Here is a 53,821-nt window from a genome sequence, read left to right as displayed (position 1 = left end):
AGGGGGGCGGGGGGGGGGGGGTGGGAGATGAGAGTAAGGGGGATCAAATATATGGTGATGGAAGGAGAACTGATTCTGGGTGGTGAACACACAGTGGGATTTACAGATGATGTAATACATAATTATACACCTGAAATCTATATAATTTTACTAACAATTGTCACCCCCAATAAATTTTTTTAAAAAAACACTCAAAAAAACAAAAAAAACCCGCAAACCCTAACCCTAAACCCAACATCTAAACCTACCCCTGAACTGTACATTTTAACACTAACCCTAACCTTAAACATAAACCGTAAACTTTCACCCTATCCCTAACCTTAATCTCGCGAGATAGGAGATCAAGAGCCCAGCGTGAGAGCCACGGACCATATTCACGCGAGAGCCAGGAGAGCGAGAGACGCCAGGATGTTTACCCGCGACCGGAGGTGTAGTTTGTTTTGAGAGCTTTGCTTAGCTCGGTGTTTGCCGTGGAGACACTGCTGCTCTGGGGACGGCATGGACTGCCTTCTGTACCTACTTCTCTCAGTATTTCCCAGAGAAACACTGGACCAGGGAAGAGAAGGTGAGGAGGAGCTTCCTGTGCTGCCGAGTCGCTGAAGGGGGTATTGAGCCCCGGCGGACAGAGCGGAGGCCGGGCCGGGTGTGGAGCCAGGGCTGGTGTTTGTTATATGAAGCGAGACAGGGTTCAGGGTCATTGTTCTACGAGCGGCTGTTTATTGTTTTCACTGCCATTCGTGTAGGTTTCATTTTAAGCTCCATTTTGCTTCCTTGATGTATGTGGTTTATGTCAATTCCACTGTGTTGCTTATGATTTTTTGTCTTTTCTCGAGTTACCTGGATAAGTCCATTAAAATTCCTGCTGTGTCTGCTGACACATTTCTAGTTACTCACGTCACCTGAGGCCCAACGGCTGCTGATGTAGTCTTCACACATTGCCTTTTAATAACACGGTGATTGCAACAGGGGTGAATAGCTTCACCTCCTTGAGTGAACTTGGATATGCATAGGGCTTGGACTCTAGTAAATGCATGTCTTTCTGCTTTCGTGGTCTGGTTTTGACATTGTTGTGTAGAATTGTAATTTATTTTCCATTAATTTCAAAAGTGAACTTTCAATAGCATTACAGGTACTATGTCTGCACTCAAATTATGCAGCTGCATAGCTTTTGTTGATACACAAAAGTTTTTAAAATTGAGGAAATAGCATTTGTCCATTATTTATTACTTCTGCTTTGGTGTCAGATTACAGAAACCATGGTCAAGTCCTAGGTCAGACATTCATCACGATGTTTACTTTTAGCTTTCTTAATCTAATCTCATACATGTAAGACTTTGATCTATCTCAAGTCAGTATTTTATGGTGTAAGGGCACAATTTGATTCCTACACCTGGGGATACTCCATTGCCCATCACCATTTTTTGAGAAGACTCTTTACCTAAATGAATGGTTTCCTCCTATGACAAATGACTGAAGATGGATGCATTCATTTTTGAGGTCTTCATTCGGTTGCATTCTATGTCTCTAGAAATGCATCACATCGTGATATTTCTGTCAGTGAGACTGGACATATCACCGTGACCACAGAAAACTATAATGGTGCAGAAAATCTATCACCTGGAGATGTCCTAGCTGTCCTAATGTACCACAAGGCATCATTCACGCGTTCGTGGTGATGCTCATATAAATACTACAGTGCTGCCTGTCATCTAAAGAATGTACTTAATGTGAAAGTGTACATATTTGGAGTTAGCAATTTGCAGAGATGTGTGAAACGGGAAAAGTGATGGGAGATTGGAAGTTCCAGGCCCCACATACATTCATAGGGCCTCACCCCTCCAGGATACTAACTGTGTTACAGAAAATGATACAGTTAAATTACACAAGGGCAAATCATGACCGGCTTCATGTAGGCTATTGAGTGGTCTGAGATCTTTCTGTGATGCTCCTGTAAAAACAGTGAACCAAATGCAGGGGGTAGGAAGCATTGGTTATTCTACTTTGTCTTAAAAAATGATGAACTTTAGACATCAATATCTATGCATAGAATGCCTGGCTCTACTAGTTTCCTTGGTAACTGTCGTGCACTTACAGTCTGGGAAATTCAATGGGGTTTTGACCTTCCTGGGATAACTGATGTGCCCTTCAATAAGTGAAAAATTTTCATAATATATCTTAGTCACATTTTTAACGTAAAAGGTGGGTCATCTGCAGCTTTAAGTCAAAAGGTAGAAAAAGGGGCATCAGAATTATAATGTTTTAAATTCAGTATTCTGCAGTTTGTACCATTCTCTAAACGCATGAAACTAATAAAAAATTCTCTTTGTATTTAACAAAGCAGATGTCAGTTTTAACTCTTAGCTCAGAGAATATCCAAACCTGTTTGGAGGGAACTTGGTAAACCTCTGTATGTACCCTGCAGGTACTACGTCTTCGAACATGAGGTGGAACGTGCTTTTGTACCTGCTTTACTTCAGTATCTCTTCAGGAACTGTGGAAAAGAAGAAAAAGGTAAGGAGAATCTTCCTGTGTGTATAGTCTGCTGAGAGGTGGGGAAAAGCTTATCTGTTATCTGAAAATGAGGCATAGAAAGGAATTGGTGTGAAAAATCATGGTTTTTTTTTTTGTGGTATCAGTAAGTATTCAGTGCTGATTTTTTTGCATGTGGCTGTCCAGTGTTAATAGTGCCATTTATGTGAGTTCAGTCATGGGCTCCTTTCTGCTCTATGATCTATGTCTTTGGTTTTATGCCAATGTCACGCTGTTTTTGCTACTATACTTCGTGGTCTAGTGATCTGGAACACTGCAAATAAAAATCTGATTATGTCTACCACATCCCAGGTTACCCACGTCACCCGAGGCACAGTGGCTGCTGATACAGTCTCCCAACAGTGCCTCTAATTAGCTTCACCTCTTTGGGAGAGTTGGGTCTGCATAGGTCTTATCCCCTCTGACAGACTTGGATGTGTTCTGCTTTTCTGGCATAGTATTGATGTGGTTGTTTCAAATAGATTACTATGCAGTTATTACAAAGTTATGGAAAACTTTCTATAGCACTAGATTCTTTCTGTGCTCAGATTTCAGGGTTCGGTCCCTAGTCGGGCTCTGCATCTGATATCCGGGGTTCGAGACTGGTTGGGTCCAGCTTCAAGTCTGGGCCCATGTGTGTGGGATATGTACAACTCTGGCTCCAAGGTTTGACATCTGCGACCTAGTATCCGTGGTCCGGCATCACATGTGAGGCTCTGGCGGTTGGTGTCCAGCATCCGTGGTGTCTAGCTTGTGTTCTGGCTTTGAGACTGGCTCAAATTGGGGTCCGGTTCTACTCTGCGACATCCGATCGATGTCCCGGGGTCTGTTGTCCAGCGTTGGAAAAATGGTTAGGTACCCAGTACAGATTCGGGAACACAGGATGTGTGTCCCGCATCTAGCATTGGCAGCAGGTGTCTGTCAAACTATGATCGTTTACCATGATTCAATGTCAGAAGGAATCCCCAAATTGGGGTTGTGGTGAAGATGGAAATTGTATTCAGTGCAAATAGCTCTATTGTGATACAGCATTGCTGTGAGAATAGCATAGCTGTGGAGCGGCTCAGTAGTGTTACAGCTCAATTATGGATCATCGGAGCCCTAAGTAGAAGAGACCCTGAGGTGAGTTCCCTCTCTGGCTAGACACTTCTGCTCTACGTTCCTCCATGAGCTCCGGCGTTGTCTGGTCCTGTCTGCTTTGCCCCTGAGAGACATCGTTCATGTGCAGTGCACTGTGGGAGGCAGGCGGTTTCCTGCCAGACTCTCCCTGAAGTGTGGTTTGTGTAAAAACCGTGTGTGAAAATGGCTGCTGGGCTACCTTTTTAACAATTTGAGGCGTTAGCCGGCCTTGACAATTAAGGAGATGTCTTCTTTCTCAGAGCTTACGTCTGTGTTCTTTTTGCATGTGAGGGGCACGGGTAAATGAAACATGGCTGCCAGAGTCTCCTGAGAGCAATTAGGCAACAGAAACATAGCTGTCAGAATCTCGGGACAGCAGAGTTTCACACTAGAAACTTGTCCTCTGAAATATCCCAAGAGCACTTCCGTGTGAAAAATATGGCCACCAAAATCTCCAGAGAGCACTTTCGCTTGTAAAATATGGCGCCGAAATCTCACGATAAATATGGCCGAGATCTCCCAAGAGCACTTTCGCTTGAAAATATGGCGCCGAACTCTCGCGATAAATATGGCCACCGAGATGTCCCGACAGCACTTTCGCTTGAAAATATGGCGCCAAAATCTCGCGATAAATATGGCCACCGAGATCTCCCGACAGCACTTTCGGGGAAAATATGGCGCCGAAATCTCACGATAAATATGGCCACCGAGATTTCCCGACAGCACTTTCGCGGAAAAACATGGCGCCGAAATCTCGCGATAAAATATGGCCGCCGAGATTTCCCGACAGCACTTTCGCGGGAAAACATGGCGCCGAAATCTCGCGATAAATATGGCCGCCGAGATTTCCCGACAGCACTTTCACGGAAAAATATGGCGCCGAAATCTCGCGATAAATATGGCCGCCGAGATTTCCCGACAGTACTTTCGTGGGAAAATATGGCGCCGAAATCTCACGATAAATATGGCCGCCGAGATTTCCCGACAGTACTTTCGTGGGAAAATATGGCGCCGAAATCTCGCGATAAATATGGCCGCCGAGATTTCCCGACAGTACTTTCGTGGGAAAATATGGCGCCGAAATCTCGCGATAAATATGGCCGCCGAGATTTCCCCGACAGCACTTTCGTAGGAAAATATGGCGCCGAAACCTCGCGATAAATATGGCTGCTGAGATTTCCCGACAGCACTTCCGCATTAAAATATGGCTGCCGAAATCTCGCCACAAACACAGCCGCCGGTATCTCCCAACAGCACTTACGCGTGAAAAATATGGCCGCCAAAATCGCGCAAGAGCAGAGGTTCGTGCGTGAAACATGGCCACTGGAGTCACGGGAGAACAGCAGTTTGCACAATAAACATGGTCGTGGGAATCTCATGAGAGCAGAGGGTCACACCAGAGCTGGGGCCGCTAGAGAATCAGAAGAGAGGCCTCTGCCGTGACAGACACCATGATGCCTTTCCTGTCCTGCAGTGGTATCTTCTGTGAGGGAACTGGTTTTTTCACTGTATCTATCCTGGACGCTCTCCGGCTGGGACACGACGTGGGATTTCCTTCTGTACCTGCTTTACCTCTCTGTCTCCCCGGGAGGCACGAACGAGAGCCAAAGGTAAGGAGACTATGCCGACTCTGCGGTTCGCGGGAGGTGTGTTGGCCAGTGTTGGCCACTAGAGGGCCCAGCACTGAAAAGACATAGTAGTGAAAATTGTTGGTTTTTATTTGTGGCGTAAAATAGCGTTCAGTGCTGTTGTTTTGCATACAGCTGTCCCATATTCCCAGTGTCGTTTCTGCTGCTTCAAATTTGGCTGGATTCTGCTCCACTGATCTCCGTGTTTGATTTTATGCCAATACCACCCTGTTTTGGTTAATATAGGTGGTTTTTGGAATACTAATATGGAAAACTGGAATTAGAAATCTTGCTGTCTCCCAAAGCCCAGATCATCCACGTTACCCAAGGCGCTAATACGGTCTCCCCACAGTGACTCTTACGCCAAGGGCAGTTAGCTTCACCTCTTTTGGAGAACTAGGTCTGCGTAGGACTTGTGCTGTGTAATAAACTGAGATGTCTTTTCCACTATTTCGGTGTGGTGTTGACATGGTTGTTTAGAATTCTTACTTTCCAGTGATTTCAAAAGCATAGCCATTCTACTGTGTGTGAAAGGGGTATCGTATTGTGATTTCAATTTTCATTTACACGAGTAATAATGTTTAACATCTGTTTGAGTGTGTTTTTGCCCATTGGTGTTTTCTATGGGGAAGGGTGTGTTCAAGTCTATTGTCAGCCATAAAAAAATAAACTGATAAATACCCTAACTACAGAGATGAACTTTTGTGGTATAAGTGCCTGAAAATTAGTTCAGTTTTGTTTTACTGTAATGTAACTGTTGGGCATTAAGCTTTTGGTTGCTGAGGCACCAACTTTAAACCATCCATCTAAAATATACTTGCGCAGGTACACAGTCACAGAGAGAGCCAGGCTGCCTCACCCATAAACTTCCCCTTTAAAAAAGCCCAAGTTGACCTAAATTTCTGCCTGCTAGAGTGACCCGATAAAGAGTGAATCTCTGAAACCCAAGGTACTCCCAACATCTGCCCCTACAAAGGCAGAAACGCAGGTCTGCATGTGCACTCCCTCTATACCCAGGACCTTACCGTGTGGCCAGGGACAGTCAGACCTTCCACGGGCTGTAAATTATAAACCTTGTTTTTTTCCCCCCTCATAGTTTCCTGATAGTTGTTGCTGAGGTCATTCTTACAATCATAATAATAACAAGGGCGGGTCCGGCCACATTGCTTCAGGTCAGGGAAATATCTACATCGGCTCACGACAAGTGACAAGGACCCCAGGCATCCATAGGCAATAGCATCGTGACAGACCAGCTCAGACCAACGCAAAACAACCTTGACAGAACGCTAAATGACGGCCAGATAGAAAAGGCCACCGATAGAATGCTTCTCTTTATATGGGTTTAGATAGATGTCCAGATTAAGTACACTCCTAAAAATACAAAGTAGAGTAATGGTACCTAGGGGATAGGGGAAGGAATGGAGTCACTGTGAATGGTGACAGGGTTTCATTTTGGACTGATGATAATGTTCTGGAATTTCACAGTGGTGAGATTTGCACAACTGTGTGAATACCGGGGTCCCCTAGATCTATGTTTTCTCACTTTCCGTGGTCAACTTTGGTCCAAAATTATTACATGGAAAATTCCACTAAAAAAATTTTAAGTTTTAAAATGCAGTGTTCTGAGAAGCACGATGACATCCAGTAACATTACGTACTTTTTCACCCAGGATGTAAATCATGCCTTTACCAAGCGTACACACGCTATATATTTTCCCTGCGTATTAGTCACCTGGGTTATCAGGTGGACTGCAGCGGTACTGCAGTGCTTTTGTTCCAGAGACCCTCGTTTTACTTAATTATGGCTCAAAAGTACAAGAATAGTGATGCTGGCAATTCTGACACACCAAAGAAAAGCCATAAAGTTCTTCCTTTAAGTGAATATATATGTATGGTTCAGTACTATCTGAGGTTTCAGGCATCCATTGGGGGTCTGTAAATGTATCATCCATAATTAAATGGGAACGATTATGCTGAAAGTGACACAATGATACACTTTAAAATGATGAATTGTATGGAATATAGATATTATACTTCACTAACTCTCCTAAAAAGAGAGCAATTTTTTAACCTCAAAGATTTTGAGTAATTTGATAGTTTTTCAACAGTCATCTCATCAAGATTTACAACATTTCCATTGCCCTGGAAGACAATCTTTTAAATGCCAAGCTTAATAGAAACTAGCTGGAGTCTCATGGTATCTTCTGCATTCAATCTACATCTTGTACTTGTAGAAATGCATTAAGGAAATATGGACACGCCCAAGTATGCAGTTGAAAAAGGACAGGTAGTTTAATATACTTATCCAGTAACTGTGGATATTGCTCTTAGACAGTAAAAACTGAACAAGGGATCATTTACTAGCAATGTACAGTCTGAGATCATACAGATGTTGACCTTAAACAAAAAGTCAACTAGATATTCCTTCGACAACCAAAGAAAAGGTTTATTTGGGGGAAAAGGGAGAATTCCCACCCAGGACATGCAGCCGTGGACAGCCGTGCTGCCAGTCCCCAGCAGAAAAGCAGAGATTCTTTTCTAGGAGTTTGGAGAGCTGTGATAACCAAGGGGCTCTTCCTGTAGGGCTTTGTCATCCATGTAGCAGTGAGAGCTCCCCCTACTATACCCTCCCCATTCCAGTCTTTGGCGAGGGTCTGTATTTTTTTTTACACAGGCAAACTTTTTTTGCTGTATTATATTACAATCCATTGGTCTAACGTGCACTTTAAATCGTAGTTTCGTGCATGATTTTGTAACATCATGCACTGGTTATTTCAAAAAACTATGGGTTCGATGACCTATGCAGATCTCACGAATGTGAACACATTTCATTTTACATCAATAATCATATTCATCACTATCATCAGTCTTAAGTACTTGGAAGCTGTGACGTTCACAGTGGCAGATACAACTTTTCCAAAATTCTGTTTTTCATTTGAAGCTCAGTTTTATATTGCCAAGAAACGCTGTTATTTATTTTGCATGAATTTTCCTTCATGCAAAGTTGAGCTTCCAAATCTTATGATCACACAAGTGCTGTTTCTGGGGACAATTTAAATACAAATTGTAGAATATTTGTTACATAGATATTATAAGACAGGTAATCAAAAGTTGAGATCTTATAAAATTATTTTTTAACACTCCATTGAGGACATTCTGAAGTGAAATATGTCACATTTCTTAAAACTGTGAATGTGGTCATGAAGAATAATAACATAGCTACTGATTAATCAACTCTAGTACCATTTGCTTGATGCATAATGAGTGGCAATAGTTTTACTGACTATAGTTTTTGCAAATCAAGGGAAATAATGCAAATAATCGGTGGAAATCCAACAAATATGTTAAATCTGGGATTATCAGTGATAACTGTAAAATTCTTTCGTCTTTTCTGTATGTGTGAAATTTTTCATAATAACGCATTGGGGGAGAAATATAGTAGACAGCAGGACAGATGTGGACTATGATCTATTGTTTGCCAAGTCCTGGTGAATTACCCTAGGCCAATACATCACTGTCTCGTTCTTAGAGCATTACGGTGAGCCGTGACAAGTAGTAGGTCAAAACACTTTTTATTCTTCTTCAAAGTGGTCTCGGTTATTTTAATTCCTTTGGTCTTGCATGATATTTTAGACTCTGATTACCCACTTCGACATATACCACCCTTTATGTATATTGTGATGTCTGTTAGGATGTATCTCCATGTGCCAAGCACGGTGTCTTCATTATCCAAGGACTATCCTCTCCCCTTCCTCTTTGCTAAAAGATGACTATGTCTTTACTTATTGGTTGGTGATAAATGTATGACACCTGCCCATTTGTGATTCACTGGATGAAGGCTGATGTCTTCATTGATTCATTCAACACTTGAGAAATATTTCTCAAATGTCAGGTATGAGCCTGCCACGATTATTAGGCACAGAAGATACATCGGTAACTAATGTTCCTTGTGATAAATTCATTGAGGCGGGGAACACATAACAAATGATGTAAATATTGATTTTTTTAAAGGTAACAAGTACTATGGAAAAAATAGAAAAAACCAACTAGAGGGGATCGGCAGTGCCAGTGGTGTAGCTGCAATGTTAAATAAAGCAGTGCCTTAGTTTCCTAGGCCTGCTGTAACAAGTACCACATAGTGTGGACTTAAAAAAAAATGTATTGTGTCACAGTTCTGGAGACTATATGCCCATAATCAGGGTGTTGGTAGCATTGGTTCCTTCTGAGGGCTGTGAGTGAAGGATGTGTTATAGGCCTGTCTCCTTCACTCGTAGACCTGTCTTCTCTCTGTGTCTTCACATCATCTTTACTCTATGTGTGTCTGTGTCCACATTTCTCCTTTTTTGACAAGAGGTATTGGATTGGTGATCTAATGACCTCACTTTACCTTGATGACCTCTGTAAAGACCCTTTCTCCAAAAAAGGCCGCATTCTGGGCCTGGGGGATATAACTTCCGAGCGTGAGTTTTGGGAGGACACAATTCAATGCTTAACAGACAGTCAGGATAGAATTCATTAATTTGTAAGGTGATACACACTAAATCTAATCTTTTTCCATAGGACTGTGTGATTGAGTGAACTTTGTCACTGAAAATATCTAAACTGTAATTGCTGATGGACGTAACCAAAAGCGGTTGGTCTTTCAAACTGTTTGAAGCCCAAAATCTGTGGAATCTCTATTCCCTTGCCATCCATCTCTTAAATTCATCTCATTCTTGGAGTAACTTGCCAACTACAACCAATAGCTGGTTTTATACACCATTACTTTGTTTTTACTTGATTCCTGTACAGCTGCTGAGACACTAGCAACATAGTTAGTTTGGAACTCAGCTAAGGACGAAGTTAACTAAATCAATTTCTTTCCCTTCCTGCCGTGTAACAAGAAAACCAATGCCACCGTTTTCATCAGTGTATGCTTAATGAAGGGATGAATGTTAAGCAGATACTTTGACCCCTCATGTGCCTATAGCTTTGGACACTGTGATGCTGGGGTTTTTTAATTCCTCAGGGCTTTTCTATTCCTCTTAGTAAACCGCCAAGATCCTTAGCCAGATGTGGAGGCAGCAAGGAGTTTCAGAAAATAGTGCAGCCTCTAGATTATGGAGCCAAAGTGATCTGGGTGTGAACCCTGGCCCCTCTATTTCTTATTGTGCAACCTGGCCCGGGTCACTTTGAGCTTATGAAGTGGAAGTTAATACGTATGAACAGATTCACCGTGAAATTTAAATGAGATGGTGCGTGTAACTCACATGCCACATAACGTTTAAAACATAATTACTTCCTTCCCTTCAAATTCTAATTTCTACTTAGTAGCCGTTGCATTTTAAGTTATTACATCAACACAATGACAGAGGGAGAAGGGACAATGTTCGAGGGAGCTCTGAGTGATTTTTCAGAGAGAATTATTATTCTCCCAAGAGAATAACGATGGTAGGGCATACTTACTTTTTCAGTTAGAATAGCTGATTTTAAAAGATGCTATGCCATGTGCCAGGCATTGTAGTATTGAGACCAGCCACACACTAGCTAGTTATTTTTTAATTGAAGCTTCACCATTACTAACTATGTGAATTTGGGCATATTAAAAAGTCCAAACTCTAGTTCCCTTAACTAGAGGGGGGAGAATATTATGTTCCTCGTACGGTTATAGATAGAAATAACGCAGTAAAGGGCTCAGCAGATCGGGTACCTCATAGTCAGGTGTCTGTAGTTTTTAAAATAAGCAATGATGAGTACAACTTGTTATGAGCATTCACTTGGAGCTGAAGATTTGTTTCCCCAAAATCCGTTTTTCTGAGTATTTCTTAAAATCGGCTTTACTGAGGGTACAATTTACAGAGAGCAAACTGGGTCCATTTAAAGTGTTAGCAAATGAATAGTCACGGAACCACCACCATCAACAGACAGATCGCTCCCAGTGGTTCCATGGTGGTCCTGTTTGCAGTCCGTTGCTCTCCCACCCCCGGCCGCAGACAACCAGGGACTTATCTGTTGTCATTAGACATTATCTGTTTTAGAATGGCATATCCGGGAGTCACAGAGTGTGTACTCTTGTCTGTCTCACTTCTTTTACTTAGAATGCTTTTCACATTTAACCATGCAGTTGAGTGGTCATTAGTTTGCTATATTTTATTGCTGAGTAGAATTCCATTATATGGCTATACCCCAATTTGTTTATCCAGTCACGTGTTGTGAATTATTATACGTGACATCTGTTCTTTACATGTACATAGGGTTTCAATTCGATAAATGGACTTGATGGATCATATAACTGTACGTTTAGCATTTTAAAGACATGCCAAACTGTTTTCCATACAGGCTGCACTATTTCATAATCCCGTCAGCCACGGATGAGGTTCGCTCCAGTACTCATCAATTATTACACTTTTTATCTTAGTTCTGTTACTGACTGTGAAGTACTAGCTCCTTGGCTTTTCATTTGCATTTCCGTAGTGACTAATGAATGCTGAGCCTCTTTACATGGGTTTAATGGACAGTCAGTCCTATGTATTCTTTTAAGTGAAGCATCTGGTAACATATTTTTATTGTGGTTTTTTTTGTTTGTTTTGTTTTTTTTGGTTTGTCTTACTACATAACTTATGAGTTATAAGGGAGACATTTTATACTTCTCACTGTACAGACCATCCTCATTTCGTTACATTTATCTAAGTGTCTCATGTTTTTGTATCACCCAGAAAGCACAGCTCATGATGGAAGTAAGGTTCGGTGGATTAGGAAAAGGCCTGATCTGAAGCCCAGAATGACTGCTGCTTTTACTGTAACCAAAGCAACTGGAAAACCAGGGGCTCACAAGGCGGTGGATCAGCCCAGGAATGTTAACAGTGTAAGGGGAGGTATTTCCAAACTTACAATATTTCCAAAAGCCGCACATATGACTTGTGCCAAGTAAGGCCAAGTCCCAGACATGCTGACCTCTCAAAGTTGGGGCTCAGTGCTACTCCTGTGAACGCAGCACAGCAGCTGGAGGGAGGGGAGGGCAGCAGGAGGCTGTCTTAGGTCTGGGTCAGATTTTGCTTCCAGAAAAGCATCTTGGGTACCAGTGAGCCCAGAGGGGCTGGTGCTGAGTCTGCACATGTAGCAGCTGAATGAACTCAACCAAGGTTTGGCACACACAAAAGCCACCACCAAACACTGATGACCACAGACCAGCAGCAGAGTTGTGCCACATGAGTCTTGAGACCTTAGTCTCTGTGAATTAAATCCCATACTCAGGGAGAGAAGGACTAGAATCCAGGCCTTCTGAGAACCAGACTAGCCAGTAGTCTCATTGGAACTCGTGGGAGCTCATATATGTTATATATGAGATAACAAGCTCCTGGATTGACCTGATTATTTCCCACGAAAACATACTACTGGGGTGGGGGGGCCTGGTTGGGCCCAAAGTCCAACCCCTCCTCTGATCACCAGCCTGCTCTCTTGTCAGTCACGGGGGGGAAAAAATATTTTATATTACTTAGCCCAGAGTGGCTCCTTTTCTAATCGTCACTTCTTCATGTGAGACTGCAGGAGTTCTGAGAGAGGGAACTCCAGCATTAGGCCTCTGGAATAGGTGCCATTAATAGTTCTGATGATGACACTTAGAACTCACATGAGTGAACATATTAAAAATAATGGTAAAACTTTTTTAAATAAAGTTGTACTTGAGACTTACTGCTATTAGACAAGACTAATATTTATACTCATATTTTCCCATCTATTGAGCAGATAGTGTACTGGATAGTAGAACTGGAATAGAAACATACTGAGAAAATTGTGTGTATGCATTGTTCTCTTTTCTCGACTGGTAATTTAAACTTTGAGTCTAATCTTCTTCCTGGCATCACCTCAGAAAAACGTGGTCAGAGCGGGAAAAAATGCTTACAGACCCAGTTATACAGAAACTCTACAGCTAGGAGTATACTCTGAGGAACTGATATTAAATGTGTGGACAGTGTTAGAATATTCATTGCAGAGAAATAGTTGAAGTCAACCTAGATTTAACGGGAGGAAGTCTATAAAGACGATATATACGTGATGGCATATACGCAACCATTTATAATCATGTTTACACAGAATATGTACGCAGTGGGAAATAATCTTGATGTATGTGGAATTTCTTAAAAATGTAGTAACGGTCTTGGTTAAATTTCAAGGAACACAACACCTACCAAGACTAAATCACAAACAAATAGAAAATCTGAATAGACCTGTAACAAATAAGGAGATTGAATCCGTAATCAAAAATCAAATAGAGTAGTGCATACAGAAAGGGCTTTGGGAAATGGGGAGAGGTCTACAAACATAAGCTTTTATTGCAGAACACTTAGCAGAATTGTGTCTATAGGTTTACCCAAATTACTTAATGTCTGAATGACTAAATAAGTCTTTTCAACATCTGATTGGTAGAAAAGGGAATGGTGAAGATGCTGAGGAGTCACCCTCCCAATGTCACAGGGGCTCCTCGGTTCATGCTCTTCTAAGTTTGCGGCACTTCAGTGTGTGAGCAACTTGGGGAAATAGGAATTTAATTTTTAAATGACCCGAATAGCTCCTTCTCCATAGTAGACACACAAACGGTCAACAGGTACTGAAATGTTAAAGATCATTAGTCATGATGGAAATACAAATTAAAACCACAATGTGAAACCCCTTCACGTGAAACAGAATGGCTACAATTGAGAAAAATAAAACAAATGGCAGCAACAATGTGGAGAAATTAGAACCCTTAAATGTTCCTTCTGAAAATGTAATGGTGGACTGAGTGCACTATAGTTGGGAATTTCTAACCCATAAAAAAATTCCCATGTGGTACAAGTCCACTTCTAGAAGTAGACCCCCCAAAATTGAAAACAGATGTTCAAACAAACACTGATACATGAATCCACGGCAGCGCTGTTCACAACAGCAGAGGCCTAAACAATCCAATGTCCATCTTAATCAGCAGTGAAAACTAAGTAAATAATTGTGTAGCTATACCAGGATTCTTTAGTGATATAATTATGAACATATTAATAATTTCTAGAAACATGTATCCCCATAGCACACACAAAAATTTTAATATACCAGAAGACATATTTAGTAATACACCAATATATTTAGTTCCTCTACAATAAATACCAAAAAGTTGATAAATCTATTTTCAGTAATCAGTGTTTCATTATTTTATCCTATTTGGAAATAGTCCAGACGTTAAATGCGTATCCATCATTAATTTAGATAGCAAAACTGTTAAGTTTCAAATTACCAAATACACGTAGAAAACCTTTTCAGTGCTTATGTAGAATATAATTATCGCTAAAAAGTTTACATATTTTTTATTTTCATTGTATCAATCTTACATATTAGTTAAAAATTTTAGATGTCAAAATCAATTATTACCGAAGCTATTTTCTGGACACATTTTGTAACACAGATAACAAACTTATTTTCAGAAACTCAGTTAAAATATAAATATTTTACGTTACTGACTTTCACAGATACGACTATGTGATAAACACAAACTAAAACCAGCTTTAATATCAAATATTTCACCACGTCATCTGATCCTGAAAAGCATTTGGGTCAGTTTGTATTTTATTTCTTAATTTATGTAAGCATTTAATTTCTTCAAACCGATCAAATATTACACTAGTAACACCATCCACAGATACAAAACATCTTACCACACACAAACTGGTTTCACACAGGGATCACAAATTAACAGAATTAGTAATAACTTTAGAGAACGCACAAGATGGTTCACCAAGAAAACAGTTGGTTGTCACAAGAGCTCTGTAACACAATTTCAATGTAGAAGTTTTTACTATTCCGGGAGCCATCGTCTGTCCGTGGACAGTGAGGACTAAATAGTGAGACAACCAACCAGCCTCCTTACAGCTCCGGCCAGGAAGCCAGAGGCCCCTCCACAGAGTGCAGAGGAAGCAGCCCTCCCAGAGCCAAAGGGTCACCCCCAAAGACAGTCAGAGAAAGTACAGACCTTCGTCACCCAGGAGGTCAGGATGGAGGTGTGGACAGGGTGTCTCCGGTCTCCCACAAAATGGGAGGCACCTCCAGCCCCAATCCCACTAAATCGTGGTTTCCGGGAGGTGCTACTAGACTGGGATCTGTCCAGCTCTAACGGGTGAGAAAGGCAGGGGGGACAGATGGCACTTATGGGCAGAGGCCCCTCAGGACACACTCCGCTGGGAGCTGGCACAGCCAGGCAGAGGCCCACTGGGAACCCCAGCTTATCTCACTGGCCACCAGGTGCAATAGAGTAAGTGCACCTGGCCGATGGTGGGGACGCCGGTCTGGACAGAACCGCTTAACTCCCCAGCCTGTGGGGCCGGCTCCAACGACAGGCTTACGGGAGCCTGTGCCTGTGTTCCGTCCCCGTGGTAGTGACTTCTTAGGACAAACGACATGCAAGACACAGATACAAGAAAAAACGAACACCTCTGGGAGGAAAGAATATAGAGTCTCTAGGTGCAAGAAGTTAGCTGCAGAAATATTTTTTTCTGACGATCTAAATTCAGAAAAGAGACAAAAGCCTCGCACCCCTTCTAACTTCTACCCAACACCACAGACAGAGACCAGGAATTATGATACATGCGCACCTAGAATTCACATCACCATGAAATTTCCAAATACAGCGAGGAGAAATCAGGTAAATATGACAGTTAGACAAGGGTGGGAGTGGATTCTTAGATTTTAGATGTAAAAATGGGAGATTTACAGGTAATTCAGGAAAAAGCTGAACACACGTGGCAGGTAAAGTTTTGTGAGGCTCCTGCATGGAGTCTTCCTGTCTACTGCTAAGGGGATTGTGCTCAGGGTTTTATTTGTGCTTCACAGACTTTAAGGAGGCAGGAAAAGGGGAGCCAGGCTGGATGAGGGAGGCTTGTATTGTTAAAAGTGCACCTTTTGCAATTTCTTTTCCTTTGCTCGGCTCTATGGTCTCAGGCACTTGTGGGCTGTGTGTACATTTCTGATCTGCTCAGCAGAGGACCTGGGGGAGATGCTGAGACTCTAATTTGTATCAGACTGAAAAACCAGCCTCAATTTTGGTCAAGTTTTTGATCAGTTATTACGTTCCTTAAAACTTGTTCCAACATACCAATTCTCATAATATTAGATCGAAATACAGTTTTTAAAAATTTGCACATCTCTTGATTTTCCCTTCTGCCTTTTTTAGACCTAATGTTGACATTAGCATTTTTAAGACCCGACAAGCTGAAGAACTAATTCAAAAGTTAAATTTCCTTGAGTTCGTTTGTATTAAACATGTGGTCTTCCTCGAGGTTCCAATAAAACAGCTGTTTACCATGAAAGTTCTCCAACACATTTTCAAAATTTGCAGTTTTTCCAATTCAAAGGAACCGTGGTCTGACCACTGATGATAGGATTTTAATAGCTCCTCAAACCAAAAAGCCCTTTTACTAGCTTAACCAACGAAGCCAAAGGCTTTCTGTCCCTGTGCTATTTTCTTTCTTTTTTTTTTTAATTAGAGTTTATCGGAGTGACAATTGTTAATAAACTTACATAGGTTTCAGGTGTACAATTCTGTATTACATCATCTTTAAATCACATTGTCTGTTCACCACCCAGAGTCAGTTCTCCTTCCATCACCATATATTTGATCCCCTTTACCCTCATGTACCACCCCCCGCTCCCCTTGGTATTTTCTTTTGATTATAAACGGCACAAGACACAGACACAGAAAAAAATTACCACTTCTGAGAGGAAAGGATCTATAAAGAAAACCTGAGTCGCTACTCCCAAGAAGCAAGCTTCACAAACATTTTTTCTTGCCAATCTACATGTAGAAAAGAGAAAAAGGACACGCAGCACTTCTAAATTCTCCCCAACCCCACAGAAATAGACCAGGAAACATGACAGGGTGAACAAAAACACCGCTTACCTCTGCCTGCAGATGAGATGTCCATGAGCTCCCAGCTGCAGAGGTTTCCAGGCGCTGTAATCCAGCCAGTAATTCTCCTCCCGGGCTCCCCAATACTGTGGGGCTTAAAAAAAATTCTTTTGCTCTCATCTTGTGTGTTAGAGGAGATCAGGTCCTTGTATCTATCACCACAGGAAGGCATTCCAGGACGTAGGAACAGTGCATCATGAGCAGAGGCGAGCAGGCCAAGGATTTAATAAAAGGAAGAAAATATATTCCCAATATGCAGGAGTGCACAAGACCACGAGGAGAGTGACTGCACCGGAACAAAGAAAAGTTAGGATTATATCTCAATGAGGGCGGGAAATATTCAAGGGTGGAGTCACAGGTGATCTGTGGGCGTTTCTAGGGCGTTCCCAGGGCCTGTCTTTGTTGATGCCTCCTTCCCACCCGGAGGAGGGAGTCCCTTATAGGAACTGTGAAAGAGGTGGAGAATTTTCCCGCCTGTAATGCTAATACTGTTATAGCCAAGTACAATTAGCTGTAGCTGTAGCATTTCTTAGGAATTTTTCCCTGCCTGGAATTCTGATAGTGTTATAATCCATCACAATTAGCTGTAGCTGCACTTTCCCTTACGAATGATTGCATTGCATTTCTGTTTTCTTTGTTTCCTCTCACATCTTCCTTCCTTTCCTCCCCCATCTCCCGTGGCCTGTGCTCTCTGCCTATGGTAATTTTTTCTAGCTGAGCTAATCATAAAATTAATAGAATCAGATTAACGTAAAATAGAATTTTAACATATGCGCATGGGGAATTCACATACGTCTAAAAATTCCAAAGGCAGCGAGGTCAGATTGGGTGCTTGGCAGGTAATTTAGGGAGAGTGGCACACTCTCAGGAGGTAAATTGTTGTTAGGCAACCCAGAAAATAATGGGAATGGGGGAAGGGTGGTCAGCAGGCTCCACTGGGCGTCTTCCCGCCTTATGCTAAAGAGTTTATGCCAAGGTTCCCTCCCTAAACCAGGTCTTTCCATCTGAATCTCTTAGGCAGGAAGGGGGGAGGGTCAAAGGCTGTTTCAGAGTCTTTTGTCCCCTAACAAGGAGCTTAAAGTCAATGTGCACAAAGATAAAACTTTTGGTCGTCTTCATTCCCACCTTTGTAACTTTAATACAAGTTTCACATCCAGAAGTTAAATTGGTAGATTGTTCTGTATTTCATTGTTCTAATCATTCAATCCGGAGAATAAGTTAGTTTAGTTAAATTGTTGGATCTTATTTCATGATGCAGTGATGTAGATACAATACCAAACTTCACCTTTTAGTAACTACCCTGCTTAGGTGACTTGCTCAGGTGGAGGGAAGGAACAAACTGTCTTCTACCCTCAAGGTTTCTTCTGGCTGCTCTAATAATCAAACAGACATGAGACAGATTAGCCAAGAGAAAATAAGCCGATTTAATACATACACATGGGAACCCCGCACACAGGAGAGAGTCAGAGACCCCACATACAGGATTGGTAGGGAATTAGAAAGGGAACGTGTGTAGCTAACACATGCCAAGCTAGGGGTGAAGTAAGGTCTCTTGGGTACTTGAAAGGGTCACTGCAGGATGATGACAAGAGCAGATGTTTCATGAATATCTTGAAGCTAGTCAGACAGACAGATGTCGACAGAGACTAAAGGAGGTCAGACGGGGGCAAAAATAGACAAAGAATGTGGGGTGTGGGGTGCTGAGCTGCTGCCAGCCCATGGTTACTGACTGGGTGTGGGCTATGTGTTTGGGATCTCCCGGGATGTCCTTGGCTGGCTCTGCACTGTTTTCCCAGGTCTTCCATATAAGCCCGTAGATCCCCAAGGACTGGAGTATCCACACCAGGCCAGCACTCTGGACCTCAGGGTGGACCCACCCTTGAAGAAGACACCTTATGGCAGGGAAAAGCTGAGGGACTCTACCCCAATCCACCGACAGGTCCAGCTACCACAGCTGTGCAGGGCAGTGGCTGTTCCAGCAAAGCTGCCCCAAGAGCTTGGTGTTCAGCTCCCCCTGCAAATGCTGCACCAGGAGTGGAGGCCCCAAGGCCCCTTCAACCCCAGCGCCCAGGCCAGAGCTTGGGATCCCACCACAGCCTGCCTACCCAGCTCTCCCTGGGGGCTGCAGTCTGGCCCCTGCAGGCCTCACCGTGGTCTTTCTATGCCCAGGCTTTCGGCTCTCAGACTTTTTGGTCTGGTCCTCCTGGGCTGCCTCTTTTACGTGCAAAATAAATGTTGAGTTTGTACCGCACTTCCCCCAGATGTGGTGTATTACAGAGGCTCTCTGAGCACGGTTTTAATTTTAAAATGGCTTTCGGGAAGGTCGGGAGGCAAGAGGGGAGAGTGACATAAGGCAGCATAGGTAAGAGCCAGGTGAGAAGGTAGTTAATTCAGGTGTGCCAAGCCGTGCACCGGGTTTCACCTCCAGGACCCCACATTCCAGCGGGCAGCTTCCAGGGCACAGCCCTGGGTGTGACACACATTGGCTCAGAAGCCTTTGGAAAGAGCTTATCTTGACCTCCACTCAGGTGTTACTCCCAAAATGCACACGAGATGGCAGCAGAGAATAACTTTTCATGGTCACCTGCAACCAGGAGTTATTCCCCATATGCACACGAGATGGCAGCAGAGAGCATTTCCCTGACCACCGGCCTTAAAATGAGAATCCAGGCCCCGGGACTACATTCTCTTTGAGATAAATCCTGTTACAGGCCCTTCACAGGCCTCAGCTCACCTACTGGTCCCATTTCACAGAAAAGGCAGAAACAATTAGTATCTCCATGCACAGGTAATTAAACGGGAGAGTGATTCTAACACAGTTCTGAGTCCAAAACCGGGACCGAAATGGGCCCACATGGGCCAGTAGAGCTTGCATACATGGGATCCTGGACAAACAAAAAGTGATCTAAATAGTCCTTGAAGCGTTGGGTGGAGTCATGGTCATTCTATTGAAGAACATCTGCACATGACCTAATGGTCCACCTTGCCATGCACTCACCCAGGCAGGTTTTGGGGTGGGACCAGGGCAGGCAGCTGGTGATGGAGACAGGTGGGGAGGGAGGTGGTGGCCTGGCCCTTCCCAGGAGGAGAAGCAGCACCAGATCCCTGTGATGACGACTCCCCCACAGGTATGAGATGCCTGAGCTCGGGCCTTTTAAAATCTCTTCTTCCTCAGCCCAGGGCACGGCTCTGCTCCTCACCATGTTCCCTTCCTCTGAGGTCACAACTGACAGGAGCTTCAAGGCTGCTCAGAATGGAGTCTGGGCTGACACTTCCCTTATGGAGGGGTGCCTGAGCCTCAGACAGGCGCAGAGCTGGCTTCCGTCTCCTTTAAGTACTAGCTGTGTGACTTCAGACAAAGACATGGAAGGTCCATCTCCTTACCTGTCAGGTGGGGATAACCGCTCCCTCTCAGGTGGCTGTGAGATCAGTGAGGTGAGGCAGGTCAGCTCCTGCCCCACACGTGATGGGCCCTCACTCCGCCTCTCAGTCCTTTCTCTACCTCTATGGGCTGGAAGGATCAAGAGTTTAGCAGATAGTCTCCTTGTGGCAGAATGAGCTCTCCTGTTGGTGTCCACACAGCCACAGTCCCCTGAGTGCTGACTGCGGCACCTGTGCCAGCTTCATCTTCGGGGCAGCGCTCACCACAGCCCCTCCCTGCTCTTCTCACCCCCGCTCATCTCCAAATTCAGGGCCCTTGTCTCAGCTCAGGCCAGAGCGCCTCTCACAGCTCTTCTCACTGGTCTCCCTGCTTCCCGTCCCTCTCTCGTCCAGTGCAACCTCCACACTGTGACCAGCTACATCTTTCTAAGTTAAGGATCTGATCCTGTCATTTCCTTTGCCTACAACTACCAACAGCTTCACTTGAGCTAGAGAGTAAAGCCTCTATCATCAGCACAGTGTTGAGACTTTATCACGCCTCATGTTCTCCTAGTCTCATTTCCTATCATAACACCCCAATTCACTCACCGGGTACCCCAGCTGTCAGCATTAACCTGTCTGGTGTCGGCTTTAACAGATGGAAGTACCAGTACTAAGATCGAGCCTGAGTGCAGGAACATGAATAAAATACAGACTTTGGTGAACAATAATGCATCAGAATTTGTTCGCTAAGTGTAACAATTCTGGAAGGAGAGGAGGAAGTAAAACTAAAATAAAATAAACCTATTGCATCGAAATGGATGATTGCCATTAACAAAATGGACCCTAAAATAAGGCAAATAATAACCAATTAGCCATCCAAGACCTCTTCTTCCCGTTTATTCTAATCACATTGCTCTGCAGTTCACACTCCGGGGACAGGGAAGGAACGGGAACAGAGCAGTTCGGAAGTTCCCCTGAGATCGGTCCCCATCCTGTGTCCTCATCTTCCCCATCCAGGGACCTCGATTCTGATATGTCAGGCAGGACCGGAAGCAGGTGAGAGGCGTTCCCTGGAAGCTGAGGTGCTGGACTGGGGCCAAAGAACAGATGCTGGGTCAGGAAAGCAACGGATTCCACATGGCTGAGTCCTAACCCTAACCCCACCTAAAACCTAACCTTTAAAACCTAAACACTAAACCCTTGGCCCTAAGCCTAAATCTAAACCTTAACATAAACTGTGAAACCTTACAACCGTAAACATCACTATAACCATCACTATAAACCATAACCTAAACCCTCACCATAATACTAAACTATCTCCAGAAACCACAAACTAGGAACCATACCTGTAAACCATAACTGTAACCATAAACTATAACCAAAAACACAGCCATGAACCATAAATGTAATCCATAATCAATCCCATAAACCATATAACACACATGTAGCCATAAACAATACACATAAACCATAACCAAACTATAACCCATAATCTTAACCTTCACCCCTAAGTCAGCACCAAACTCCACCTCAGCCCCCACCCTAGCCCCCTAGGGCACTAATAGCCCCTCACCAGTCAAATCAGAAGTAGGTCACAAAAACAGAATATACAGATCTATATCCCTTATAGAGATGTGATAATGTTCCATATCATAGTTAAACGACAAAATATCAATACACAGAAATCTGTTTTATTTGTATACACTAGCAAGGAATAATCTCAAAAGAGGTTTAAGAAAACTAGTCCGTCTTAAACAACATGAACGTTGATAAAATACTTAGGAATACTTTTAATCAAAGTACAAGACTTCTACACTGAAAATTACAAAACAATGTCTTTCTTTGCTGAAAGGAATTAAAATTAAAGAAAACCTAGATAAATAAAGGTGAGGCCATCCCCTGGTGATGGAAATTGTTCAGAGGCAACAGAACAGACGCGATGTACGGATTCAGTGTCATTCCTATAAAAAGGCCCCAGGGCCTTTGGGGGAAAACGCATAAGCTGATCCTAATATTCATAGGAAATTTCCAGGAAGGCCAAAGAGCCATAACAATCTTCAAAAACCAAATCAAGTTGAGGCTCACCCTTCCCAAACGTAATTCTTAGTACACAGCCACAGTAAGGAAAACATGGTGACACTGGCATAGAGATATACACAGAGATCAATGGAATGGTATTGAGAGCCCAGAAATAGACCCATCGGTCTAAGTCAGGTGATTTTTTTTTTAACATACACATCTTATTTATCATTGTCATTTACAGCTTTATTTTATAAAACACAGAAAGACATTTTTTCTATTTTTTCGTTTTCCTTTATGTCCTTTTTTTACGGAGGGTGCATCTCAGGGTGGCCCATGTGGGGATTGAACAGGCCACCTTGGTGTTCTCAGCCCCACGCCCTAACCAAGTGAGCTAACCGGACACCTCCAGAAAGACACTGTGAAGAGTGCTCTATCACCACAATTTAAACACTAGAAATATTAGTTTTCTAAGTGTAACTTATAAAATTATAATCCAATAATTGGAGATTTTTCTCAATACGGTTACTATACAAATGAATTAAATGACAAAGAGACTTAATAGCAATATTTTGTTATCTACGTATTATCAGATACTTTAGGACATAAGCAAAGATTCTGAGAATTCAGACTTCTTTTGTGTTTCATATTTGAATAACTCCCTGCCTGTATTCTCAGTTGAGCTACTTAACCAAAAGGTGAGATGTGAGAAAGCATTTCGCTTTATACCAAAAGTTTCTAGTTTTATACAAAAAGTTTTTCAGGGTCAGGCCAGGAAGCCAGAGGCCCCTCTATACAGAGTGCAGAGGACGCAGCCCCCCCAGAGCAGATGGTAAACATAGACAATGAGAGAAAGCACAGACCTTCGTCACACAGGCAGTAGGGATGGTGGAGTGGACAGGTTGTCTCCAGTCTCCCACAAAATGTAAGGCACCTCCAGCCCAAAAGCCACTAATTCGTGGCCCCCGGGAGATGCTACTAGACCGGGATCTGTCCAGCACTAACGCGTGAGGAAGGCGGGGGGGGGGGGGGGGGGGGGGGGGGAGACAGATGCCTTTTATGGGCAGAGGCTCCTCAGGACACACTCCCCTGGGAGCTGGCACAGCCAGGCAGAGGCACACTGGGAACCCCAGCTTCTCCCACTGGCCACCAGGTGCAATGGAGTAAGTGCACCTGGCCGATGGTGGGGACAGGAGACGTTTAGCTTCCTCGGTCACAAAGCCAAGCTCCCGGGACACAGAACGAGAAGGAAATAAAAACCTCAAGCAGTTTCTAGACAGGGACCCAAAGCAAAGTTTGTCTCCCCAGACGCCAGTCTGGAGAGAACCACTTAACTCCCCAGCCTGTGGGGCCGGCTCTAACGACAGGCTTACGGGAGCCTGTGCCTGTGTTCTATCCCTGTGGTAGTGACTTCTTAGGACAAACGACATCTAAGACACAGACACAGGAAACAATGAACATCTGTGGGAGGAAAGAATAAAAACCCTAGAGTCTCTATGTGTAGGCCAAGTTCACAGATATTTTTTTTTCTGCCAATCTAAAATCAGAAGAGACAAAAGCCTCGCAACCTTCTAACTTCTACCCAACCCCACAGACAGAGACCAGCAATTGTAATACATGCGCACCTAGAATTCACATCACCATGAAATTTCCAAAGACAGTGAGGAGACATCAGGTAAATATGACATTTTCTACAAGGGTGGGAGTGGGCTCTTCGATGTTATATGTAAAAATGGGAGATTTACAGGTAACTCAGGAAAAGCTGGACACACGAGGCAGGTAAAGTTTTGTGAGGCTCCTGCATGGAGTCTTCCTATCTACTGCTAAGGGGATTGTGCTCAGGGTTTTATTTATGCTTCAGTCATTAAGGAGGCAGGAAAAGGGGAGCCAGGCTGGACGAGGGAGGCTTGTGTTGTTAAAAGTGCCCGTTTTGAAGTTTTTGTTTTATTTAGTTCAGCAGGCCTGGGGCAGTTGTGGGCTGTGTTTACATTTCAGATCTACTCAGCAGAGGGCCAGGGGCAGATGTTGAGACTTTCTCATTTCTATCAGACTGAGAAATCAGCTTCCATTTTTTTGTCAAGTTTCTGATTGGTTAGTAAATCCTTTAAAACCTGTTTCAACATAACAGTTCTCTAAATCTTAAATCTCCAGAAATGTTTTTAACATTTGCACATCTCGATTTTCTCTTCTGCTTTTTTAAACCTAATATCGATATCAGCATCTGATATGACCCAAGAAGCTAAATACTCATTGAAAAGATTAAGAATATAGTTAAATTTCCTTGTATTCATTTGTACTAAAAATGGGGTCTTTCTCTAGGGTCCAATCAAACAGCTGTTTGTCATAAGAGTTCTCTGACACATTTTCCAATTTAGAAGTTTTTCCAATTCAAAGGATCCATAGTCTGACCAGTGATGATAGGATTTTAATACCTACTCAAACCAATAAGAATTTTAAAGCTTGATCAAGAAAGCCACAGGCTTTCTGTCCCTGTGGTATTTCCTTGTTACAACAAATGACACAGGAGACATAGACACACAAAAAATGACCACCTCTGGGAGGAAAGATTCAATAAAGAAAACCTGTGAGTCGCTACTCCTGAGAAGCTAGCTTCACAAACCTTTTTTCCTGCCAGTCAATGTACAAGAGGAAAAGGACACGCCACACTTCTAAATTCTCCCCAACCCTGCAGAAATAGACCAAGGAGGCTGACAGAGTGAACAAAACCACCACTTACCTCAGCCGGCAGGCATCCTTGAGCTCCCAGCTGCAGCGATTTCCAGGAGCTAGCAGTGCCCCGGTCAGTAATTCTCCTGACAAGTTCTCCTGGGGACTTAAAAACTTAATTCTTTTGCTCTCACCTTTTAGGTGTGTTATTGGAGAGCGATTTCTTGTATGATCACAGGACGGCATTCCAAGACGTAGGAACAACGCCGCGTGAACAAAGGCAAGCAGGCCGAGAATTTATTAAAATAAAACATAGTCCCAAAGTGCAGGAGAAAAGTGTAGGAAGAAAGTGACTGTGCCAGAGCAAAGAAAATTTAGGATTATATTTGATGAGGAGCGAAACTTACAGGGCTGGAGTCACAGGTCATCCCAGGGCGTGTCTTTGTAGACCACTCCCTCCCATTGGAGGAGGGATTTCCTAGTAGGAACTATCTGGGGAACAGAAGGGTGGAGATTTTTCCCTGCCTACAATGCTAATATTTTATTATCCATTACAATTAACTGTGGCTGCACCCTCTCTTAGGAATTATCTCTTCCTTGTTTCGCCTCACGTCTTCCTTCCTTTCCTCCCCTCTCTCCCCCAGGCACTGTTCTCTCTTCCTATGGTAGCAACTTCTTCTAGCTGAGCTGATCATCAAATTAACAGAATCAGATTAATAAGACAAAATCGAATTTTAACATGTGCACTGGGAATTCACATACACATAAAAATTCCAAAGACAGTGAGGTCACATTGGGTGCTTTGCAGGTAATTTAGGGAGAGTGGCACACTCATGGAAGGTACATTGTTCCAACCCAGAAAATAATGGGACTGGGGGACGGGTGGTCAGCAGGCTCCCTGGGCGTCTTCCCGCCTTTTGCTAAGGAGGTTATGCCAAGGTTCCCTCCCTAAACCAGGTCTTTCCATCTGAATCTCTTAGGCAGGAAGGGGGGGGAGGGTCAAAGGCTGTTTCTGAGTCTGTTGTTTCCTAACAAGGAGCTTAAAGTCAATGTGCACAAAGGCAAAACTTTTGGTCCACTTCATTTCCACTTTTGAAACTGTAAAAAGTTTCACATCCAGGAGTTAAATTGGTAGATTGTCCCATATTTCATTGATGTAATCACTGAGTCCTGAGAATAAGGTAATTTAAATTGTTGAATCGTATTGCATTACGCAGTGATGTAGATATACTCCCAAATTCACCTTGTATTAAATATCTGTCTACTTGCTTAGATGGGGGAGGAAGAAACTTTCCTCTACCCTCAAGGTTATTTTGGCTGCTCTAATAATCAAATAATCAAATAGTGACACAGATTAACAAGACAAAATAAGCAGATTTAATACATACATGGGGGAACCCCGCACACAGGAGAGTAAGAGACCCCACATGCAGGAGACGTAGGGAGATTGGGAACATGGGTAGATAAGGCATCGTGAGCTAGGTACAAGTAACGTCCCTTGGGGGCTTGAATGTGTCACTGCAGGGTGGTGACAAGAACAGATGTTTCATGAATATCTTGAACCAAGTCAGACAAAGACGGATGTTGATGAGACTGAAGGAGAATGTCAAACAGGGACAGAAATAGACGAGAAGGTGGGGTGTGGGGTGCTCAGCTGCGGCCAGCACAGGGTTGCTGACTGCATGGCCTATGGATTTGGGGTCTCTTGGGGTGTCCTTGGCTGACTCTGCACTGTTTTCCCAGGTCTTCCATATATGCTTTTCGGCCCCACAGGACTGGAGTTCCCACACTGTTGTAGGAGTATTTCTCCGTGAGTCACCAAATGACGTAGGGGAATTTTGAGTGAGTGAGTGAGTGAGTGAGTGCCAGGATCGTGTCTCATGAGACCAAAAAATGGAAACAGGGACTCAGGAGAGGCAAAGAGTTTTAAAAAGAGGATAGTTTATGAAAGCAGAGGGTCAGAGCTCCTGAGCAGGAGGGGGTCCCAAATGGGGGTGCCCAGCATGGGGCAAAAGCTCCTATTATTATCTTCTCTTGCCCATTTGAAGAAGGGAACTGGCAACTTCTAATGAAATTCGTCTACAAGGTTTGTTCTGCTTGCCCATCCTGAAGGAATTAGCAAAATAACCCACTCCTATCTATCAGATATGCTCCGTTTTTCATGCCAAAAGGAATTTTATGATTAACCTCAAGGCACTGTTGCATTTTGTCCTGGAGTGAGGAGTGATTTCAAAACATGAAGTCTCAGAATATGTCTGTCCTTTGTTTATTCCACCAGGGACACCCCACCCCCCTGTATACCTAGCAACAGACTAACAACCCTGTCTCAACACCAGGCCAGCCCTCTGGACCTCAGAGTGACCCCAGCCTTGGACGATACCCCTTATACCAGGGCAAAGCTAAGGGAGTCTACCCCAACCCACCAGACAGGTCCCGCTACCACAGCTGTGCAGGGGGGAGGCTGTTCCTGCAAAGCTGCCTGAGGAGCCTGGTGTTCAGCTCCCTCTGCAGATAAATGCTGCACCTGGAGTGGAAGCCCCAAGGCCCCTTCAGCCCCAGCACCCAGGCCAGAGCCTGGGATCCCACCACAGCCTGCGTCCCCAGCTCTCCCTGGGGGCTGCAGTCTGGTCCCTACAGGCCTCCCTGTGGCCTTTCCATACCCAAGCTTTTGGCTCTCAGACCTGGGTTCCTTTTGATCTGGTCCTCCTGGGCTGCCTCTCTTACATGCAAAATAAATCTTTGGTTTGCACCCCACTGCCCCAGATGTAGTCACCTATAGAGACTGTCTAATCACACTGTGAGTTGAAAAAACGGCCCTGGGGAAAGTCGGGAGCCAGGAGGGGTGGGTGGCCTAAGGCAGCATAGGTAAGAGCCAGGCTAGAAGGCAGTTAATTCAGGTGTGCCAAACCCTGTGCTGGGTTTCACCTCCAGGACTACACATTCCAGCGGGCAGCTTCCAGGGCACAGATGACTGCACCTGGGTAAGAGCCTTGGGTCTTACACGTTGGCTCAGAAGCCTTTGGCATGAAGAGCTTATCCTGACCTCCACTCAGGTGTTATTCCCACGTTTCACACTAGATGGCACCAGAGAATAACTTTTCCTGGTGACCTGCACATGGTGTTATTCCAAGACGCACACGAGATGGCAGCAGAAAGCGTGTCCCTGCCCACCGGCCTTAAAAAGTGTGAATCCGGCCCCTGGGACTGAGCTCACTGTGAGATAAACCCAGTTCCAGGTCCTTCACACACCTCATGTCACCCACTGCTCCCATTTTCAAGATAAGGCAGAGATGATTACTGTCTCCATTTCACAGGCATTTAACCAGAAGACTGATTCTAACACAGTTCTGAGTGCAGAACCGAGGATGAAATGGGCCCACGTGGGCCAGTAGAGCTTGCACACAGGAGGTCCTGGACAAACAGAGTGACCCACATAGTCCTTGCAGCGTTGGGTGGAATCTCGGTCATTTTTCAATTGAGGAAAATCTGCACATAACCTCATGGTCCAGCGTGCCAGGCACTCACCCAGGCTGGTTTTGGGGTGGGACCAGGGCAGGCAGCTGGGGACAGGGACAGGAGGGAACTGAGGTGGTGGCCTGGCCCTTCCCAGGAGCACAAGCCGCGCCAGATCCTATGACAACGACTCCCCGTCAGCTATGCGATGGGGGAGTCCTGTGCTCGGGCCTTTGAAAATCTCTTCCTCTTCAGCCCCGAGCACAGCTCTGCTTCTCCCCATGTTCCCTTCATCTGAGGTCACAGCTGACAGGAGCTTCCTGGATGCTCAGAATGGAGTCTGGGGTGACACTTTCCTTACGGAGGGGTGCCTGAGCCTCAGACAGGCGCAGAGCTGGCTTCTGTCTCCTCCAAGTACTACCTGTGTGACTTCAGACAAAGACATGGAAAGTCCATCTCCTTACCTGTCAGGTGGGGTAACCACTCCGTCTCAGGTGGCTGTGAGATCAGTGAGGTGAGGCAGGTCAGTCCTGCCCCACACGTGATGGGCCCTCACTCCCCCTCCCTGTTCCCTTCCCAATCCTTTCTCTACCTCCAAGGGCTGGAAGGATCAAGAGTTTAGCAGATAGTCTCCTGGTGGCAGAATGAGCTCTCCTGTTGGTGTCCACACAGCCACAGTCCCCTGAGTGCTGACTCTGGCATCTGTGCCGGCTTCATCCACAGGACGGTGCTCACCACAGCCCCTCCCTGTTCTTCAAATCCCACTCATCTCCAAATTCAAGGCCCTAGTCTCAGCTCAGGCCAGAGCGCCTCTCACCACTCTTCTCACTGGTCTCCCTGCCACTGTCCTTCTCTCGTCCAGTGCAACCTGCACACTGTGACCAGCTACATCTTTCTAACTAAGTTAGGGATCTAATCCTGTCACTTCCTGTGCATAGAACTACCAACAGCTTCCTTCTAGGGTAGGAAATAAAGTCTGTCATTGGTACAATGTCCATTATCTTTATCAGGCCTCATGTTCTCCTCGTCTCATTTCCTATCATAACACCCCATTTCAGTCACCAGGTACCCCAGCTGTTAGCATTCACCTGTCTGGTTGGATGGCCAGAGGGGCTTTAACAGACAGAGGCGCCACCACTAAAACTGAGCCTGAATGCGAGAACCGAATAAAATACAGACTTCAGTGAATAATAATGCATCAACATTTGTTCATTAATTGTAACAATTCTAGGAAGAGAGGAGAAATTAAAAGTTAAAAAAGAGAAACCTACTGCATCGAACTGGAAACATAGAGGAAATGAGTAATTTCCTAGGAAAAATTACACATTAACAAAGTGGACCCTAAAATAAGGAAAATGCAAACAGATCAATTATTTGTCCAGAACCTCTTTTCCTGCTGGTTCTCCTCTCATCCTGGGGTTCCTTCTCCTGAGACAGGGAAGGAACAGGGACAGAGCTGGTCCGCAGCTCCCCTAAGATCTGACCCCACCCAGTGTCCTCATGCCCCCCCCCCATGTGCCCCGCCCAGTGAGGACACCCTGCAGAGGGAGTCTCAGGGGTTATTGATTCTGCTGTGTCAGCCAGGACTTTTTTGACTGCCAGAGACTGGACACACTTACTGAAGTTAAACAAATTAATACTTTGTGATGGCAGAAGTAAATTAATTACTTGCAAGAGGCGAGTTTAAGGGTGGGTTTAGTCCTAGCAGGTCCCGGTTCTCACACTCTCATTGACCTCAGTGTGCAACTGTCCAGTGGGAGATGCAGCTGCTCCCACATCTGTGATGCTCACTGATTGTGAACGTCAGAGGCTTGTTATCACCGAGAGGTCAAAGTATTGCAGGGCCACTTGCTGCTGTATGGCTGTTATGGCCAGGCCACATTTAATGGTTGCAGGGTTCTCACCTCTCTTGGAGGCTGAGGCTGTGAGGGAGGAGGTGCTTGTCTCACCACATGGATGCTGGGAATTGAAACATCCCAAGGGGCTGTCTACACTGCCCAGGTAGCTGTTCAATTGCCCAGCAGCATGGTCAGCTCAGTACCTGGCCCTGGAGGCTTGACAGGCCCAGGCTGGCCTGAGCTGGAGGACCGCAATGCCTCCCTGGATAGTCATAGACCTAAGGGCATCCTGTCTGAGTGGGCCTGGGGGTCGTCGTTGCAGGAGTGGGGCATACAGGCGCACATCACGGCTGATGGTGGCAGCAGTAGCTGGTGGCGTGCTTGTGAACACTTCAGCTCTACATTCCCCCTGCGGCTCTCCAGTGTTTGGAGGTTAAGACTTTCCCTAGGAGGACAGTGAACAGCTCCAGTGGAGTCTTGATTGTGTGATATTCCCACCAGCTCATTTCTGTAAGCAGCTGTTCAGACCTGGATCTAGACCCTGGCTGCTCTGAGTGGCCGGCCATGTGCTCCTGAGACCTCACTCACTGTCCCGCAGCATGAGTCCCCTTGTCAGTAGCACCCTTCCTTGTGGTGCTATTATTTGTAACTGGTGAATGATAACAAACAAAAGCGTACACCTTCCTGGAACCCACTACAGAGTAGGTCCTTGTGAAGTACCAGCTCTGGTGATGCTTAGACTCAGAGGAGCTTTCAGAATTCGTGGCAACACCACTGAAGTGAAGGAATAGGAGAACAGCGTCTCCTGTCAGCTCGTCGAAAGGCCGTTTTGTCAGTGATGCACGTGGGAAGAAGCTCTGTCCACAGAAGCAGGACATTCCTTGAGGAGAAGCGCGCTCTACTCACCTTTAAATTAATTACATCATGACTTTACACCTGGAAATTCTGAAGAAAGAAGTCTCTGAGTGGGAGCAGGAAATGACTCATGTTTCCAACTGCGGTTTAAAAGCCCTGAGTGTTCCTGCAGGATTGAAACGTGCCCCCAGGGCTCACCGGTGGGTCCTTCTGCTCTTCCCGGCCACCTCTCCAGATGGACCACCTTCTGTTGGGACTCAGGTTCTCCCATTTCTTTGGTTATTACTTTGTTGATGGGATCCCATCATCCGTTAGCTTCCTGAGAAAAGATAAAGCTTTTTATATTGTGCATATCCAAAAATGTCTGCATTCTATTCTCATAGAGGATTAATGGTTTGGTTGGGTTTAGAAAAATAGAAATTCTTTCTTAGAAATTAGGCCAAGTTTCATTTTCTTATTCATCTAGAATTGCTATCAAAAACTTCAGAATTCAATTCTGATTCTTGATTCTTATTAGGAAAACTTTTTCTTCTGCCACAATGGAAGATTTTCAAATCTTTATTCCCAATCTTCTCCAATTTCACAATAATGTACTTTGATACGGAACTCCTTTGAAATTCATTTGAGGGGCACTCAATAGATCTTTGAAATATGGAAACTCATTAATGGAAAATACTCTTGATTTTTAAACTGAGATATAATTCACAAACCATACAACTCACTCATTTAAGGTGTATATTTCAGTGCATTTAGTAATTCACCCAGTTGTACATCCACAACTACTTAAGTCTAGAACATTTTTATCACCCCGTAAAAAAACTCCTAACCCATTAGCTGTCACTCTTCAGTCCTTCCCCCCAGTCTCTGGAGATCACTAACCTGCCTTCTATATATATAGACTTGCCTATTTTGAACATTTCCATAAACCTCTGTGGCCTTTTCTGTCTGGGTTCTTTCACTCAGCACAGTGTTTTCAGAATGTATGTTTTATGGCATTAACCAGTGCTTGAGTCCTTTTTATGGTTGAATACTGCTCCATTGTATGGATACAGCACATTTTACCTTTCCAGTCATAAGCTGATAGACATTTGGGTTCTTTCTACCTTTTGGCTTTTATGAATGATACTGCCATGAACATTTGTGTACAAGTTTTTGTGTGGACAAGTTTCAGTTCTCTTGGGTATATACTTAGGAGTAGAATCGATGGGTCAAATGGTAGTTCTATGTTTGACTTTTTGAGAACCTGCTAGACTAGTTTCCAATGAAACTGTACAATTCTGAAGTCGTTGATTTTCTTCCTTCTGTTTTCCTTTTTATCTTTGTGGAATTCCATTTTAAACTATGAAGAGGAATCAGCAATCAACACAGATTCTTTAATAAATTACCAAAGAAGGAGATGTAGGGTGACATAAATTATATCGACTCCAAGTGAGGGAACTCTGTATTCTGAGAACGGCTGTGTCCTTATGGGTGATCAACCGCCCCAAATTTCTGGGCAAACCAGAGTAGTTGGTCAAGTACTGTGGCAGAGCCTTCCACCACCAGTGGGAATTTCCCGGGTCAGACTATTTCCCCCGTTTTTATACACATCGCTGTCAGGTCCTACACTTGCATTGTTGTTTCTCAGAGTGCTCTCAGCCACACACAGTGGAGACTCCATTATTTGTGTCTCAGTCAGTCACAAGGTCAATACGCACAAAAGGTGCCAAGTGGTTGACTTTACCTCGGTGTAGGCTATTGGTACACACTGTCACCTCCATGGAAGTGGGAGGCAGTGATCCCACAGTCTTACCCAGAGATGATTAGGTAAGTCAAGGAGCACTGAGGTCATCTGAACACCTTCAGGTCTGAAAGCTCAGTGCTTCCTGATTGACAGCCTTCACATGTGGCCCTGGAGGCAGCACTGCCAATTGTGCTTTATTCCCTATTATTTCACCTGCTCCCCTTAATTGCTTGGAGCGAGTTCGGGCTTGTTACAGCCCCATTCAAAGAGGGTGCTTTGCAACAGCCTGAACATGGCCTCCTGATTGAAGATAATTCTTTTCTAATGCTGATAGAACAAGAAAAAAGCTTGAGCTACAGGAAAACCTTGGCACCAGGGACCAGAAGTGCTACGGGGCTGGGTTGGGAACATGGGTGGAGGAGACAAAGAGTTTATTCTTACTGATTCATCGATTTTACTTGGGGGTGTGGTGACACTTGGGGCTCTCAGGGCATCTCCTCATGCTGCGTGTTTATCTGAACTGTCTTCCGTCACGTTTTGTCAACTGAACATGAGGATAAGGTGGGGGTGGGAATGGGGTGGGGAAGAAGGGTAAGATGAAGTCTGTGTCCAGCACTCATTGAACATCTACTAGAAACAACCTGTCATAAGACACTCATTGCCTGAAATGGCAAATGATTCTTCTGCTGGACCAGTGGGAGAAATCAAGCCAACTCAGCAGCTGGGATCTCCTCTCTGCAAGAGTCTGTCTAAACTAGTCCTGTTCTGCAACCATGCCTCATTCCATGTCTCTGTTCATTGCACACACACTCATGCTCACTCATGCATGTATGCACATACATACACACTGCTCACAATGCCCACACATGTGCACATGTGCATGTACACACGTGCACACACACTGCTCCACATCAGGTTTTAGTCATATCCTGCAAGTTGTACCAGTGTCAGTTCAAATTCAAATAATTATTTGGGCCACTTCATACATTGGCTTCTAATCACACTGAGTTATTTGTCATTCCCTATGTGTGTGAGAGGATGTCATGCTTATCAGCTTTCGGAAACCTTACTCTCTCTGCCCCAAATGCAACTTTCCCTCCATTGAAAATTCCCATTTATCCTGTTGGACTTAGAAGCAGTACATGATCACTGTTAAGCACCCCCAATCTGGAGTGAGGGCCTGGATCCAAACATGGTTCTGTGGATCAGTGGCCGTGGGACCACAGGCCAGCTGGCTCCTCTCAGAAGCCCTGACCTGTGATTGTAAGAGCTGAAACCAATCGCAGAGTGTGAGACACCTTGAGGACCAGAGGGTGCCAGGTGCCCCCAGCAATGGCATCGACGAGGCAGGAGCCTCCACCTGGCACACATTACTGCCTTTCCAGTCTTTGCCTCAGTTTCCCTCAACAAAATATCGCCATGGCAGTGCTTGATGTTCCAGTGCAGACAACAAAACATCAGGTGCCACCTGGGACGAGCAGTCCCGTTGCAGTAAATGCCGTGAAGGGAACTTGCTGCTCAAGAAGACACCAAGAGTAGAAACCCACTGCCAAGTCTGTAACCGGCTGAGCAGACGGAATGCGACAACAGAGAGGGCCTGTTTCTTGGCAATTTTTAATGAAGATACAATATACCTGGGCAACTTATACAGCACGACTTGGGTTTAACTCAGGCTCATTCCAACTGTGTCTGTCTGTCCATGAGCACCTCTCCTCAGCACATTTTGTTCCAAAGGCTAAGAACACCTTTGTATAAACACATCTAAGCGTCCTTGGAGTCCTGCCCCAGACTCAGTAATCCATTAACCGTTTTAGACTTCCTTGTTCTGGAAACAGCTGTTTCACTTTGTGGCCTGTGGAGCACCATTGGGGTAAAGGGCGTAACAATGAGGGTAACTTTCGGGCTGATAATCAGTTCAGGGAAGGGAACCGGGGCACCAACAAGTCTGAGAAAGAGTAAACACTCTGTCCTCACCTGCACACAAATGCACTTCAGAAAAAAAGGAGGAGAATAAACTATGAGAACAAATTAATTCTGCCAATGCCCGTTGGCAGTTACAAAGCAGTTAATTCCTTTTGCTTTTAGACAGAAATCTGGGTGCATGAAATCTGAGAAATCATTTCCCAAACCCTTATCAAGCAGGTCTTGTTTTGAGGGGTCCTAGCATTGAATAAGGATCTCAGCCTTGGGAAACACTGCCTGTGAGCTCTTCCACTGTGCTGCCTGTGTCTCCTGGCAAGCAAGCGAGGCTCAGTCCTCTCACCAAGCCCGAGGCTGCCCCACCCCGCCCGCCACGCTGGGGGCTGGGGAAGCGGGAAGAGCACCCAGTGTGCTGCTTTGCAGACAAACCACAGAGAATTCCTGACTCTGGAAGGGAACACGAAACCTGTCACATAGATCTCCGGGAGTGGGAAAGATGAAACAGGGGAGAATGAGAAATCATGCGTGGAAGGATGTCCTGGGATTTCTTGAGTAACTTCCATAGGACCCCACTGAGGGCTAAGTGTTGGGCATTTCCCTTTCTTCAGCTCCAAGCAGGGAACAGAAAACCCCATACCTTTTACTATTACATATAAAATAACACAAGGAAATTGGCATTCCTGGGTGTAATCAATTCAGCAACATTTGTAAGTGATGATTTTTTTAAAAAAGCAGAACCAACAACAACAGTCAAGGGAGTGATCTAGTTTCTTTCTTCACCAGTTAGGTTTTTAGTTGCATTTTATACTCTTTTTCATTCAGGTTGCACTGCTAATACAAGAATAAAAACACAGCAGTAGAGCTTCAAATGCCATGGTTGTGATAGTGTAATGTCTTGAACGGCAGTGCCGGGAAGAGGGAGGGACATACCCTGTGAACAGAAAGAAAGAAGGACAGCAGAGTAACACAGTGTTCCAAAACAAAGCTGCCGTCATGTTCCTCAGCCAGCTCTCGCTGACGGACGTACTCACTGACCAGGTGGCACGTCCTCTGCTGGGCGTCCACACCACTCACTGGGGTCCGGGGCCAGTGCCGCCTGCTGTCTCTGCACCTGCCTTAGGGACTCACCCCATCCTCCGCAACCCTGATTCCTCCAGGGTCCTGCTGACCCGGCACCCCTGGGATGTTTTGGGGCCACATCCAACTGTCATTCCAGCACGCGACTCTGGCCGCTGTTCTACAGTCCACTCTTCACCCAACATCTAGAGGGAACTTTTGAAAACACAAATGTAATTTGATGACATCATCTAATTCCTTAAAATTTTACATGGTTTTCCTACCGGATTTAAAGATAAAACATGTACTCTTTACTAGGCCCTAAGACCCTACAGAATCTGGCTCTCGCCTTCTTTTCTGCAAACTCCCTGTCACTCCCTGTGTTTTCGTTACAGGATAGTTTTTATGTTTTTTATGTTTTAACATATCAAATTATTTCCATCACAGGGTTTTCATATATGCTGTTCCCCTTGCCTGGATGTCTGTACTCGATAATATTCGTTGCTCGGTCATTATATTGAGAGAGGGGCCAATAGTGAGAGGTATGTGGTCCAGGCAGGATTATTTCATGGTGTTCCCAGGAAACCACACCTACCAAGAGCTAGGCTACGTATGCATCCTTGCAGAGCGCTGGAGCCCTCCCTGTGCTGTGAAAGCCGACACTCCTAGTCCCTTTACTGAGGTCACAGTTTGATCTCTGTTGCAGGTGCTTCCTTGGAGAAGGCTGTGTGACAGGGCTCCTGCCACCATGGGCTGCTGAGTGCTCACGCACATCCCGTGACCAGGGCTGGCACTGGGTGACACGCTGAGTGACCTGGCAGAGTAGGTCTGTGACCTCCTGTGACCTCCGGCCAGGGCTGTTCTCTCCGCCCAGAGTCACCACGAGAAGGTGGGTCCTGCTTCCTTGGCCGACATGACCAGGGAAGGTGTGGACATTGGCTCAGGTTGTCCTGTCACCTTTAAAACAGTAGTAGAGGTGTGGCCTCGAAATGCTCTCAGGGGCTGCAAGTAGGTATTCTGAATGTGTGTATCTTGGGCCTTTTTCTTTTTTCTAGTGCTGAAGAAAATCCCAAACCCAAAGATGTGTGAAACTTTGTAGAACTTCAAAGTTAATTGAAAGGGTTCTTCCTTGATAACTGCTCATCTCCCCTTTACCTGGAAGTGAATGGCTAGCCCCTGAAATAGTCATAGTTCCGCCAGACTTCTCAGAGGAGACCTAGAAGGTCTGGGATGGCGGGGTACAGCACAGTGGCTGCAGCCGGGGGCCCCACGCTGCACCCAGCCATCCGCCTGAGTGGGCGCCTCTGAGGCCCTGGCATTGCTGCTCGAGCTCCCCTGCGTGGCTTGGGCGCAGTCCCTCTGCTCTCCTCACTACTATTTTAAAATGTCTGTCACGTCCTATAACATTACCACCATGCACTGCACCACGAGAGCCCTTACTGTATTGGGGACATTTGCATGCTGCCAAGTGTGATCTGTGGGGCAGCGCTGCCCGCCGGAGTCACCCAGCAGATGGTGGCAGGGGGGCAGCTGGGGAGGGTGCCTTTCCCGCAATGGAAGCAGCCTGTGCATCTGAGAAGTTGTCAGGCCCTTGGGCCCCTCCCGGCGTTTGCTTCTTGGAAACCAGCCTGGCACAGACTTTGAACCAGGCAGACGTGGGTTCGAACTCCCACTTCGCCAACACATCAGCTCCGTGACCTTTCTGTCCTGAGCTCTCATGTGTGACATGATGGCCCTCGTGGGCTGGCAGGAGGGCTGCCTGGATGGAATAAGCGCTGCTCAGCATTTGGTGCTGGCCCTGCTGCTGGGGGTTTCGGGGACGGCTGGCTTCCCTGCCGACCTCTGGTGACGAGCCTCTCCCCGAGCAGGTCCCCCAGGTGCAGGCCTCAATCTCGGCTCTGTGTTTCCTTTCTGCCACAGAAACTTCTGGCCCTCCTTGGTCCTGACCACACAACCTTCCCCACTGGGCAGGAAACACCCCAAGCTGCCCTAATGTAGGGCAAGGTGAAAATGTCAAACCAAGCACTTAAAATTCTCATGCCCTCACCGCGCTTGGACATTCACTTCTCCAATTGGGAACTGCAGTGAAATTGGCACACTGGCATCCAGATGTGTGTTAACCAAGACTCCGTCTCTTAGGGTACTGACCTTCCCTCCCCTGATGAGGGGGCCTCAGTGTTCACCCTGAAAGTTCCCGGCAAACAGGGACCGTGGTCCCCATAAGACAGGACTCAGAACACACCTGCACAGACGACGCGGGGTCTGCCTCCCAGGCCTCTAAGCGCTCGGAGGGAGGAGCCACATGATTGCTTTTTAAATTTACTTTTTGCTAGAGTTGACATACAATATTAGTTTCAGGCATACAGCAGTGACTTGCCATTTATTTGCCTTATGACGTGGTCGCCATAGTAAGTCTAGTACCCACCTGTCACCATACAAAGTTATATCATCGTCTATCTGAGCTGTACACACACCCCATGATTTGCCCTGTAACTGGGATTCTGTGCCTTTCATTTCCCTTTACCTCGGACAACCACCAATCTGTTCTCTGTGAGTCTGTTTCTGTTGTGTGTGTTTTTAAATCCACATGTAAGTGAGATCATATGGTGTTTGTCTTTTTTTGTCTGATTTAATTCACTGTGCTAGGTCCCTCCATATTGTCTCAAATGGCAGGATTTCATTCTTTGTTTATGGCTGAGTAATACTCCATTGTATAAATGTACCACCTCCTCTTTATCCAGTCGTCTGTTGATGGGCACTTGGGTTGCTTCCCTGTTTTGGCTGTTGTAAATAATGCTGCAGTGAACATAGGGGTGCAAATATCTTTTCGAATTAGTGTTTTGGATTTTTTCACGTAAATACTCAGAAGTGGAAATGATGGGTCAGAAGGTAATTCTATTTTTAATTTTTTGAGGAACCTCCACACTGTTTTCCATAGTGGCTGCACCAATCTGCAATCCCACCAACAGTGCAGGAGCGTTCCCTTCTCTCCACAGCCTCACCAACATTTCTTGTTTGTTGATTTATTGATGATGCCATTCTGACAGGTGTGAGGGTGTCGTGCGGGAGACCCTGCTCGCTGCGCCATTTGTCGTGCGGGGCATCAGGCGGGTTCTCTGCTCCCGCTCCCCATACAAGAATGCAGGATATGGTGGGGCCAAAAAGGAACACCCACGGAGCCATAGGTAGGGGAGTCATACCACTATGGTCTCACTGGAGGCTGGGTTCACTGGACGTGCGACCTGCTGTGCGTTTTTCTGCCAACCGACCGACGACTCTCCTCCACTCCCCTTGACTCTCCTCCGCTCTCCTCGGCAATCCTCGGCTCTCCTCCGTAGCCGCAGCAGTTATATTAGCGGCCAATTGGCTAACTGGCCACAGCTGACGGCCAATCAGCCATAGCAGACGTAGATGGTAGACGGCCATCTACCACCCGAGCCAGCACCCTTCCACGTGAGGCCGAGAGCCTGTAAACTACTTTCTGGGGCTCTGTCCCCACAGAGGAGGTATCTCATTGTGGTTTTAATTTGCATTTCTCTGATGATTAGTGATGTTGAGCATCTTTTCATGTGTCTGTTAGCATCTGTGTGTCCTCTTTGGAAAAATGTCTGTTCAGGTCCTCTGCCCATGTTTTTATTTGGATTTTTTGGGGTTTAGTTTTATGAATTCTTTATATATTAGGTTAGTGTAAAAATAATTGTGGTTTAAAAGGTTAAAAATAATTGCAAAAACCACAATTACTTTTGCACCAACCTAATATTTTTTATATTAACCCGTTATCAGATGTATCATGAGCAAATATCTTCTTCCATTCAGTAGGTTATCTTTCATTTCATTGGTGGTTTCCTTTGCTGTGCAAAAGCTTTTTAGTTTGATGTAGCCCCATTTGTTTATTTTTTCCTTGTGTCGCCCTTGACCAAAGAGACAGATCCAAAAAATTCTGCAAAGACCAATGTCAACGTGTTTGTCGCCTAAGTTTTCTTCTATGATTTTTATAGTTTCAGGTCTCACATTTAACTCTTTTATCCATTTGGAGTTTATTTTTAAATGTAGTGACAGAAAGTGAGCAGCTTCATTTTCATACACGGATCCAGTTTTATAAGCACCATTTATTGAATAGACTGTCTTTACCCCACTGTATATTCTTGCCTGCTTTTGTTATAAATTGACCACACAGGTAAGGGTTTATGTCTGGGCTCTCTATTCTGTTCGTTGATCTATGTCTCTGTTTTTGAGCCAGTATCATGCTGTTTTGATTACTGTAGACTTCTAGTATTGTTTGCTGTCAGGTATTGTGATGCCTCCAGCTTTATTCTTCTTTCTCAGGATCACTGTGGCCACTTGGGCTCTTTTGTGGGAGAACCCTAGGATCTCTCACATCATTTCCATCCTTGAAAGTCTGTGGTCCTAGCTGACTGGGTCTCTGCCCATCTCTAGATGCCCACATGGGCATTCTGACACCTCACATACACCTGCAAGGAAAGCTGTGTGAGAATACACTCTCGGCACTCTGGAAACACCCCTTTCTGAACTTTGGATGCTGCAGTTCCAACTTGCCAAACAGCTAAGGACAGAACATGGCCCTCAAGTCCTGATAACATCAGCCTGGCTTGTCCCAGCTTGAGCCCAGCTGCTCAGCTCCGAGGACGTCCTAGAGTTTCATGGGTCAGAAAACCACCACCCTTCAGGAGAGCTGGCCTGTGAGTCATTGTTCATTTGCTATATCGACTCTTTTTATTTATTCTTTTCTTAAGTTAAAAAAGTGGATTTCTAAAAGCCCAGGGAAATCCCTTACAACAACCTTCTGACCAGAGACAGACCAAGTCCTGAGGCCCCATTTGTAATGTGCTCTGCTTTTTATTCCATTTAGAATTCAAAGCTTTAAACGGCCAGCGTGAAGGATCTCCAGGGACTAAAATAAACCTCTCGGGGGACAAATGTACCACTTATAATTTGCATGATGTCCTTCCCTGTGGCTTGATTCATTTTATGATTTCGACTTTGGGTTCCACGTGTGGTTCAGATGGCCTCCCTCTCTCCCTCTGTGTGTTACCCGTCTCTGTCACATAGTTTCTATCAACTATTTATTATCTACCCAACCGTCCTTACTGAAGACCTGACCCTCCTGCTAGAATGCAAGCCCATCCGGGCAAGGAGCTTGGGTACTCAGCCCTGTGATGACCACATGTCGTGCCTTCTGCTCAGTCCTCAGCGTCTTGTCCCTGATTCAAGGGACTGTGGCTCAGGTGCAGGGTTGTTGCAACACCACTAGGTGGACACAGCACCTGGGCTTAGCAGGTAACTGTGATTTCCTGTGCTGGCACTTGTCCACACTGAGCATCAGACAGGACACACTGAGATCCACGTCGTCCCAGATCTGTACCTGTGTTTCAGAGTCTCGCTTTCTAAGGAAATTAACATTTTATTGGGAATTAAAAATGAATAGCTATTAATGGTTTAATACACTCTCTCCTTCAGAAAGCATTTCATAATCATGACAGTTTTCAAGGAGATACACAAAGATGACAGTCAGCTGTAGAACTGGGGCGCTGAAGCAGAGACATGATGACACTGTCATTGGATGGCAGCCTGTGTTCCGGTGCTGCTGTATTTTCTCCCCTTCAGCTGCTCCATGACACTTCTGCAGTCAGACTTATAAGCTCCTGGCTGAGAAATCAACTTCCTTCTTACTCAATATTTCCAACATGGAACATTTAAATATTATTCAGATCTATTAATTTCATCACTAAAAATGCAAGCAAAATTCAAACACCTAACCACTGTGCATCACCTCATTGCTTCCTGTTTTATTGAGTTTTCAAAAAGGGCAACTGAAAGCTAAGAACTTGTTCAGCTGAAGGAAGAAAAGGTAACTGCAGTTAGAATCCATGACGGGGCCACCCTGGTAAATGGGACAGTTTCTGCAGCACCCTGGGATCTGACCATTGTCTTCATGGAAATACAGTGATGGATTTATTCTCCTCAAGAATGCCTATCTTGGGATGCTTGCAAAGGTTTGAGCATAAGCTACTGAAGGACTGAAAAAGAAAGCGCCTGCCTCAGTGCAGTGACTGACCCGAGAGCTCCCCGCCTGCCTCACTCCGACCAGCTCCAAGCCGAGCAGGTTCTGAGGGCAAAGCGCATCTCTGTACCGTGGTCCTCACTAGGGATTGACTATCGGGAAAAGTTACACACTGCGCTTCCATTTTCACCTTTGTGCTCATTCTTCAATGATGATAATATAAAAAACACAGGGGAAAAAAACTTCTTAAGCAAAAGACTGATGAAACAATGAAAGAAAAACAATGTTCTAAATATGCAACACTGTTTTTACTGCATCCCATCTCCAGTGAGGAGACGACAGATGCCATGTGACTCACCTATGACAAGTACTGGTGCTCATGTCTACTGATAATCTGATGAGATTGTATCAGGAAGAAAGGAAGGAAACAGGATATGAGAAGTTATAACAGGCACAGTCTTGCTTCCATTGTGTTCACACTGCACAAATTCTTAAATTCATATGAATCAATGGTAAAGATACTTTATTTCTTTCAAACAGATTACACAATATTGCCCTCCAGTTGCAAGTAGCATGTAGGAAACAGTCTGTTTAGAAACTGCAATAAGAGTTTACGAGACCTGATGTTTTACGGCATCACAGACCCAGATGTACCCACACACCTAACGGCTAACCAACTGAAAGGGTCAGCGTCTAGCAAACCCTTCTTTTTATTCCAGTGTCACTGACCAGTAGATCAAAAACTATACACATACGTCTAGAATAAGGAAGCTTTCCAGCCAGAGGCACTGCTAATCCCTACCGTGTATTGGTGAAATCGACTGCTGTCAAGCTATTTTCCTGCTTTACCCTGTTTTTTCCTTTCTATCATGTTTAATTGTATTACTTTATATGCTATTCTTTCATGAGCAAATGACACTATTTTGCCATACAAACTATTGCTCATTTCTGTGAAAAGCATTACAAGGTTTTTCATTCACACTGAGCTGCAACATTTTGTTTTCTCCCAAGTGACTCAGCAAATTGGGATAATTCCCGCTTACAAAAGGACTTCTCACCTCCAGTCACACACTCTGAACAGAACAGAGGGGCGTTAATCCAGCTCCCTCCCATTGCAGTCTGTGGACACCCTGCTCCTGGTTTCACACCGTCCCTCACGTCTACTTCCAGAATCCCCTAGAGTGATTCTCTCCTGCACTTGTACCCTGTCAAGAGCAAGTGCTTCTGGGAGATCTTGGTGGTTTAAACAGAAACCAGTATTTTAAAAAATGTTTTTCATCTATTATATGGATGATGAGTCTGCACCACTAAAATAAATTTCACCTAGGTTTCAGTTCATCCTATTCTGACAGTAGAAAGGCAATAAACAATTATATTTAAAGCATTCACATATAAAATTAATGGAACACCTGCAAATGAGTAAACTGAGTATATGAAGAAATCCTATAAAAAATTCCTCTCATCTTGGACAAGTCTTCTTTAAGTGCAACCCAGTGAACAGCAAAATAGAAGGATTTTTAGAGAAACAACTGGGGGGAAATTATTAGAGCAGGGAATACGCTGTCTTTAAATGGACCCTGCTTTGAGAGAGGCACGTCTGTCAGCCAACAGAGACTCCAAAAAACGTGCATGAGGGACTTGCTTGCAAACTAATCATTTTGTACCGAGCCCACAGAATTGCGAACACTGTTTACAGGCACAGGTTGAAAATACAATTAACAAATACAAAAAGATCTCCAGGAGAAAATAGAGAAAGTGAGAAAGGAGCAAGTAATTTAAAATGATACATTTAAAGCTAAAACTGCATGAAGTGAAGACAAATTATTTGAAGAGCAATGACTGTGTAAAATAAATATTTTTTAGTAAAAAAATATTTAAGTAACTCAAAGACCTCCTCTCACAGTAAAAGTTAAGAAAATACAATACAATATTAAATACAAACATAACAAATTGAATTGGTTGAAAAATTTTTTACCATTGAGACACTCATTTCTCTCCCCTCCATATTCTTCTCTATTTTTGACCCTGAAGAGATATTCGATAAAACGCAGAAAGCTGTGAAACAGTTGACCGGATGACAATGTTTCTTTGGGTCGTCGTCAATGCTACAAAATTGCTCTGGAAGGTTGTGCGTCTGCCTGCTAGCTGTTCGTTTAAACTGCGAGTGTCCCGCGCGCCTTCAGAGTTGGGGCGCGGGAACTCGGAACCACAGTCTGTCTCCAGCAGCCGCGTGCGTACAAGGGCGAGCTGGGGCGCAGCTGGGGCGCCTGCGACAAGGCTTCCCTCTCCTTGGCGAGGAGCCGGGAGGCGCGCTGTGGACGGTGCTGCGGGGACGTGCTGGCGGCGGGACGAGGGCAACGCCGTGCTCCTGTCCGCGTGCAGACGTGTTTCCCAGCGGGTCCTCAGTCCACCTGATCTTTCAATCCCACACGTGTCCATAAGCCCACGGTAGCGGCCCAAATGGAATGACCCTAGGTGACCTGAAATGTGCGGAGTCGTGAAACACGACCAGTTGCCCTGGGACGGACGTGCTGCTGAGCAGCGGAGCTCCGTGTGGGACGGCACAGTGTGACGCGTGTTTACTGTGCCGGCCAGAACTTGGCCAGTCCACGGTGACTGGCGGCAGAAAACACCCTGGCTCTCTTGGTTTCTGGGTGCTTTGCTTTTGTTTCTTTGTGAAATCAGTATAGTCACCGTTAAAACGCATCACGGGGCCTCTTAGCATGCCCCTCAGAAAGACGCCCCTGAAGACCCTTGACTCTGGGGACAAGGGCGCGTGCGCAGGAGCATTGGCTGTGTCATCACAGCAGTAACTCCGCTCAGTCCTGGTTTCCAAGGTACAGGGTCCCATCTTCTCCGCAGCATTTCCAACCTTCTGAAATGACAAGCTTCTTCAGTGAGGTTCTTCATTCTGCGGAAGGAGCAATCAATCGTGTGGTCACCGGGGCGCACTGGACAACACCTGCGGCAGTGAGGATGGCCCTGGTTCCCAAATCATCCATGACATACAAAGCCTCGCTTCCTGAGGTGTAAGGAAAAGCATAATCCACACCTGTCCAGGACACATTGCCAGGCCACACGTTATGCTCCAAAATCTGCTCCCTGCGATGATCTTTGGTTTTGTGACATTTTCTGCATTTTAAAACATGTTTGCACTTTAAATTTTGAAAAGAAGTTGGTAGCCTTAGTAAAGACAGCTATCATCTTGTTTCTCTGAAAGAACAAATATCCATGTGTCTTTTTCTGGACTATCAAAATGTGTGTTTGCCTCCAAGGACTCCTGAAGCAGTAAAGACACGTCCCGTGACTGGTGGTAAGGCCAGTGGTGCCATCACAGTGCTGAACAACAAAACAGAAAACAAGGCAGGCAGTCCAGATACATACTTGCAAGCAAACAAATTCCAGCGTTTTCGAACATAAACCTCTCTGAAAAGGCCCAGGGGCTGGCCTGAAGGGGGGGAGGAGCAGCGCTCACGGCTGGGCTCCTCAAACCACTTGTTTACCTAAAAGGCTGAGTTAAGATCTGCAGAGCCTCCAGCTGGTCAGGGGAGAAAGGAGCAGAGACTGGAAGCCGCTGGGTTTCCTCCTTCCACAGGGCATGGGGCACCCCGAGATACAGCTCCGTCCCATGGACTCTGTCCCACGGGCTCCATCCCATGGGCTCCGTCCCACGGGCTCTGTCCCACAGGCGTTCAGTGGCCCCCATAGGTGTTCTTTTTTATCAAAGAGAAATGTGAGAAGAACTGTGGAAGATCTGAGTTTTTTTCCCTGAAAATAAACAATGTTTGTCCCTAAGGAACCCCAAGGACAAGTTACCATTCTATTATAACAATGTTAAAATCAGTAACACATTCTTTGTAAAAGACCAACAATCAGAGAGACCTAACTTTTGGCAGGCCTGCCATTTTAATGAAGTGAAGGGCAGGAAGATAACTAAACACCAACAGACAGAAGAGCAATTTTCATGAATTACATGCTGGGAAACAGAACTCCGAAATTACCCACGTATGACTGTTACTCATAGGTCACCAGTAGATCAAGTGCATTCTCCAGCTGTGACTCTGAATTTTGAAAAGCAAACGTTTGTACTTCATGGGGTGATAAGCTGATGAAATTATTATCTAGTTCTGGATAGTATATTTTCATTTTAATTGACAATATCTCTACCTACCAAGGGGGAAAAAAATCTCCAAATAAAATACGTGTATTTTTTCACTCAGAAAGCATACCTTTGTTTAGCTCAAATTTTCTGAAATTTTCATGAAATCCTAAAATGAATCTGCATGGATTTCAACACAAGTGTCCTGATTAAACTAGAGAAAAATTACAGCTTGCATTCTTGGTTCCGCAGCTTCCAGAAGTTACAGCTTTAGTCTCAAGCCAGTAACACTGTGAGGACAGGTCACCTGCCCTTCTGCCCAGCTGCCACATGACCCTACGAAGGGGAGAGGGTCCCACCCTGTGCTTTGGGTCCTGGCTGTCCCCACTGGCTCTTCCTCAGAGGAGACTGTGTGCAGGCCTGTAGGTGTCGAGTCACAGGAGCTGTGATCAGAAGCAGACGTCATCTCAGTCCCAGGACACTCATTTCTCCCCACCCTCCAACTGGCCAGACATCAGGTCTCCTGGGTTAGGGTTTTAAGGCACAGGAGCTATGTTTTTGGTCTGAGGGAGTAAAACTGAAGTAAATATTTACAGTGCTGGTGAATGCTGAGGACATACAGAAAACTAGGTGGGTCCTTTGTGACCTGTGTCTCCTGTCTCTGAGCAATAATATGAAACAGCTCAGAAGGCAGGTGGCACTCGAACAAACAGGATCAAGGTAGAGGGAGGAGATGGTGTATAACGCGGACCTGTGTCCTGCAGATTCACCCTCAGTAGTTTCCTAACTCGGCTGTCACTTTCCCTCTTTCCTCAACTCCTCCACTTTGTCATAAGTGGAAGTTCTCACAGGCTAATAACCTCACTCCTTACATCTTTCCTAGGCTCAAACCGAAAAAGGGCCTAGGGAAGGTTATTTCATGGACTGAATCCTAAATTCTCTTTCAGGTCAAGGCTTTTGACATTGGAGCACTGTGGCGAGGGAGGAGGAGAGTCTGGGTTGATTATATTTTTATGGTGCCAGGTTTTATTTTGGTTTGTTTGTGCATCGTCTTGTTACTTAGATCTATTACCAACAAGTCCGCCTCTCTCTGTGCATGAAATGCAGTGCCTGTGGCAACCTGGGGGAAACTTATTGAAAAATTGACACTTTACCAACTCCAGCAGACAGTGTTGTTTTGTTTTCCTTCTCTGGGTTCCGATCATTAAATGTGGATACGCAGATTAGTGACTAGATACAGAATCATAAAGTGCAGAGGTTGGAGACCATCCTGTCTGCCTTTACACCATGGCCAATGGGAGCCTAGGCCGGAAGTGTCAGCGTGATGACTGACAGAGGACAGGCCTCCATCTGGGTCCCTCTGGGACCACGCCGAGCCCCTAAACTCTCATCGTCCACACCAAGGGGTGCATGGCACCTTCAGTTCATCTCACTCAGATAGACAGTCTGTGAAAAGCACACGTTAATTTTTTTTTTGTTATTTGTTTTTAAGTTTTGACTATCTATATACATTCTTTGGGAATTTAGTGGGAAATAATCTTCTATAATTTAAGGAAGAACTTAAGTCATGATCCGAATTCAAAAGAAACAATGAAATCCTCTCTCCTTGTTAATTTTCGCATCTGTACTAACCCATGGCCACTCATGGGACTTATTAGGCTGTTCTCAGTCCTCAGACACAGGTGACCTGGGACAAACATCTCTTGTGGCACCTCCCCCACCAGCCTAAAAACTGATACTGTGTCTTCAATTAGTTTTCTGATATGTCAAGGGCAGACAGGATACTTCCACCACATGAATTTCTTTTATTCACAGCACCTTGTCGCTGAAGGGTAACAGAAGAAAGGCTGCTGTCATGTTTAAGTGCTGGGTTCTCAAAGAGAACCCTGAAAAGCATGGTCTCCTCTCCCTTCTCTGTCCCCACAAATGCCCTCCCCACGTGTGCATGGAGGGGGGGGTAGCAGGTGACAGTGAGGATACGGTCCCTTAGCTCCTCAGTGAGAACTGGAGATCACCCTGTGGTATTGGTGCCCCAGGCCGACAGATTCACCTCCTGTGTTAACAGAGGCCAGTAAACTAGAGTCGCAGCCCTGTCGGACTCTAAAACACAAGTGACCTGGTCCAGACCCCAAGCCAACAAACGGAAGCTCCTCGAGAACTAAGCAGCTCCAGTCACTCTACTAACAAAGCTCTTAAAGCAATTAAAACTCGATTTAGCCAGAGACCTTTCCAGGTAAACGCACGCCAAACTGCTACCAAGGCCCTGTGGAGCTCCCCTTCCCCACCACGCGCGCAGGTGGCGGCGGGAGGCGGCGGGAGGACCGAGCGCACAGCCAGCCCTTCTGTGGAGGGGAGATGGCAGCCGCCCAGGGCTCCAGGCGAACCATCAGCTAGGACCAAACCTCAGGACGCCCACGGGTCAATTTCCACAGGGACGAGGGCTCCCAGGCTAGCTTCCACGCAGGAAATAATAACAGCAGAGGTGAAAAACTGCTTTCTGACAGCATTTTATAACTCCGATTTCTCTTTTCATAGAACTAAGCCACCGGGATGGTGTTAAGGCACAGAAAACCTTTGCAGGCAGTCAGAAGCAGTGCATGCAAAAGACACGGGACCTGCAGGGACCAGGCCGCTGGCCATCCTGCTCTGCAGCAGCGGCCACTCACACGCGAGGCACCTCGTCTCAATCTCTAGGGTCCCGAACAACGTTAGAGAACAGGCTCCATCCAAATCGGTCACCCCCCCCCCCCCCAGGCCTTCACAGAAGGCGCACAGACACCCCTCCAGAGGTCACACCTTGGGTCCGGGTCTCCCGGGCACAGGCGGTCACAACAGAACCTGCAGCCCCTGGCTGGGGGTCTCCTTGGCCTTCTTACAGGTGTACAGCCAGCGGATGATGCGGGCGTTCCTCTCGATGACCGACGGAGCGCTGGGCACCTGCTCGGTCAGCTCTTCCTCCTGCAGCCCCTCGTCACCGCCGCTGTGCCGCGAGAAACCGCTGTCGGAGGTGGCCACGCTCACGCTGCGGACCTTGAGGGCGAGGCGGTCCGACCCCGCAGAAAAGTTCTCCCTCCCGAGCGCCTCTACCACCTCGGGCTCCAGGCCACAGTACTGGAAGAAAGTGTCCATTTCTGCCAAAGACATGGAGAAGCGGGAGCTGAGGTCCGACTGCGATCTGTGCAGGCCCCGACGCCTCGCCCCTAGCGGCTCCGGGCTCAGCGGTGCGGCTGGGTCTCTGGCGGGCGCGGCGGGCGCCGGGGGCGCGGCTGGGTCTCTGGTGGGCGCGGCGGGAGCCGGGGGCGCAGCGGGCGCCGGGGGCGCGGGGGCAGCTACCGGGCCGGGCTTGGTGAGGGCGGCCTCCTCGCCCCTGGCCCGGCCCTCCTCTCCCACTGAGGACGTCTGGTGGGGCGCCGGTGTCCTGTCCTTGCCCGGCCCCTGGAAGAGCTTCTTCACCAAGCCACCCCTGAAGTTGTCGGTGCCCGGTCCGCGCACGAACTCGCATTTCTGCCGGTAGATGACCAGAGAGTCAGGCCTCAGCGGCTTCCGCGCTATAACCCTGCGCGCCACCGCACCGGGGACGTGGGCCGGAGGCTGAGGGTTGCTCGCCGGCCCTTCACAAGCCCCAGGGCTACTGCCCTCAGAAGCCGGGCCCTGTTCGACCCCGGGGCGGCCCTGCACATACTTGGCACGGTCGGCCGCCAACCTCTCCACTGCGCTCCTGCGCGCTGGCTCCGTCGCATCCCGGTTCCGTGGGGCCTCGGGGAGCCGCTCAGTTCGGGGTGCGTCCAGGGCTGGCAGAGCACGCATCTTCGTCGCCGGCAAACCAGCTAGGTCTCCTGTCGAAACGCTCTCTCTGGTCGCGGCACCAGTCTGTCCCTGGGCCAATTCCGAAGTTCACGCAGGGTGGGGACCGGCGCCCGGTGCCGCCGCCAGCCCCGGAGTCTGGGCGAACACGAGTCCGCACCGATTGGCGAAATGCGCCAGGACCCGCCCCACAGCTCCTACCCGCCCAGCTTCTGGCGAAGAATCCCTGGGTCCTCACCTCACCTTCCGCCCAACCCCGCCCCGCCGCTCCCATCAGGCCCGCTCCTCACCTCCTGCCCCCTCCCCCCCCCTACCGCCGGGCCCTGCGATCCTGGCGGGGAGGGTCAGGCTGTGCCCCTGGGCTGAGGAACGGGGAGGGACCGAATTGGTTCAGCCCCAGGAGTCAGCCAGCCTGCCCTGGGCGGGCTGTGGGTCACTGCTGGTCGCTTGCATTTCCGGAGTGGAAGATGGCAGAACAGACAACCCCCACCCCTGGGAAGGATCTCAGGTCCTTTGAAATATTATGGTGACATCAGCATGTTAGGAAACTTTTCACTTCAGTTTCCTAAGTCTCTACCTGAGCACAAATTTTGATTATCACAACGGAAACGGATATTAAAGGAAAGAAAATGCCTCCGGAGAGGCTCAGTCCACGAGTTGGGTAGAAAGCACCCAGGAACACACAGGCACGTGGATTAGTTCCAGACACGGTTACTGGCGGCGAGAGCCCTAACCAGACCCATGCACGGTGCAAGAGCTCAGAGGGCAGGCTGGGGGCGGAGGCCAGGCTCAGTGTCTCGGAGGAAACCTGACCAAATGCGTACAGTGACTGCAGTTCTTACTGTAACCAAGGCAACGGAGGCACCAGGCAGTGGATCAACCTAGGAATGCCAAAACTGTAAGAGAAAGTATTTCCAAAATTCCGTTTATTTCCAAAAGCTGGACATAGAACTAAAAATATCTGCCGGAGTGAAATGTCCATGTTATTTATCTTTTGTGTTAAGGCCAACTCCAAGCCCTGCTGACCTTTCCAAGTTGTGCTGGACTCCTCCGCCTCCTGGGAGCCCCACAGGGGGCCCCTGAGCAGCAGGCAGAGGGTGCCTTAGGTCTGTGACTAATTCTGTCTCCAGAGAAGTGGCTCCGGTGCCAGTGAGCCCAAAGGAGCTGGTGGTGAGTCAGCACGTGCAGCAGCTGAAGAACTCAACCAAGGTTTGACACACATGCAGCAACCCACCACCAAACACTGATGACCAGAGAACAGCAGCAGCGCTGTGCCAAATGGGCCTTGGGATCTTAACCCCTGTGAGAGCAAATCCCAAACTCAGGGAGACAAGTACAACAAACCAGGCCTTCTGAGAACCAAACTAGCCAGTAGTCTCATCAGAACTTATGCAAAGACAGCTGTGGTCCTTTAAGTGAAGGGCAGAGAATATATGAGATTCTCTCTCTCTCTCTCTCTCTCTCTCTCTCTCACACACACACACACACACACACACACACACACACACACACAGGCGGATGGAGGGATGGAGGGAAGGAGAGAGAGAGAGAGAGAGAAAATGAACAAGCTCCTGAATTGGACAGATTGTATCCCACGAGAGGATACTATTGGGGTGGGGCCCGGTGGGGCCCAAAGTCCAAGGTTTCTCTGATCACCAGCCTGGTCTCTTGTCAGTCACAGGTCTTTTCAGTTTCTTCGCCCAGAGTGGCTCCTTTCCTAATATTCACTTCTTGTCACTTCTTCATGAGCGATTGCAACAGTTCTGAGGGAGGAAACGCCTAAGCATTAGGCCTCTGGAATCTGTCTGCGCTTGGGTCTACCCTTTACTAGCTGTGTTCCTTGTGGCAGGTAACAAACCTCTCAGGGTCTTTGTTTTGTCACTTGTGAAATTCCCCATTTTTATAGCTTAGAACTTTCATTGCTTGATGGTGAGCATGAAATAGGTGTTAACCTGAAAGACCTATGCTGAGGCCTTTGCTCTGCCTTCTGACAGACAGGCAGTAAAGTCGCACCTCACAATGCCTCTGGCTGTCGTTTGTAAATTAGAGTTGTTATATCCACCTCCTGCGTAGGGATTTTTTAAAGTTACTGAGATTACGTGTATGAAAGGCTTAGCACTATGTCTGGTCCAGAGCAAATTTTCGATAAGTGTCATTCATTGTTCTGATGATGGTTATGAGTTATTTAGCTGTTTATCTCCTTTTAAATATGGTGAGTCAACTCACATGAATGAATATAAAGAATAAAGATGAAACTTCCATAAAGTTGTACTTAAGACTTACGGCTACTAGACAAAAAACAATTATATGTATACTCATAATTTTCCATCTGTTAAGCAGATAATTTAATGGATAATGGAATTTGAATAGAAAGATACTGACAAAATTGTCTAAATACATTGTTCTCATTGCTCAATTGGTAGCTTAAACTTTGAGCTTAATTCCCTTCCTGGCATCACCTCAGAAGACTTGGTCAGAACAGGAAAAACATGCTTACAGACCCAAGGATCCAGAAACTCTACAGCTAGGAGTTTATCCTAAGGAACTAAGAAAAGATGTGTGCACAGTATGAGAATATTCCTTGCAGGAAAGCAGTTAAAGGCAACCTACATTTAATAACAAGAGGAAGGCTAGATAACGTACGACGTACCCATGAGATAGTGTATATTCAACCATTTACAATCATGTTTACACAAAATATGCAGTGGGAAATAATCATGAGGTATGTGGAATTTTAAAAATAGCACAAATATAATAACAGTCTTGGATAAATTTCTAGAAACACAACACCTACCAAGACTAAATCACAAAGAAATAGAAAATCTGAATAATGAGATTGAATCAGTAATCGAAAGTCAAATAAAGTAGTACATACAGAAAGGGCTTTGGGAAATGGGGAGAGGTCTACAAACATAAGCTTTTATTGCAGAACACTTAGCAGAATTGTGTGTATAGGTTTACCCAAATTACTTAATGTCTGAATGACTAAACAAGTCTTTTCAACATATGAATGGTAGAGAAGGGAATGGTGAAGATGCTGAGGAGTCGCCCTCCCAATGTCACAGGGGCTCCTGGGCCAGTTCATGCTCTTCTAACTAAGCTTGCTGCACTTCAGTGTGTGAGCAATTTGGGGACACATGAATTTATTTATTATGGTATTTTGTTTTCTGTTATGTTGAATTATAGGGTGTCTCTGACTTATCAACCCCTACTTTAAACGTCATCAGCTCATTCTATTCTGAGAATAAGTGGAGAGAACAGGGACAGCATAACCTCTCCACTGTAGAGAAACGTCTGCACAGACACATCACTTGAAATCACACTATTTCACAATAGTCCCAGTGTTATTAATATACAGCATCAAGCAGAAAGGCTTTAGACTGGAACTAGTGTATTATCTCCTCTTGGGTCTCCAGTCTGCCAACTCACCCTGAAGAGTTTGGACTTCTCAGCCTACGTAGTCTCATAAGCCAACTCATTAAAATACATCTCTTTCTGTATATCTTCATATCCTATTGGTTCTGTTTCTCTGGAAAACGGACAATAATACAGTGGGTTACGGAATGGGAGAATAAATAGAAAATAGTTTGGGATGGCTCAGTCTGCTGAGGCTGGAAATTGCATGGATATGGAAAGAAAGAGCAAGAAAAGACCTTGGTGTTCTAGGACATGACAGGGAGAATGAAACTGCCTCACAGTACAAAGCAGTATGAAGGACTGGATACAGGGAGAAGAGAATAACTCAGTTTGGGGCCTCTTTAGTTTAGGTTTTACTTGTCCATTCAAATGAAAACAGCCAAGAACAAGGGGTAGTGATG

The 53,821-nt window shown here is 45.8% G+C and overlaps 1 protein-coding gene across 3 annotated transcripts; it reads right to left on the bottom strand.

Moving 5' to 3' along the window:
* Window positions 1-26,590: 26,590 nt before the first annotated feature.
* FAM110C (family with sequence similarity 110 member C) lies at window positions 26,591-50,318 on the bottom strand. 3 transcript variants are annotated; one of them, XM_088796319.1, is made up of 2 exons: window positions 48,996-50,317; window positions 26,591-31,698 (listed from the first exon to the last, which is right to left on the bottom strand). In XM_088796319.1, the coding sequence occupies exon 1, from the start codon at window positions 50,004-50,006 to the stop codon at window positions 49,026-49,028; it is 981 nt and encodes a 326-aa protein (XP_088652445.1). In that variant the 5' UTR covers window positions 50,007-50,317; the 3' UTR covers window positions 26,591-31,698; window positions 48,996-49,025. The 3 variants fall into 3 exon arrangements, with proteins under 3 accessions (XP_088652445.1, XP_088652446.1, XP_019607591.2); XM_088796320.1 differs by lacking the exon at window positions 26,591-31,698 and adding an exon at window positions 31,738-35,953 and having other exon boundaries at window positions 48,996-50,318; XM_019752032.3 differs by lacking the exon at window positions 26,591-31,698 and adding an exon at window positions 42,607-45,439 and having other exon boundaries at window positions 48,996-50,312.
* Between the last annotated feature and the right edge of the window lie 3,503 nt (window positions 50,319-53,821).

This window comes from Rhinolophus sinicus, chromosome 2, assembly GCF_057876585.1.
Source record: "Rhinolophus sinicus isolate RSI-liver-muscle chromosome 2, RSI-T2T, whole genome shotgun sequence".
NCBI classification, from domain to species: Eukaryota; Metazoa; Chordata; class Mammalia; order Chiroptera; family Rhinolophidae; genus Rhinolophus; species Rhinolophus sinicus.
The sequence above is the reverse complement of the archived record's forward strand: the minus strand, read 5'-3'. Positions and strand labels throughout refer to the sequence as shown.

Excerpts from the sequence above, each read along its gene's own strand:
- FAM110C (XM_088796320.1), bottom strand. The coding sequence starts at position 50,006 with ATGCGTGCTCTGCCAGCCCTGGACGCACCCCGAACTGAGCGGCTCCCC.